Source organism: Pinus tabuliformis, chromosome 5_1, assembly GCF_031772625.1.
Source record: "Pinus tabuliformis cultivar Carrire ecotype Pingquan chromosome 5_1, CPIR1, whole genome shotgun sequence".
Taxonomy (NCBI): domain Eukaryota; kingdom Viridiplantae; phylum Streptophyta; class Pinopsida; order Pinales; family Pinaceae; genus Pinus; species Pinus tabuliformis.
Window position 1 is genome coordinate 211,567,836 of NC_142305.1, and position 72,089 is coordinate 211,639,924.

Sequence of the window (72,089 nt, forward strand, 5' to 3'; positions counted from 1 at the left end):
AGAGTTAAGAGATTCTTGCCAAGATCAAGAAACCAATGTTCATTGATGAGATCAAAATAATCTTCCCTTAAATAACTCCTAAAACTCCCTTGGAGTTGATCAACAAGATTTAATATGATGGGAGAGAAAATCTATTAAATCACTGAATTGTAGCAAAAAACTAGGTAAAGGTGGTACAAAGCGTCACGGGAGAGAAAGGTGAACTTTAAGAATGAATGGAGGAAATACTTTTTTCAAAAAAAAAAGAAAAAAACTAGGCAAGTGGGTTGGTAGACCCAAGAAAAGAGGCATGCTGCTAAGGAAAAATTTAATAGGGAAGTAATGTATAAAATACATTATTTGGAATAAAAGATGGTTGCTGATGCCATTACCAAGAGATCTCATCTCGAGGGCAACTGGAGGATCAATTCATGGTTGGGAGGACAATGTTTCTTCCCAGTTTAGTTTCCAGCAACATTTTTTATTAGGAATTATTTTTTGATTTTTTCTTTGATGGATAGTAGTATTTGAATATATGTTGATAGTGAACAAAATCTGATTAAGTTTCTTCTTTTGAATAGTGCACTAGTAAGAAGTAAATGAATGTAATTTTAATATTGATATGATAAAAATCATATATATATGATTGTGACTCAGTTGCAGAAAATAGATATGGTAGTTGTAATTGAGTAAATGTGTGAACTGACATGGCAGACAATATAGAACCTGGTACATGTGGAAAAATTTATCATAGAAAACTCACATATGCTTATGAGATCCAATAAAGTGATGAGGTGGAGAAAGTCATATTTCCTTTTTCATGGAAAGGTAAAGAGGATCACGAAAAATACAACTATTTCTTATACTTAATATGTCCATGTATAAGTGTTAGTTAAATTAATTAGTGAGTGTTGATAAGAAAAATGGCTGAGACTCATGGATTTATGGAAGTACACAGAACATGTCTCTCTCGATTTATGAAAGGAGAAAATTGACTCCATTAGAGCGTATTGGGAATTTTTATTTTTGTTGTAAAATCATTAACCTCACACATTTCGCTTAGCTTAAGTATTTATTATAACATTCATTGGTAATTACCATTTTAAGTATCCTCTGAGGTTGAAACGGGTAGAGTAAGTACATAGTACCAAAGTATACATTTCGTTTAATACTATGAAATCAACATAATTACAGTGACATGATATTGAACACACAAAAAAAAATTAAGGCATAGGCCAATTCTATTGCTAGTCTTAGATCTAGCATAACCACTAGTGTAAGAAATGTACATATTACCATACCCAAATAGAAGATTGTTCTATCACATAATTGTATTATTGAGTCACCTAATAAAAGTAATGAGAATATATATATATATATATATATATATATATATATATATATATATATATATATGAATCCACGAGATTGGGCACGTGAAATACCATATAATAGTAATATAATTATAAACATTATGATAATCAAATAACCATACAATATAGATTTTAGGAAACATTGGCACTGAAAATAAAGGAGCAATAAGGAAATATCAACGAGAGGGAAATTATTTACACACAATATTAAGTACATATGCTCCCAATCCTTAATTCATAAACCATGCGAGTTTTCTTATATTGCTATAGTAGGAAACGATCCAGTAGGACCACTTAGTGAGTATGTAACTAATAAATTATTTTATTATTATTAAATATGTCATAATAAAGCATGAGGAGACTTGATATCAAGTTAAAAAAGTCACCATCCTCATAGGCACTCTTTTGATGTGCTAAAATCCTATCTTTTCCTTTAAAAAAATGAAGAGGGTATAAGGACTTCTCAAAAGAACGAACTACCGAGCTCATGGCATGCAAAAGATGAGATGAGAGAATAAAATGCAACTTAGACTGACTTGTGACAACATAGGCAGTGTGAGCGGTGGTATGAGTCTTGCTTTGCTGAGCATTATCACAAAAAGAAATTGAACGTATGTACCTGCAGAAATGAGGCAACCAACAAAATTTAAATATGTGGTTGGTGGAGAGAAAAGCCGATACAAGATTTAAAGAAAAGCCAAAGTTAAAATGATAAGGAATCATACCTGTAAAAAGGGTACCTGTTAGGGTCTGAATCCCTCCCTTGAAAGCAACAAACTAACAATGTCAATACTCTAGAATTTGCATAATGGTATCTAATGCAAAGTGGGGAATAACAAAAAATTGGTGTCTATTGTGGTAGAAACAATGAGGGGGAAAGGGGGGTTAATAGCATATGGGAAATTACATATGGAAAACTAAGAAAAAAAATTAGACAAATAAATAACTTTGCTACCTAGGGTTGATAACCAGCCATGATAAAGAGAAGACTAGATTGAGTCTATGAAATAAAAAGAAAATCACGTAAGTGTGCATTAGTAGCAACGAAATGAGAACAAAAAAAGTGATAATTTTACGACGAAATATTAAAGAGTCTACTATGAAATTCACGTAAGTGTGCATCAACGAAATCAACGACGAAATATTAAAGGTCACTTTTTGGTTCAAATCAACATGGAAAAATAAATATGGCTTGGAAGTTTGGAAATTTTACACGACTAAATTCCGTGGAAAGAACTCCAGGCGGAAACAAGGGACCCTGTAAAAAATAAGTGTAAAATTAGTAAACAAAAACTAAGGAAAAAAACCCCACAAAGAAGTGGTGAAGCTAACTCTTAAAATATCCAAATGAGTGTGATAATTTTCTTACCTGCTGGTTCAACGCCAAATAGACCATGGGAGGAAGAAAGGCTTGAGAGACACATAATCCAAAATAATAACTAGATGTATGAACCTTCATCGACAAGAGTGACGACATATTGGGATTTCCACACTTTATCTCCAATGAAGAAGGATGAATTAAAAAACAACAAAAAATCAAGGACAAGTGAATGGGAGGCGAACGACACCATAAGAAGACTAGGGTATTGTAGAGGTATTAGATGTCGTTCAAACAACCCTGTTCTATCTTATTTGTTCAAGGAGGCAACACTCCTCCATTTGAAAATCACATGGGGGAGATAATGTGGCAATAAACCTCTCATCCAATAACCCATAACTCTTTTCTGAGTCGTGTCTAAGTCACCACATAGTGGGGGATTGCAGGCGCACATCACGAAGTCACTGAGGGTAAATAAAATTTAATTTTTAGTTAACCCTCTTATATTTCACAAGTGTTACATTAATTCCATATGGAGTAAAGATGGCATCTCACCATATTAATACTTCAATACCCATGCATTTAGTGAATATTTGAAAGTTAGATTTATTATCTAAAACATTATATATATATATAATATATATATATATATATATATATATATATATATATTATTTATTATCTATATATATATATATATATATATATATATATATATATATATATTCCATGCTAGCAAGGTTAGGAATCATCGTTATGCTAATAATCCAGAATATGCAATATATATATTCCATGCTAGCAAGGTTAAGAATCATCATTATGCTAATAATCTAGAATATGCATGTGGAATGCAAGAAATAAATGAATTAGATAAATAATATATTAAGGTTAAGGGAATACGAACTATCCCATTCTCTTGGAACAAAAATAATAAAAGAACCTTTTCAAAAGGCCAACAATATCTCACAAGGAATGCATTGTACATCAACCATGTAGGTACTTTTTATCAAGGTAGAAGAAACTTTTCAGCCATCGAATGGGAAATATTATCAAAGGGAATGTTACTTAGTTGAGAGTTTAGCTAGATAGATTAATATAAGCCAAATCAAATCAAGAATCACTATCTTAGTTCTTACTTGTTAGAAAAAAAAGTAAAATTGTTGTGAAGTTTGTGACATTCTTCTCCTCTTATATTCTTTTTCTCTCCTTCTTCTCTCCAAACACTTTTTCCTTATTGTTTCCCAAAAGAAATCGATCATGAAAACTAAGAGTAATAAAGGGTCAATCATTTCCACTTATCCACAAAATAAGGGAAACTAAAAAAAACTATATTTAGTAACAATTTTTTGAAAAAATCTAACCTACATAAATAGATTGTATACCCCCAATGTGAGTGCTTCAAAACAAATGATTCAAGATGAATATCAAAATAAACTATATGCATGCCATAGGAGATATGAAAAGATGATAACGACATTAAGAAAATAATTATTTTGCTAGGCATGAAAAGGGAGGTGGAAGAATACTTAGCAAAATGTATAGAATGTCAACAAGTAAAGGTGGAACACCAACACCTTGTTGGATTGTTGAACCCACTGCCCATTCCTGAATGGAAATGGGAATTGATTTCATTGGATTTTATTATAGGATTACCAAAGACGAAATGGCAACATGATTTCATCATGGTGGTGGTTGAAACTTTGACTAAAGAAACACATTTTATATCAATACAATCTACTTATGGAATAACACAAATTGCCAATATTTTTATGAAGGAAAATTTTTGACTGCATGGAGTGTCGAAAATGGTAGTGTCGGAAAGGGATGTTAAGTTCACCTCCAAATTTTGGAATACCCTCTTTGGGAGCATGGGCACTCAACTAAATTTCATCACTACATAACACCCTCAAACAAATGGACAAATAAAGAGAACTAATTGGATTTTAGAAGATATGATGAGAATGCACGTCATGGACAAACCTACCAAATGGGAGGATGTTAGGTATTTAGCACAATTTTCTTACAACAACAACCACCAAAGATCAATAAAAATGAGTTATTTTGAATCTTTGTATGGCAAAACATTTCATACACCTCTAAATTGGTGTCAGCGGGAGGATAGATTGATATTGGTACCAAATGCCTTGTAGGAAATGGAGCAGGTGGTACAAAAGACTATAAAAAACATCGAAATGACATTGGAACAGTAGAAACTTTATGTGGACAAGAAAATAATGCATAAAGAATTTAAGATTGGTGATCATGTTTACTTAAGAGTAAAATCAAGGAAAAGTGCCTTAAGAACGAAGACCTGTGCAAAATTAGCATGATGATTTTGTGGTCCTTTTGGAATATTGGAAATTGTTCACACCTAATCCGAAGGCGGTTGGGTAAACTGGAACGTGAACAGTCATCAAGAAGATGAACTGTTCCGTCTCCTTTTTGTATATAAACAATAGTTCTCTAATGAAATAACAATCAGTTTTTCTTCTGCCCATTCTGGAGTTACCCTGGCCTGACATGGTATCAGAGCACAGGTCCCAGGTTCTAAAAATAGTTGTAACTCCTGCCTCTGTCCTGAGCGCTCCTCTGTCATGAGCGCTGCCTTTGTCTTGCGTCTCATTGGTTCTCTGTGCATCGGTTATGAGCCCTTTTCGCTGCATCTCCATTTTACCTGCATGCCCTTTACCACTCGACTTCCCATACCACTGACATACCATACCTGCCATCGCTCAGACGTTAACTCCTCATCCTGACATTGCTCAACTGTGTTAAACTCGTTTGTAACGTTATTCTCATACCACTGTGTGGTATACCTTTACAACTTCGAGTTTTTTAATTACTGGATGCTGCCATTACGTTGAATCCCGCTGCCTCGAAAAGCTTCCTTGCTCCTCCCGCTACTATACTTATGATGGCCAATGTAATTGTGCAAACTGTAAGAGAAGCACGGTGAGACCTTGAGAGTTTCCGCCATCGATAGAGTTTATAGTTAACAACCCTAAACTCTGCAAAATTGCTTAAACCGTCAACTGGTGCAGGCCTTCCGCGATTCGTCTCGGCGAAATACAGTTAGTCTACGGGCTACCTTAATGGCGTCGAGGCATTGATGGCTCCCTGCCGTCATGTGTTCCACAAGATTTGTGTGGACAAATGGATTCTAGATTATCAGAATATGACATGCCCTCTTTGCAGAATACGCCTTGTTTTTTTCTGTAGAGGATAAGTCGAAAAGATAAGGGAACTGGTAATGCAGTTTTAGTCCTAGTTTTTCCTGTACAGGATGAGTTGAGAAGATAAGGGAACTTTTAATGCGATCCTAGTCCTAGTACTAGGAAGCGGGGTTCTTAATGCAGTTGTGAATATTACCTGTAGGCTTAGCATTTTAAAGCTTTCTGGCCTTCTTCTTGTTCTGATTGTGATGCTGTTTTTTGAGTGTGTGGGGTGCTTGAAGAAATTTAACGGAGAAGAAGAGATTTGGGCTCTGCCCTGTCACCTGTGTTGACATGGTACCTGTACATTGCATCCGTTCGCTCATCGCTTGTTATTTGAGAGCAGTTTTGTCATCACTTATTATTTTAGATCACTGTAATTTATTTGAGAGCAGAATCGTTTGTCCAGAGAACGCCAAGAGTTGTTTGGCATCTACGATAAGAAGAGCAGATCTCCGAATTTGCTTCTGCCCGCGTAGCTCTTGGATTTTGATTTGAATGCCTATAATATTGCACAATTCTTTATCATTTGAATGGTAATACTGTAGTATTGCGCCATCTATATAAACATTTTTTCAAAGCATTCAGTGTATTGCGCTGTTTTTCAAAGTGTTTATATATATATATATATATATATATATATATATATATATATATATATATATCATTCAAGGCAGTTTTCAAAGCATTCAAGTTATATCAGTCAGAGTGTTTTATATATCAAAACATTTGTAGTGTTGCATGATAAATTGATATATTGAAGTGATATATTAATACATTGAAGTGATCCCTTGCACATTTTTTCAAAACATAGTAGTATTGCAGTGATATGCACAATGAAATGTTGATGCTTTTAGCAAATATCATAAGGATTTGAAGGCTGTAACGTAAGGATTTTTTATCAGCAGAAGTAATTTTTACAGAATGCATTCAATCATCTCTATGGTCGGAATAGTTCTCACTGGCAAGGAGAACTATTCTGAATGGTCTCGGATGGTAAAACACACCCTCATCTACAATGAGTTGTGGAAAGGAGTGTGTGTCGGAGAAGAAGACAAAGACCCTGTGCAACCTACATTAGATAAAGAACTTGTCATTTGGGAAAACAAGAACAACAAAGCCTATGCATTGATCGCAACATCTGTAAATGAAGAAGTAAGTCGTCATATTTCATCCTATTCCACTGCCTTTGAAGCTTTACAAAAGCTGAAAGAACTCTATGATACACATTCTGCACTTGAAGTTGTTCAGCTCATGATTAAACTCTTCACTCTTGAACTGAAAAATAATGATCCTCTTGCTCTTTCATCTGAAATAAAGTCTATAATGCATGATAATTAATCCACTAATATTGAGCTGGATATCTCTCTTATTGCCTTTCTCAAAGCACTCTATCCTACCTACTCCAATTATCTTGAGTCATTACAAGCAAATGGAAATCTTAAAGATATAACCTTTGACTCTCTTGTGAAAAAGTTTGCTGAAGAGAAAGCCTTTGGAAAGAAGACAGTCCCTGAATCTTCTGAAGAGACTGTTTTCCTTGCTCATAAAGAAAAGCATCCTGCTCAAGATTCTACAAGAGGAAGAGGTGGGGAAGAGGAAGAGGAAGATACTTCAGAGGCAGGGGGGGCAGACATTCTCAAGCAGAAAAAGCAGATCTGCATTGCATTCGCTGCAAACGAAATGGATCACATGATGCTTCTACATGCAAGCTACCATGGGACAAAATTGAGCAGAAAGGTAAAACTGATGACACAGACAAAGGTAAAGCACCTGAATCCGCTCACTATATTGAGGCATAATGTAACATTGGAGTAAATGAAGATTTGTTTAATGCTTCACTTGCTTCTTCGAAAAATGATTGGTTGCTTGATTCAGGAGCAACCTGTCATATGACTCATAGGAAATATTTTTTTGAAGATTTCACTGACAATGTTGATGGAGTAGTATACTTTGCAGATCAGTCAAAAATCAAGCCATCAGGGCTCGACACAATCAGGCTTAAACTGCCTGGTCTTCCAGACTTTCTTCTGGATCATGTTCTATATCTCCCACAACTCAAGAGAAACTTGCTGTCCCTTGTCCACATCCGCTAGCAAGGTCACTCCATTCATATGTTTGATGGAAAGCTTGAGGTAAGAAAGGCATCTGACCACTCACTTGTCATGAGGGGTATAGAAGAAGAAAGACTTCTTAAACTGCAAGGAACCTCTGCTCATGCACAACATTTCTCATATATTTCTCATCATGAAGAAGGTACACTTCCATCAAGTTTATTATGGCATGCTAGATTTGGACATTTAAACTATGATAGTCTCCGCTTGTTGAAGAAAAATGGTGTTGCTGGTTTGCCTACAATTCCTAGAAAACATAAGCAATGTGATGCTTGCATTCTAGGAAAGCATAGCAAACAGTCTTTTCATGATTCACATTCAAGAGCACATAGGAAGCTTGAACTCATTCATTCAGATTTATGTGGTCCAATGCCTGTTCCTTCTGCAAATGGAAATAAATATATCATGACATTTATTGATGATTACACCAGAATGTGTTGGGTTTATTTATTGAAGAACAAATCTGATGCTTTTCAAACATTCAAGAATTTTCATAAGTGGATTGAAAATGATGCAAAATCTCATATTGGGTCTATTCGCACTGATAATGGAAAAGAATATACATCAAATGAATTTGAAAACTATCTTCGCCAACATGGGATCAAACATCAAACAACTGTACCTTATAATCCCCAACAGAATGGTGTAGCAGAAAGAATGAATAGAACAATCTTGAATATGGTACGATCCATGCTTTTCTTCAAAAATGTAAAGATAATGTTTTGGGCTGATGTTGTTCTATGTGCTGCATATATAAAGAATAGATGTCCATCTAGTGCTATAAGAAACAAGACTCCTTATGAATTGTGGTATGGACATGTTCCTTCGGTAAAACATCTCAGGATTTTTGGTTCCACCTGTTATGCTTTAATACCAAAGGTACATAGAAACAAACTTGGTGCTAGAAGTCGTAAGTGTATCTTCCTGGGGTATTCAAACACCTCTAAAGCATACCGTCTCTATGATGAAGTAAATAAAAAGTTTGTTGTATCTAGAGATGTCATTTTTCTTGAATCATCCAAATTTGACAGTGTTGTTGAGCGGCAACTTGATCGCTTGGATAGATTCACAAAAACAAAATCATTTCAAGATTTTGATAATCAGATTCCACATCTTGAAGGGGGGATTCCTATACTAGATCAACATGTGGAATCTTCTTCTGAAGAACAATCTCTCGTGCATGAAACTCCAACACCGGATGATCCTTTAAGTGATGTAATTGATAGAATTGGGAGACTCAATCTTGATTCAGTCCCAACTCAATCAACAGAGCAGCCTGGACCATCTCAGAAAGGTCCCCCAAAGTGGCTGACAAAGACACTTGAAAGTGTTCATCCTGATGAAATTGGAAAAAAAGGAACCAGAAATACAAACCATCAAGATGGAGGTGATGTAGATGACTCTAATTCACCTGTTGATATGGATGTTACTTATGATTGTGAATTGAACTTGTCTACAGATTTTGAACCAACTTCCTTCAAAGAAGCTGCTTCTCATGATGAATGGAAAGAAGCGATGCAGAAGGAGTATGATGCCCTCATAAAGAATGGCACTTGGAAGCTGGTTGATCCTCCATTTGGAACCAAACCAATTGGTTGCAAGTGGGTCTACAAGAACAAGTACAAAGCTGATGGCTCACTTGACAAGCACAAAGCTAGGCTTGTGGCAAAAGGTTTTGCACAGAAGGAAGGGGTCGATTATGAGGAAACTTTTTCCCCCACAGCAAAATGGGCCACCATCCGGACACTCTTTGCACTAGCTGCCCAGAACGGTTGGAAAGTCCATCAAATGGATGTAAAAACTGCATTCTTGAATGGAGATCTAAAAGAGAATGTTTTTATGTCCCAGCCTGAAGGATTTGTTGTGAAAGGACATGAACATAAAGTATGCAAACTTGTGAAGTCCTTGTATGGCCTCAAACAAGCACCACGAGCCTGGTATGAAAAACTAACTGAGCATCTTCTGAAACTCAACTTCAAACATTTTGATCTTGATGATGCAACTTTATTTCTCAAGAAAGTTGGCAAAACAGTTGTATATCTTGTGGTATATGTAGATGATCTTTTAATGACAGGGAACAATGGAAGCTATATTGCATACATAAAGAAAGAATTAGGAAAAAGTTTTGAAATGACTAATTTGGGCTATGTTCATTACTATCTTGGCATTGAAGTAACCCAACATCCAAAATCCATATTTCTTTCTCAAAAGAAATACATTGGAGACTTGTTAAACAGATTTGGCATGACAGAGTGCAATCCTCTTTCTACTCCAATGGAACAAAACTTGAAGCTCACATCTATTGAAGGAAAGGAATTTGAGGATGCAACAAAGTATAGACAGCTTGTAGGAAGTCTCATCTACCTCACTACTACCAGACCAGACATTTCATTTGCTATTGGAATCCTCTCCAGGTTTATGAAAAAGCCTTGTGAGGGACATTGGTCTGCTGCAAAAAGAGTTCTAAGGTACTTGAAGGGAACTCAAAACCTTGGAATCAAGTATACACAGGTGGACGACTTCAACTTGATTGGATACTCTGATTCAGACTTCGATGGAGACAAAGAAACTGGGGTATCTACTTCATGATATGCTATGAGTCTTGGATCAGGTGTTGTCTCCTGGAGATCACGCAAACAATCAGTTCCAGCAGATTCCACAATAGAAGCAAAATACGTGGCAGCAGCTGAAGCAACGAAAGAAATTGTGTGGCTTAGGAAAATTCTTGAAGATTTGCAGGTAAAAAAAGTACAATCAACTCCACTTATGATTGATAACACCTCTTCAATAAAGTTGGCCAAGAACCCAAAGTTCCATGATCGTACTAAGCACATCAATACTAAATATCATCTGATCCGACATCATGTTGAGGCCAAAACAATCCATCTCCGTCATTGTTCCACAAATGAGCAAATTGTAGACATATTCACCAAAGCGCTTGGAAGAGAAAAGCTTGAAAGATTCAGAACGATGCTTGGACTCACCAACATCCCTTCAGATTAAGGGGGGGAATGTTCACACCTAATTTGAAGGCGGTTGGGTAAACTAGAATGTGAACAGTCATCAAGAAGATGAACTGTTCCGTCTCCTTTTTGTATATAAACAATATTTATCTAATGAAATAACAATCAGTTTTTCTTCTGCCCATTCTGGAGTTACCCTGGCCTGACAGAAATAATTTTTGACTAGCATATTAATTGGATTTTCCCAACCATATTAAAATGCCCAATGTTTTCATGCGTCTTTTTTTAAAAAATATGTCCATGATAATTCTCACTTAATTTATTGGAATATGATACATGTGGAACCTGAAGGATATTTCTTGTGAGAGCCACTGCACATCTTGGATCAGAAAGAGACCTTGCTCTAGAATTTAGTCATCACTTGGTTTAAGGTGCAATGGAGGCACTTTATACCTGAGGAGGCTACTTGGGAGCAAGAGGATACAATGAAAGAATCTTACTCAACATTGTTCCAGAAATGAAGCAAATGAACAATAAACATCGGGGATGGTGTTAAATTAAAAAGGGGGGGGGGGGGGGGAGATGTGATGCCCCTCTTCTTCTATGTAAATATATTTTTGTTTTTAGACTGAACTATTTTCATATGTCATGGCTAGAAATCTACGATGGATTTGAATTAAGGTGAATAATGAAGTATGATGATATAATAAATGATTTTTATGAATGCAAAGAGAATCTGGAAATTAGTTTAGAAAGAAACACTAGAGTTAAGGGATTCTTTCTAAGATCCAGAAACCAATGTTGCTTGATGAGACCAAAATAATCTTCCCTTAAATAACTCCTAAAAATCCCTATGAGTTGATCAACAAGATATTATGATGAGAGAGAAAATCTATTAAATCACTTAGTTGTAAAAAAAAATTAGGTAAAGGTAGAATAAAGCATCACGAGAGAGAAGGGTGGGCTTTAAGGAAAAACTGAGGAAATATTTTTTTGAGAAAAAAGAAAAGAAAAGAAAAGCCTAGGCAAGTGGGTTGGGAGACCCAAGAAGAGAATGACACCGCTAAGGAAAAATATACACAGGAAGCAATGTATAAAATACATTCTCTGGAATAATAATGGTTGTTCATTCCATTGGCAAGATATCTCATCTTGGGGGGAATAGGAGGATTAGTTCATGGTTGGGAGGATAAGGCTTCTTCCTTGATCCAAAATGGATGCTAGAAAACCCTCTAAGTCTTCAAAATCTTCTAAAGATAAAAACTATCACAAAAGAATAACCTTTAAAAATGGCGGACTACACTATCGGGAGTGAAAAACACAAGGAAACAGTGGAAATAAGGCCTATCAGAGGTCAAAGGAATGATGTATAGGAGCTGTCGGATCTGGCCGATCAACGGTCCAGATCCGATCAGCATATCGCAATAAATGGTGGCAAGCAGAGGATATTGAGCCTATTATATGACAATTGTGATCGCAATCAGCGTGGGTCAACGAGGACCGTTGATCAAGCGCGCAGATCGACAGCCCATGTTAACTTGCGATATTGCATTCGACGATTACAAAGGAGCGCTTACAAACAGCCTGGGGGTTTATGCGATATGTGATTGCGATCAATCACATCACAATATCGCATCAGAACTACACAAAGGAGTGAGGCTGATATAAATATGGCTTGCGACAGCCGGACCTGATAGGGTTATAGGCGATATTTTATATATTTTGAAATACGGAAAATGTCATTTTCCTTTGTATTTTGCATTTCTGCCAAATAAATGAATTTCAAAGGAAATGTGCCCGATGCGATGAAACCAAACCCAAAAGGGTTTATGAATGCACATGTATAACATTTCAAGTCTGCCATAAAGCCATTTTGCGAGATTTTCAATGTTTTAATGTATTTTTCAAATACAAAGGGAAACCACGAAATGAGTGGGATTTCGAGCGGGCCATAGGCAGTAAGTGGTTTTGGCCGGGCTCCGCAAAAGCCCATATACTGGCTGCCACGTGGCCAGGCACCGGAGAGAGAAAACCACCCTTTTTGGGTGGTTAACCCATGTACGCATGAGCCACTTGAAATGGATCTCAACTGTTGGATCAAGATCACTCAGATCAATGGTGGATATGCGATAGTGATATACAGGCGGACCTGATAGGAGTATAGAGTGGATTTAAGGATATTTGAAGTCTGATAAATAATAGTTTGGCGGGTTTTCCTGTGTTTTTAGTGTATTTCCCCGTGTAAATAGAGAACGTTATTTTTGGGGATTCCAAAGGTCCGATGGTCCCTTTCGTTGCAGAATAGGTGGCCACCTTCCTTGAAGACGTTATGCCATGATTGCTAATGCTCAGAAGGGGATTCGAGCGGACAGAGGCCGAGAGCCAAAGAGGCAGAGAAGGGGAAATGAACAGATGTCCCCAATTGGCTTTAAAGCCACAAACTGACAGAAGACAGAGACAAGCAGTGCTGAGACAGAGAGAAAACAATGACAGAGAGAAACTCTATGTACTCAGAGAGACTTGAGGGATTCAAGTAAACTCCTGTTGTTTTGTATCTGTGTGTTGAGACTCAAATTGAGCTCACTTTTTTAAAAATCTACTCCTGAATACATAATAGAGAGGTCACCACTGAAGGCTGGACCAGGAGATGTAGCCCAGGAGTTTTGGGTGAACTCCATATTAAACTTGTTGTGTTATGTGTGTTTATATATTATGTTTCTTTAACTTCTTCCTTGTCTATGTTATTCGCAATCTTATCGATCCATTGCACTATCTAATATAGGAAAATCCATGCACATGAGTCTGTAATACCTTAAAATTAGTCTAAGATCTCATTTACAGATCAAGTGGTATCATAACTTTAGGTTTGCTAAGGTTAGACAAGCTTGTGCTGGATTTTTTGAATGCTAACTAGGTTAAAGCTCAAATAGAGAAAAGGAGAACTTGTTGAGGCCAATCCAGAAATTGGAAGAGTTTATGCTCGGAGGAAAATGGCAGAAGAGATTCCCTTGGGATTAGAACCTCAGTTCATGGACAATTTCATGACCATGTGAGCCATGGTGGAAGAGATGTATCGAGAATTTAAGAAAGGCTGAGGTGAAAGCGCTTCAGCATCTCAAACGGGCAAAGGAGTAGAGGAACCTCTTCTAGTTTCCCATTCAGAAGGAAAAGGGAAAGGGGAAGAGCCTCCTCCATCAACACCTCCTTCTAGCCCTGAAAACAAAAAGAAGAAAACATCTTTTATTAAATTAGATGTAAAGTTTGATTTTCCATTCTATGATTGAGAATTAAATGCATAAAAGCTAGATAACTGGCTTAGACAGATTGATGTGTATTGTAGGGTGCAGAACATCGATTCAGAAAGGAGAAAAATTCAGCTGGCTAGCCTTCACCTTGGAGGAACTTCCCTAGTGTGGTGGGAAGGCAGGACACAAGCTGATTTGAAGAAGCATGGTAAAAATTCTCTCTACCTGGAGTGAATTTGTTTCTGCCATTAAAAAACAATTCTATCCACTCGCTTATATGCAACAAGCAATGTTAAGTTGGAAAACTCTTCGCCAATTAAAGGGGCAAAGTGTACAAAGGTATACCCAGGAATTTAGAAAAAGATCTTTAATTTTAGGCATTTATCTAGACTCACCTGAAACTTTGTTGAAGTATATAGGTGGTCTGCATAGCTATTTGAGGCACACCATTCTCATGTTTAAACCTACTAGCATAGACGAGGTATCAGTTCATGCTACACATCTAGAGGCTAGAGGCAAGAATGTGAACCCAGAGATTGGGGGATCATCAAAACCCATTGCAAGCAAGAACAAGGAAAAGAGGAAGCTGAAATGGAATGAGAGGAAGGCAAACGCTGTACAAAAAGACAAACCTTCATGCACTCACTGCAAGAAGGATGGACACGATGATGAACACTGTTGGTCTTTGCATTCGGAGATGAAACTAAAGAAGTTCGGTGGTAAGAAGAAGAAGACTGCTGTTGCTATTCAAAATGACTTGGGGTCAGACTCAGGTGATGAAACAACAGCCATAGCTACATGTGTAAAAGTTAAAAATTCTAAAGCATCTACAAGTAATTCTGCACAATCTATTGATAATGAAGATAATGAGAGGAAAAGACATGAGATTTTTCGTATTAGAGTTATTTCCAGGCACCAAAAGGTTGATACTTTATTTGATAGTGGTTCACAAGTAAACTTGATTTCTGAAACAATTGTAAAGAAGTTGGGCTTACTAACAACACCTCACAAGAAGCCATATGCATTGGGTTGGGTATGTGATAAAGAAAAGCTACAAGTGACTAGACAATGTAAACTTAGGTTTGCTATTGGGTCAACTTTTGTAGATGAAGTTGAGTTAGATATAGTTTCCTTGGATATATGTGGTATTGTTTTAGGAAGTCCTTACTTGTATGATAGAAAAGCCATTTTCTATAGAACTGAAAATAAGTATCAACTCACAAAAGATGGAATAAAATATATTGTAAGAGCTCATCAACTCAAAAATAAATACACTCTCATTAACACAGGGTAGATGAAACGAATTGTAAATTCATGCAAACAATTTTTAATAATGGTTGTAAAGGAAAAGAACCATGATAAGACCAATATATTTGAAGGTTGTGATGCTAAATAGAAAGCTGATTTAGATAAAGTTGTTTTAGAATATGATATCCTATTTCAAGAACCTAAAGTTCTGCCACCCAAAAGGGAAATAGTACATGATATTCATTTGCAGTAAGATGCTCCATTGCCTAACATCGGAATGTACAGGTTATCTGGTTTAGAGAATGCATAGATCAAGAAGCAGGTAGAGAAGCTGCTCGATAAAGGGTTCATAATACCAAGCACATCACCATGCAGATCTCCAATCGTGTTAGTGAGAAAGAAAGATGATTCGTGGAGGATGTGCATTGATTATAGAGCACTGAATAAAATAATGATCAAGAATCGTTATCCTCTTCCTCGCATTGATGATCTATTAGATCAGTTGAAAGAAGTTGTTTACTTTTCCAAGTTGGACTTGCGTAGTGGGTATCATCAGGTTAGAGTAGCAGAACAAGATGCATGGAAGATTGCTTTCAAAACAAAGCAAGGGTTGTATGAATGGCTGGTTATGCCTTTTGGATTAACTAATTCTCCTGCCACTTTCATGAGAGTTATGAATGATGTACTCCGACCTTTTATTAATGATTTTGTAATTGTATATTTAGATGACATTCTTGTTTTCAGTAAAACATGGGAAGAACATTTGAAGCATGTAAATCAGACTCTAGATGTCTTGGAAAAAGAAAACCTCTATGTGAAGTTATCAAAATGTGAATTTGGAAAAACATCTTTAAATTATTTGGGTCATATTGTAGGGGGTGGTGAATTGAAGATAGATCCTTCTAAGGTTGAAGTCATTGTGAACTGGCCTAAACCCAAATTTGCTACAGAAGTTAGGAGTTTCCTAGAAGCAACACAATATTGGAGAAATTTTATTACTAACTTTTCTGATCCAAATGGATCCAGGAATGCCTCTAAGTCTTCATAAAACTATTAGAAATCATGCCAAAGCCAAAAATCCTTTAAAAGGATAAAAAATATCATAAGAGGGACACCCTTATCTGGGTGGAAAAACACTATCGGTCAGCCCAAAACCCATGAAATCGTGAAAAAAAGAGTAATTGCAAGCGGGACAAGTGACGCACAGTAGCCATCCGATCTGGCCGATCAACGGTCCATATAAGATAAATCATCGCAATCGGCGGTAACCTTTGGGCAGAGTTTGGTGGGATCTACATAAGACTGGTGACAACGAACAACGATATCGACGCTTAACATATGTATATGGTGACGACGATTGGTGGAGTTAATATGGATTGTCGATCAAGTGCGTAGATCGATGGCCCATATTAACTCGTAGGATCACTATCGGGGGGATCACAGGAGCGCTGATAATGGCCCGCGGGCATAGCGATTGCGATGAGCGATCATAGTGACCCGATGATTCGGACCCGATAGGATTATCGGCAATGTTTTATAGGATTTCAAGTCCGTAATAGGGCCATTCCAATGTATTTTCGCTATTTTTATGTATTTCCGAAATACAAAGGAATCAAACCATTTTGATATGTGATTACCAATCTATGAACAGACCCGATAGAGAAGTGAAGCATATTTAAGGACTTTTCAAGTCTGACATATCATGTTTGGCGGAGTTTCTCTGTTTTGAACATATTTCCCTATGTATGGCAGAAAACGGCTGCGTTTGGGAATCCACATGATTTCAAGGGACCCGGGCACTATGGCGTTATAAAATAGGTGGCCACCTCCTCTCTGGGCGTTAAACAATGATTGTGTCATGCTGAGAGAGGGATTCGAAGCAGACAGAGGCCAGGGAGACCGAGAGACAGGAACATGAAACAAACAAGCAACACATTTTTGGCTATAAAGCCATAGACAGAGAGCACAACAAGGAAAGGATAGTATTCAAGCAAATTCCGAGACAGAGTTGGGACAAAGAGCATTAGGGGAGTCTGTGTATTCATCGAGAACTTGAGAGGTTCAAGTAAACTCTTATTTCTGTATTCTATTGTGTGTGAGGCTCAAATTGAGCTCACTGTTGTGAACAAAACTCTGCTTGAAGACATAATAGAGAGGCCACCTCTGAAGGCTGGACCAGAGGAGATGTAGCCCATGAGTATTGTGTGAACTCCTTATTAAATTTTGTTATGCCATGTGTTGCCTCTTATGTTTTCTATTTACTATTTCATTGTCTATTCATTTCGCAATCTTATCGATCCATTGCATAAAATGACATAAGCACATCCATGCACATAAGTCTGTAATACCTTATAAATTTTCTTAGATCACATTTTCAGATCAAGTGGTATCAAAGCTTTAGGTTGCCAAGGTTAGACAAGCTTGTGTTGGACTATTTGTGAATGCTAACTAGATCAAAGCTTAAATTAGGAGAAATAGGATTGGTTGAAACTAACCCAGAAATTAGTAGAGTTTATCCTAAGAGGAAAATGTCAGAAGAAGTTCCCTTGGAATTAGACCCTCTGTTCATGGATAGTTTCATGACCATGAGAGCCATGGTAAAAGAAATGTATAGAGAATTTAAGAAAGTTCGAAGCGAAGATTCTTCCATTTCCAAATAAGACAAAGGAACAAAAGAATATCTTGTAGATGGCCATTCTGAAGGCGAAGGGAAAGGAAAAGAGGTTCCTCTGCCCACCCCTCCTGATAGCCCTGAAAATAAAAAGAAGAAAACATCTTTGATTAAATTAGATGTTAAATTTGATTTGCCAATATATGATGGAGAGCTAAATGTAGAGAAGTTAGATAATTGGATTAGGCAGATTGATGTGTATTACAGGGTGCAAAATATTGACTAAGACAGGAGTAAAATTCAGCTGGCCAACCTACACCTTGGAGGAACTGCCTTGGTATGGTGGGAAGGCGAAACACAAGCTGACTTGAAGAAGCATGGAAAAATTCTTTCTGTCTGGAGTGAATTTGTTTTTGCAATTTAAGAACAGTTCTATCCACTAGCTTATATGCAAAAAGCTATGATGAGTTAGAGGCAAGAATGTGAACCCAAAGATTTGGGGACCACCCAAACCCACTGCAAACAAGAACAAGGAAAAGAGGAAGCATAAATGGAAAGAGAGGAAGGCAAATGTCGCACAAAACACTAAACCTTCATGCACTCACTGCAAGAAGGATGGACATGATGATGAACATTGTTGGTCGTTGCATCCGGAGCTGAAACCCAAGAAGTTCGATGGCAAGAAGAAGAATATTGCTGCTGCCATACAAAAAGATTTGGGGTTGGACTCAGGTGATGAAGCAACAATTGCAGCCATAGGTATAAAAGGTAAAAATTTTGAAGCATCTACTAGTAATTCTACCCAAACTATTGATAGTGAAGAAAATGAGGGAAGACAATATGAGCTTTTCCACATTAGAGTTATTCCCAAGCATCAAAAGATTGATACTTTATTTGATAGTGGCTCACAAGTAAACTTAATTTATGAAGCAATTGCAAAGAAGCTGGGATTACTAACCACACTCACAAGAAGCCATATCCATTAGGTTGGTTATGTGATAAATAAAAACTACAAGTGACTAGACAATGTAAACTTAGGTTTTATTTTGGGTTAGCATTTGTAGATGAGGTTGAGTTAGATGTAATTCCCTTGGATATATGTGGGATTGTTTTAGGAAGTTCTTACTTGTATGATAGAAAAGCCATTTTCTATAGAGCTAAAAATAAGTATCAACTCATTAAAGATGGAATCGAATATATTGTAAGAGCTCATAAACTCAAGAATAATTATACTCTCATAAACTCAGGGCAGATGAAAAGGACTGTAAATTCATGCAAGCAATTTTTACTGATGGTTGTTAAGGAAAAGAAACTTGAGAAAACAAATATATTTGAAGGCTATGATGCTAAACAAAAAGCTGATTTAGAAAAGGTTGTTTCAGAATATGATATGTTATTTCAAGAACCTAAAGGTCTGCCACCAAAAATAAAAATTGTACATAATATTAATTTGCAGCAAGATGCTCCATTTCCTAACATCGGAATGTATAGGTTATCCGCTTTAGAGAATACAAAAATCAAAAAGCAGGTACAGGAGCTGCTTGAGAAAGGGTTCATAAGGCCAAGCACATCACCATGCGGATCTCCAATTGTGTTGGTGAGAAAGAAGGACAGTTCGTGGAGGATGTGCATTGACTACAGAGCACTGAATAAAATAACGATCAAGAATTGTTATCCCCTTCCTCGAATTGATGATCTATCAGATTAACTGAAAGAGGCTGTTTACTTTTCCAACTTGGACCTACGTAGTGGTTACCATCAGGTCAGAGTAGCAGAGCAAGATGCATGGAAGACTTCTTTCAAAACAAAGCAAGGGTTGTATGAATGGCTAGTTATGCATTTTGGCTTAACTAATGCTCCTACCACTTTCATGAGAGTAATGAATGATGTACTCAGGCCTTTTATTGATGATTTTGTGATTGTATATTTAGATGACATTCTTTTATTCAATAAAACATGGGAAGAACATTTAAAGCATGTGAAGTAGACTCTAGATGTTTTGAAAAAGGAAAATCTCTATGTTAAATTATTAAAATGTGAATTTGGTAAAACATCTTTGAATTATTTGGGTCATATAGTAGGGGCTGATGAACTGAAGATAGATCCCTCTAATGTTGCAGTCATTATAAACTTGCCTAAACCCAAGTTTGCTATAGAAGTTAGAAGCTTCCTAGGGGCAACACAATATTGGAGAAAGTTTATTGCTAATTTTTCCTTAATTGCAGCTCCCTTACATGATTTGACAGGATTGAACAAGGTGTTTCAGTGGGGAGGCAAACAACAGAAAGCATTTGACACCTTGAAAGAAAAAATTAGTACAACACCAGTACTAGCATTGCCAAATCTTCAACAACCATTTGAGATCGAAACAGATGCCAGTGATTATGCCATGGGAGCAGTGTTGATGCAACATGGTAAACCCATATGCTACCATTCTGAGACTTTTAATTCTGCAGTAGTTAATTATTCTACATATGATAAAGAATTGTATGCATTAGTCCAGAGTGTGAAAAAGTGGAAACATTACTTAATGGGCAAAGAAACAGTAATACATACTGATCATCAGCCACTTCAGTACTTGCACTCACAAACTAAGTTGCAACAATCAAGACACTATAGGTGGATGGGTTTCCTACAACAGTTTCATTTAGTCATCAGATACAAAAAAGGCATACAAAATAAAGTTGCAGATATGTTGTCCAGACCAATCATAAATGCATCTACTATACTTAAGCATAACCCAGTAATGCATGAAAGCTACATTGAACAATATGCTGAAGATATAGGTTTTAAAGATGTATATGCAGCTTTAAGTAACGGAAAAAAGGTAGAGGAATTGGATTACTATATTAAGGACCGAATCTTGTATCATTTGGGAAAGCTATGCATTCCACAAATAGAGAGAATTAACATAATTAGGGAAGCACATACTTCTCTAATATCCTGTCATTTTGGTGTAAGAAAAACAATTGCACAACTACAAAGAAACTGCTATTGGCCTAAAATGCATGAAACAGTTTCTAGATATGTAAGAGGGTGTACCATGTGTGCTAAAAGAAAGCCCAGAAATATAAGACTAGGCTTATACACTGCATTGCCAGTCCCTTCCTGTCCTTGGGAAAGTGTTTCCATGGACTTTGTTGGAGGACTGCCAAAATCTAGAAATGGTCATGACTATTTATATGTTATTGTGGACAGGTTCAGCAAAATGCGTATTTTAATACCTTGTAATAAGCAGATTACAACTGAACAAACAACCAAATTTTTCTTTCAGCATCTCTGGGTGCATTTTGGGTTACCCACTTCCATAGTATCTAATCAAGACTCCCGTTTTGTTGGGAACTTTTGGTCAAGTTTATGGGAATTAATGGACACTAGACTGAAGAAAAGCACAACCTTTCATCCACAGATAGATGGCCAAATAGAGGTAGTAAATAGGACATTGATCCAGTTTCTTAGGGGTTGTTTTAGCAAGAATCCCAAGCTTTGGGATGAACATCTATGTTATGTGGAACATGCTTACAACTGTGCTAAACATTCTTCTACACAAAGATCTCATTTTGAGACCTGTTTTGGTTTCATACCAAGGTCTTCCTTGCATTTTGTCTTTGAAAAAGACATAGCAGTTGCTAGACACGGTGATGTGGACAAAGTAGCTAGATTCATTGAACAGATCCAAGAAATTCACTAGGAAGTGTAGGAACATCTGGAAAAGAGCCAAGCCAAATACAAGGCAAGGCATGTGTTGAAGCCCCAAAAATCGGGTCGACAACAAGGGGGATACCCACCCGGTCCGGACCTTGGTTGGCAGCTCCTTATCCGTTTGGTATAGCGGGTCCGACTGGGGATAATGGGACCAGTTTCCCAATCTAAGGGGTGTGTGTGTGTGTAGAGTTGGATGATGCTGATCTAGGAGTATTTGAAGCTAATTTAACTCAAACTTCTAAACTAACTCTATGCTATTATAATCTAATGAGAAACAACACATCTAATCTACGCTAACCCGGGGTGTATTTCTTCTATTATGCGATCTAAAGAGATTTCGAACAATAACTGGTAATAAAGATCATTCAGCTATCATAAGAATAGAAATCAATTAAGATAAACCACTCTGCATAAAAAGTTAAGCAAAACAGTTGTGAACAACATATCGCATAATAAGTTATTCATATATCAAACACAAATAAATGACTCCACCGTACAGAAGTGCCAAATGGTAACCCACACATTCATGCATTAACATATAAACAACTGAAAAATGCATATCACTTTAAGAATATAAGCAGAAATGGTCAATAGATAAAAGTACCATTTATGACTAGTTCCACTCATAAGCTTCAAGCAACAACGATTTATCTCTACTTGTTCTAACATCTACTAAGAGTACAAAAGTGCAACATCAGTAGCAGACATTAAATGCAAACATTGATAAATCTCGATCCATCCATTCATCAAAACCTCCTCTGAGGGTGCAGAAGTGCATGTTCCAAGGACAACTTTCTGACAAATTTCTGGACCCCCTCCAAATGCAATGAGAAGGGTTAAAATACTACTTCCTAATTCTAATAATAGTATTATTACAAAATTTAGGATGCGGTTTTCAAATGACCGTCCTTTTTCTAATCTATTTAAAAAGAAAAAACAACATTCTAAATAAGGTTACTTCTGAACTTGGTCCTTAAAGTTGCAAGTGTTCAGCATGGGCTTGAGGAGAGTCGGCTAACTGATTTCTGCGCTGAGCTGGGCTGCGAAAACGAAATCTATGAGAGCTGGCACTACTTTTTCGGCCGCGTTTGTGATGCATTTCACCGTCATCCATTGGTTGTGCGGCTTGAACAAGTACGTCCAGTAACATTCCCAATTCAACCTGGCTAATGCTTGGATTGCTTTCCCCTTTGCCTGCGCTTTCTGCTTCCATTCTGCTTCCAACTGTAACTTATTTGGTAGGTACCCCGGGGTGGTCTCCGCGATTAAATTGGCCCTGTGTAAATTCTCATTTACACAGTCGATAAGAATGCTTGCCTGTGTAGCCGCTGTCTCTGCTGCTCGCTTCGCCTGCCTGATTTGATCATCCCATTTATTAAAGAGCAATTCTTTATGATTTTCGTTTATCCTGGGTGCACCTGCTCTTTTCCCTTCATCATCATCCTGCCAAACTAAGTATTCTGTCACCCTTCTGTCGCTCTGATCATAGTCACTCCGCAAGTCTACCACTTGATTGGTGATTTTATCGCTCATCTCGCAATAGTGACTCCCGCAAAATTTCTTGGAGCGAGCTTCTACTCTGAAACAAATCATCAAACAAATCTTTCTTCCGAGCGAACACTTTTATTTTGACGTTCGTTGTGAACTCTTGGGCAACATCATTTGGGTCAAATGGCCTTGCTGGGAATTTAAATAATTGAAGACACGTCACATTCTCCACTTCGGTGAAAGCGTGTCCCACATCGAACAATGAGAAGGCCCCACAAGCTACAGGAAATTGAGGCCATATGGCCTTCTTCTTGTCCTTTAGGTCTTTGGTCAGGCCGCCTTCTCAACAGGTTTGGTAAGCAATCTCCCGAGCCAAAAGTTTATCGGGGATATATAGAGGTAGGACATGTGGAGGTACAGTGCTTCCAAAAACCCTAATGTAGGTAAACCATTCTTCCCCGAACCATCTCGCGATGGGGATGATGTCAATTTGTGCCTTAGGAGAGCACCTCGGGGGGTCTTTATCATACATTATTCTATACAAGGGCAAAATAAGCCCGTGGCAAATCTGGTAGAAGTGAGGGACGAACTGAGAATCCCATAACACCTTATGATAAACATGGATAGGCAATGGGTCCTGGGTAGTCCATTTCCAACCCATAATGGGGAATTTAGACACAAGACAAATAGAATCCATAATATATGCAGACAGATAAAAAGGAGGATAGATCCTTTGAGACGAGGATCTTTTAGACCGGTAATTGATAACAGTCGTGTATAGATTATCAGAAAGGATTTTGGCCCAATCTATAATATCGACATTTGTGGCAGCATCAATTAATGGTAGCCATTCAGACGAAAACTTATTGATATCCGGCATCCCAAATAACCTACAAAGCATGGCCGCAGCAAAACAATATGGAGAGGTGAGGGAACCAGTGCTGTACATACCGTTTTTGTCCTTTTTGAGCGGCTCCTCTTTTCTAGACCAATCTCTTGTGGTCTCTGATAGGTCTGGGTTCTCCGCCGCGAATTTCTTGACGAATTGTGCATTATAAGTCGCCTGCGGTTCAGGAAGATGATACATAAGCTTCAAATCTTGCGCAACAAACGATCCGATGAGCCCGTGTCCTTGAACTTTGAATTGTCTGTTGTTCATGTCTGCATCATCAAGTATCCACTTGATCATATCCGTATATGGTAGAATTTTGGGTCTTGCCGCTATCCTGTGAAGAAATGAACACGCTAGCTCCTCTAAGGACGCCTCAGAAGAGCGTTGTGAGCCCGCGACAGCAGCAACCTTCATTATTCTAGGATTTTCCTCTTCTAGCAGCCTGTACATGCTTTCCCATGTTGATATCCCCGCGTCTCTGTTACAGGCTGTGTCTGTATACAAAGGCACCATCTCCTTCGTCTTTTCCTTTGCTTCGGAGCTTTGAGCTTTATTTTTCTTTCCCATTTCTTCCTGCATTTGTGTTTGAATCGTCTTAGCTCTTCGTTCCTGCAGATTACGAGTGAAATGGAAATGACTGATCCAGAAAGGTGATGGGAGAGTTTTAAATGCAACAAATGTATCAGATATGCCACCTTACGTGAAGTAAATCTCTACCAAGGCACGCGTCTTTAATCCATTTAATAGCTGACAACTAATTCATTTACTATCATTAAAAGCGCATGATTTCGAGTCAGATTATGGTAAGTGGCTTTTCTTTGAATGGCGTGCTCGAAGGATTCGTAATGAAGTGATTTATGATTTTCTTATGTAACCTCGCATATCGCGCGATCGCAAATCGCAAGGATGTAATATCGCAGCGATCGCAACATCGCAGATCGCAGAAGTTTGATGTTTGCCAAATCTTGCCGGCTCATTTCTGCGATATGCGATCTTGCGATCGGCGTTATCGCAGATCGGTGAATCTTTAAGTTTTTCTTTATGAGTATTACTTCGTTGCAACGCGATGTTATTCTTAACACGAGGATCTTGCGCATACTGTTTTTAAAGAGAAATGGAGGTATTTCTTATCTTTTTTGCAACGCGACTTTAAAGATTTTCTCCTTATCATAGACTTAGGTTTAAAATATTCAAAAGACTTTACCTAAGCTTATGATGGTAACCTTATTTTGAAGAAAGGAAATTCTTGTCTTTCCTAAAAAATCAACTAAGGGTCCCCATTCATTTAGTATCTTGGTCAACACTTAAATGAACAAAAAAGGGGGGGTTGTTGCCGGCCACAACAGCATGATAAACACCGGGTGGAGCACAACTTCCAATTTGGCCATCAAGTATGGCTGTATATCAGCAAGGAAAAAATGCAAGGTGAAGGAAAGAAGATGAAGCCAATAAGGTGTGGGCCTCTTAGGGTACTTGAGAAAATTGGTGAGAATGCTTTCTGCCTTGATCTGCCAGCATACATGCACATCTATTCAATAGTAAATGCAGAAAATTTAAGGCTGTTTGAACCTTCTTTAATTGAAGATCCTGAAGAGCAAATTCAATTGCCTTCCATTGATGATATGTTGCCTAAATACCTTAATGAGCTGTAAGAAGATACAGTTCTGGACAGGAAGGTAAGGACAACATGCAGAGGAGATGTTGAGTACCTAAGGATTGGACTCAAAGGTTCAAAACCCAACAATGCAAAATGGGTAGAAATTGGACAAGTGAGACAGAAATATCCTCACTTGATTGATGCTTGAAAACCAACTTTTGGTGGTCCAAAAGCCTTTTTTAGTGGGAAGGTGTGATCCAAATGGATCCAGGAATTCCTCTAAGTCTTCATAAAACTATTAGAAATCATGCTAAAGCTAAAAATCCTTTAAAAGGATAAAAAATATCATAAGAGGGACACCCTCAGCTGGGCGGAAAAACACTATCGGGCAGCCCAAAACCCATGAAATCATGAAAAAACAGAGTAATTGCAAGCGGTACAAGTGACGCACAGTAGCCATCCGATCTGGCCAATCAACGGTCCAGATTGGATTGGCCATCGCAATTGTCGATAACCTTTGGGCAGAGTTCGGCGAGATCTACATAAGACTGGCGACAACAAACAACGATATTGACGTTTAACATATGTATATGGCAACAACAATTGGCGGAGTTAATGCGGACCATCAATTAAGTGTGCAGATCGACGACCCATATTAACTTGCAAGATCGCTATCGGGGGATCGTAGGAGCGTTGATAACTGCCTGGAGGCATAGCGATTATGATGAGCGACCATAGTGACCTGATGATTCGGACCCGATAGGATTATCGGCAATGTTTGATAGGATTTCAAGTCCGTAATAGGGCCATTCCAATGTATTTTCGTGATTTTTATGTATTTCCGGAATACAAAGGAATCAAGCCATTCTGATATGTGATTGTTGATCTATGAATGGACTTGATAGAGAAGTGAAGCATATTTAAGGACTTTTCAAGTTCAAGATATCATGTTTTGGCAGAGTTCTCTGTTTTGAACATATTTCCCTATGTATGGCAGAAAACAGCTGCATTTGGGAATTCGAAGGATTTCAAGGGACTCGGGCACTATGGCGTTATAGAATAGGTGGCCACCTCCTCTCTGGGTGTTAAATAATGATTGTATCACACTTAGAGAGGGATTCGAAGTGGACAGAGGCTGGGGAGACTGAGAGACAGGAACATGAAACAAACATGCAACACAGTTTTGGCTATAAAGCCACAGACAGAGAACACAGCAAGGAAAGGGGCAGTATTCAGGAAAATGCCGAGACAGAGTTGGGACAAAGAGAATTAGGGGAGTTTGTGTACTCATCGAGAACTTGAGAGGTTCAAGTAAAGTCTTATTTCTGTATTATGTTCTGTGTGAGGCTCAAATTGAGCTCACTGTAGTAAACAAAACTCTGCTTGAAGACATAATAGAGAGGCCACCACTGAAAGCTGGACCAGAGGAGATGTAGCCCAGGAGTATTGGGTGAAATCCTTATCAAATTTTGCTGTTCATGTGTTGCCTCTTATGTTTTCTATTTATTGTTTCATTGTCTGTGCATTTCGCAATCTTATCGATCCATTGCATAAAATGACATAGGCACATCCATGCACATAAGTCTGTAATACCTTATTAATTGTCTTAGATCACATTTTTAGATAATTTTCCTTGATTGTAGGTCCCTTACATGCTTTTACAGGATTGAACAAGGTGTTTCAGTGGGGAGGCAAACATCAGAAAGCCTTCGACACCTTGAAAGAAAAAATTAGTACAGCACCAGTACTAGCATTGCCATATCTTCAAAGACCATTTGAGATTGAAATAGATGCCAGTGACTATGCCATGGGAGAAGTGTTGATGCAACATGGTAAACCCATATGTTATCATTATGAGACATTTACTTCTGCAGTAGTTAATTATCCCACATATGATAAAGAATTGTATGCATTAGTGCAGAGTGTGAAAAAGTGGAAACATTACCTAATGGGCAAAGAAACAATTATACATACAGATCATCAACCACTTCAATATTTGCAGTCACAAACTAAATTGTAGCAATCAAGACACTATAGGTGGATGGGTTTTCTACAACAGTTTCATCTTGTCATCAGATATAAGAAGGGAATACATAATAAAGTTGCAGATATGTTATCAAGACCAATCATAAATGCATCCACTATACTTAAGCATAATTCAGTATTGCATGGAAGCTACATTGAACAATATGCTCAAGATGTAGATTTTAAAGATGTATATGCAACTTTAAGTCAGGGAAAATAAGTAGAAGAATTGGATTATCATGTTAAGGACCAACTCTTATATCATTTGGGAAAGTTATGCACTCCTCAAACTGAAAGAGTTAACATAATTCGAGAAGCACACATTTCTCTAATATCAGGTCATTTTGGTGTAAGTAAAACAGTTGCACAGTTGCAAAGGTTTTGTTATTGGCCAAGAATGCATGAAACGGTTTCTATATATATTAAAGGGTGTACCATGTGTGCTACAAGCTAGCACAGTAATAGAAAATTAGGCTTGTACACTCTACTTCCAGTTCCTTCTCGTCCTTGGGAAAGTGTTTCCATGGACTTTGTTGGGGGACTGCCAAAATCTATAAAAGCTCATGATTATTTATATCTTATTGTGGACGGGTTCAAAAAAATGTGTATTTTAATACCTTGTAATAAGCATATTACAGCTGAACAAACAACAAAGTTGTTTTTCAGCATATATGGGTTCATTTTTGGTTACCCACTTCAATTGTATTTGATCGAGATTACCGATTTGATGGGAAGTTTTAGTCAAGTCTATGGGAGTTAATGGACACCATATTGAAGAAGAGCACATCATTTCATCCACAAACAGATGATCAAATAGAGGTGGTCAATAGGAAAGTGATCCAGTTGCTCAGAGGCTATTGCAGCAAGCATCCCAAGCTTTGGGATGAACATTTGTGTTATGTGCAACATGCTTACAACCGTGCCAAGCACTCTTCTACTTAGAGATATCCTTTTGAGACTTGTTTTGGTTTTATACCAAGGTCTCCCTTGGATTTTGTCTTTAGTAAAGACATAGCAGTTGATGGACATAGTGATGTGGACAAAGCAACCAAGTTCATTGAACAAATCCAAGAAATTCACCAGGTAGTGCAGGAAAATCTGGAAAGAAGCCAGGCCAAATACAAGGCAAGGCATGACAAGCATCGAATTGAGCATAGCTTCCAAGTTGGTGATCAGGTCTGGCTGTACATCAGCAAAGACAAAATGCAATGTGAAGGTAAGAAGCTGAAGCCAATAAGGTATGGGCCTTTCAAGATACTTGAGAAAATTGGTGAGAACGCTTTTTGCCTTGATTTTCCAGCTTATATGCATATATATTTAGTCATTAATGCATAGAACTTGAGACTATATGAACCTTCATTTATTGAAGATGCTGAAGAGCAAGGTTAGTTGCCTTCTATTGATGATTTGTTGCTCGAATATCTCAATGAGTTGCAGGAAGATACAGTTCTGGACAAGAAGGTGAGAACTACACGTAGAGGGGATGTTGAGTACCTCAGAATCGGACTCAAAGGTTCAAAACCAAGCAGTGCAAGATGGATAGAGATTTGACAAGTGAGGAAGCTATATCCTCACTTGATTGATGCTTAAAAACCAACTTTTGGTGGTCCAAAAGCTTTTCAGTGGGAAGGTGTGATCCAAAATGGTTCCTAGAAAACCCTCTAAGTCTTCAAAGTCTTCTAAAGATAAAAAATATTGCAAAAGAAGAACCTAATAAAAGGTTCAAAACCAAGCAGTGCAAGATGGATAGAGATTGGACAAGTGAGGAAGCTGTATCCTCACTTGATTGATGCTTAAAAACCAACTTTTGGTGGTCCAAAAGCTTTTTAGTGGGAAGGTGTAATCCAAAATGGATCCTAGAAAACCCTCTAAGTCTTCAAAGTCTTCTAAAGATAAAAAATATCGCAAAATAAGAACCTTTAAAAATGGTGGGCTACACTATCGGAAGTGAAAAACACAAGGAAACAACAAAAATAAGCCCTATCGGAGGTCAAAGGAATGATGCACAAGAGCCATCGGATCTGGCCGATCAATGGTCCAGATCCGATCGACATATCGCTATCGGTGGTCGCAGGTGGAGGATATTGGAGCCTATCATATGACAATTGCGATCGCGATCAGCGCGGGTCAACGAGGACCGTCGATCAAGCACGTAGATCAACGACCCAGGTTAATTCGGGATATCGTAATCGACGATTACATAGGAGCGCTTACAAACGACCTGGGGGTCTATGCGATATGCAATTGCGATCAATCGCATCACAAAATCACATCGGATCTACACAAAGGAGCGGGGCCAATATAAATATGGCTTGCGACAGCCGGACCCAATAGGGTTATAGGCGATATTTTATATATTTTGAAATCCGGAAAATGGAATTTTCGTTTGCATTTCACATTTCCACCAAATAAATGAATTGCAAAGGAAATGTGCCTGATGCGATGAAACCGGATCCGAAAGGGTTTATGAATGCACATGTATAACATTTCAAGTCCATCATAAAGCCATTTTGCAAGATTTTCAATGTTTTAATGTATTTTTCAAATACAAAGGGAAACCACGAAATGAGCGGGATTTTAGGCAGACCGTAGGCAGTAAGTGGTTTTGGCCGGGCTTTTCCCAAGCCCATACACTGGTTGCCATGTGGCCAGGTGCCGGAGAGAGAAAAACAACCTTTTCGGGCGGTTAACCCCCGTACGCATGAGCCACCCGAAATGGATCTCAACTGTTGGATCAAGATCACTCAGATCAACGGTGGATATGTGATAGCGATATATAGGCAGACCTGATAGGAGTATAGAGCAGATTTAAGGATATTTGAAGTTTGATAAATGGAAGTTTGGCGAGTTTTCCTGTGTTTTTAGTGTATTTCTTCATGTAAATAGAGAATGCTCTTTTTGGGGATTTCAAAGGCCTGATGGTCCCTTCCATTGCAGAACAGGTGGCCACCTTCCCTGAAGACATCATGCCATGACTTCTAATGCTTAGAAGGGGATTCGAGTGGACAGAGGCTGGGAGCTAGAGAGCTCAAGAAGGGGAAACGAACTGACAACACTGATTTAAAGCTGTAGACTAACAGAAGATAGAGACAAGCAGTGCTGAGACAGAGAGAAAATAGAGACATAGAGCGAGTCTGTGTACTCAGAGAGACTTGATGGATTCAAGTAAACTCCTGATGTTTTGTATCTGTGTGTTGAGACTCAAATTGAGCTCACTTTTGTAAAACTTTTCTCTTGAAGACATAATAGAGAGGTCACCACTGAAGGCTGGACCAGGAGACGTAGCCCAGGAGTTTTGGGTGAACTCCATATTGAACTTGTTGTGTTATGTGTGTTTATCTATTATGTTTCTTTAACTACTTCCTTGTCTATGTTATTCACAATCTTATCGATCCATTGCACTAAGTAATATAGGCAAATCCATGCACATGAGTCTGTAATGCCTTAAAATTAGTCTAAGATCTCATTTACAGATCATTCCTAGTTCAGTTTCCTGCAACATTTTAGGTTAGGAATCCATTTTCGATTGTTTCTTTGATGACTAGTAGTATTTTCATATTTTTTGATAGTGACTAAAATATAATTAATTTTCTTCTATTGAATAGTGCACTAGTACGAAGTAAATGAATGTAATTTTAATATTGATATGATAAAAATCATATATAAATGGTTGTGACTAAGCTGTAGAAAGCACATATGGTAGTTGTAATTGAGTAAATGTGGGAAATCACATGGTAGACAATGTAGAACCTTGTACATGTGGAAAACATTATTATAGAAAACTCAGATATGCTTATGAGATCTAGTAAAGCAATGAGGTGGGGAAAGTTAGATTTCTTTTTTTGTGGAAAGGTAAAGACGAGCGCAAACAATATAACTATTTCCATGTATCAATTTTAGTTAAATTAATTAGTTAACGTTGATAAAAAAAAATGGATGAGACTCATGGACTCTTTCGAATAATAAACCACTGTACCTCAGAGACACTTTGTAGTAAGTAGAGAAAGGATGTCTATCTCGATTTATGAAAGGAGAAAATCGACTCCATTAGAGAATATTAGGTTTTTCTATTTTAGTTGTAAAATCATTAATGTGACACATTTTGCTTAGAAGTATTTCTTGTTACTTTCATTGGTAATTACTATTTTAAGGATTCTTTGTGGCCGAAAGGGGCAGAGTAAGTACACAGTACCGAAGTATACATTTTTGATAAATACTTTGAAATCAAATAATTATAGTGCCATGTTACTAAACAAACAAAAAATAAAAATTTAAGGCGTAGGCCAAATCTACTACTAGTCTCAGCTCTAGCATAACCACTAGTGTAAGAAATGTACATATTTCCATGCCCAAATATAATATTTTTCTATTGCATAATCATATTATTCATCCACCCAATCAAAGTAATGAGAATATATATATATATATATATATATATATAAATAAATAAATAAATATATCTATATATATATATATATATATATATATATATATATATATATATATATATATATAAGAATCCACGAGATTGGGCATGAGAAATACCATAGACTAATAATATATTTATAAAAATTCTCACAATCAAATAACCATAGAGAACAAATTTCAGGAAACATTGGTGCTGAAAATAAAGGAGAAACAAGGAAATATCAATGAGAGGTAAATTATTTACACATAATATTAAGTCCATTTGCTCCCAATCCTTAATTCATTAACCATGAGAATTTTCTTATATTCCTATAAGAGGAAATAATACAGTAGGACCACTCAGTGAGTATGTGACTAATAAATGAATTTTTTTCTTACATAGGGCATAATGAGCACTCAGAAGAGTTGATATCAAGTTAAAAAAAGCCACCACTCTCATAGGTAGAATTTTGATGTGCTAAAATCCCGTTTTTTCCAAAAAAAAAATGGGATGTAAAGACTTCTCAAAAGAACAAACTACTGAGCTCATGGCATGCAAAAAAGGAGAAAAGAGAGCATAAGGATAGAAATCATCCTTATTCTAATAATCGAGAATATGCATGTGTGAGGCAAGAAATATATGAAGCATAGAAATAATATATTAAGGTTAAGGGAAGAGGAACTATCCCATTTTCGTGGAACAAAAAAAAATAAAGGAACCTTTTCAAAAAACTAACAATATCTCACAAGGAATGCATTGTACATATAAGTTATGATAATTTAATGAGCAGGGAAATATAACACTATATATGAAGAAAGGAAAAAAAATTAAAATGAGATTCCTTACTTAGACAAGAATAGTACAACCATTACAAGGGTTTAATATCTATGTATTCGAGTAAGATATCAACCTTATAGGTACTTTTGAGCAAGGTAGAAGACACTTTTTGAGGTATCGAATGGAATGGGGAATACTATCAAACGGTATCAAACGGAATGTTACTTAATTGAGAATTTAGTTAGATAGATTAGCATAAGCCAAATCAAATCAAGAATCACTATATTATTTCTTATTTAATAGAAAAAAAATCCTTGTGAGGTGTGTGACATTCTTTTTCTCTTTTTCTCCTCTCCAAACACTCTTTCTTTATTGTTTTTAAAAAGAAATCGATCATGACAACAAAGAGTTAAAAAGGGTGAATTATTTCTCCTTCTCTAATAAAAAAAGGAAATTATAAAAAAACTATATTTACATTAGAAAATAACTTCTCCAACTTATTCTAAAAATAAAAATTAATTCCCTAATGTAAATATTTACCATTTCTTACGAAAAAATTTAAAATTCCTCCAAGTATTACCATGAGACCATCCCATGACATTGGACTCTCACATCTTGTGCTTGGTCAATGCATCATCAAAATAGAATAAATTCATATGTTTTAGGGGCACATTTGGGCTAGGAAATAGGAGCTTAAAGGGGACCTTATTTTCCTAAGTGTTGGGGGAGGCTGGAGAGAGAGTTCATAAGTATTGCATTTCAAACCTTGAAATAAATTCTATGTAATCGATCAAGTTTCTTAGTTTATTTAATAAAAGAAAGAGTGTTTTTTGAGAGTTAGGTTCCTTAGCAAAAGTTGTTTTTCACACTTGGGTTCCCCAAATATATTTTGTGTTCTATATTTAATGATGCTTTTATTCCTTGGACATAATTTTAGTAGAAAAATATTTTAACCTAGTTAACAATACAATGTTTCAAAACTTTTCTATCTATTAATTATTTTTAAATATAATATTAATAACAACAAAAAAAACTCAAGGAAAAAAACTATACCAATAACAAGAAAAGAAAAAACTTCATACAATTTCAAGAAATTGAACATCAATTTATTAAATACAATAAAAATGAGTTACTTTTCTATGTAACGCTTACATGCTATTTAAATATTATTGCTATGTAAATACTATTGAGAATGGAAGTATAATAAATATTTTAAATAAATTATGGGTAATTAATGAACTGATTGGGGAAGCAAGGGTAATTGCTTAAATTCAAATATTTATAGAATTAAAATTAAATTAGATATAGAATGTTTAAAGTATTAATTACAATTAATTATAATTATAATTTTGATTATTTATTTTATTTGGCCTGCAAGTTTTATCGGAGAGATGTGTAGGGTTTAGATATGGTGTAATAAATATTACATATTCATATTTTAAAAGTATTTTATTTTAATTTTATTTATAATATTTTTTAAATTAAATTTAAAAGCAAAAGTTATTTGTGTAAAATAATGATTTTGTAATCATATTTAAATTTAATTAAAAAATATCTTTCTTAAAAGACAGTATGCAGAAAGCACCCTTAGAGTACCCAATTTTTGCGTTTGGGGAGCCCAAATTAGCATCAAATTTTCAAAACAAGGTAAGTAGATGTGCGATCTCAAAACTAAAACCCCAAAACTTGGAAGAGGAAACTTGATTAACTCCTTTTAAAACTGTAAAAATCAAAATTCTAGATTTACAAATAATCAATCTGGAAATATGAACAAAGAGTATAAATTTACAACATTGAATTGCCTATCTTCTATTAACTGAAATAAGAAATACAACACATAAATATCTATGTATGTTCTCTTGTGAACTCGGCATGCCTTCTTTTATAGATAAAGAAGACTAGGTTTTATAGAAATAGAATGAAAACCATCCCTTTGATATAACCGTAAACTCTGCCTAGAATAGTGCATCCTAGAAAAATAAGAAGGCTACATAGCTAAACTTGTAAACTCCTCCATCTCATCCACTAGGGCTAAACATATATACTATGCCAAATCTAAACTACAAATATCTTTATAAATACAAATATAACACTTGAAACTCTCTAATGTAGTCACATGCATGTTGTAGGCATGCATGCACCCCTCTAGTTTTGTACATATAATTGTTGAGCCTCTCCAACATGCTCTTTATGTTGTTTCATCATCCACTGCCTTCTCTGTTGCACAAAGAAGATGAGGCAAGGATATCTAAACTTGTTGCTTTTACTACATTATAGGAGAATCACTAACTATTCAAATATATATTCAATGAGTTCAAAGAGTCTCCAAATAATGTTATATAACTTTTAGTGTTTTTCAGAAGGTCAATTGAGAATGGGGTTTTTATAATGCTTATGTTCGTGGGAAGCATATACAACACCCTGAACATTTTTTCTGAGCTAAATCTTTCTCTTTTTTATTTGGACCATCATTAATTATTGTTATTGTCTTGCAAGAGTGAGGGTTTAATAGAAAATTTCCAAACTCAATGCTATTGTATATGTCATGATTCTTCTTGTAATTATGACTTACAACATTTCCTTTGCAACATCTAGTGTAATTTCTAGTATAAAAACTCTCCTAACTAAAAAAAAATGATTTCATGCTACCAGTCATTATTATCAACCAATTAAGTGATTTTATAGATTTTACAACTTGAATTCTTACTAAGTGTTGTATGAAAGAATGAGATATTATGACACTAAACATCAAGAGGAATACTTGAAAACCATGAAAGGTAATTTCTTATTAACAAAAGGTAGGCTCCAAAATCGAAGCATACGCAAACTTTTGGAGGGGGTTGTAGAAGCTACAAAACTTGGCAAGACACTGGTAGAACTCTAGCTTCTCTCTATTGGTCTAACTCTATAAACTGAGTCTATCTCTTCAAGAAGTATTGTTCATTTCGTCAATCACTGTAGCTTACTTTCTTATCCCAACTTAAATATATATTTTCTTGCATTACTTTTATCAGTGACACACTAACAAAAGTAAGTCAAACTTCGGTTGTTTCGATTGGGGATAAGGAGTATATAGATATGCCAGTGAAAAGGATTATCAAAGTCTTAGTTTTCATCTCTGGTGTTGCTCTGCTCCCAGTGAGCATATTCAATACCCTGGAAGAGTCACTACAGGAATACAAGCATTGGTTTGATATTAGGAAGCTTGCTCAGTACCCCGTCGAAGTTTTTTGCTTCACCTCTCTATGTAGGAATCATTTCTCTTCTTTCACCCTTTATTTATAGAACTTCACTTCGACACTTATTATTTCATGGGGCGAAAGAGGGATCCTAACTTATTGAGAGCAGAAGAAGTTTTCCCTTTAATGAAGGATATATATAAACCTCTAAAATACAATCCACTTGTTTAAGTTTCCTTCTCTCCTTTCTCTACTACACCATGTTGACAATTTAACCGATCAAATATAAAAGGTGATTGAAGAAGAAGATCCTATTTATATATGTACAAATTCCCAGTAGATTCAAATTGTATATTGTAATATGCTAAAACAATTGACTTGAATATACTCTAATCATCAGCAGAAACAATAAATGATCGATGAAATCATGAAGCATAAAAGAGAAAGAATTCAATCACACATAACGCAATAATTTTCTAGAGAAAACCACAGCTAAAAACCCCTACTATCCATATATTGCATTAATCATAAAATATGAGATATTACAATGCTTTTCTCAAGGTTAAGAAACCTCTGCACTATCTTTATATATCTCACTTCTTCCTAGGCAAGCCTTGGATGAATACAATATTCTCTACCCAACCTTGAGCTCAACCTACACAAGTATTTTCTATCCTCTACTTGACTCACTGCCTTTGGCCAATACTTAGCCAAATTCTTAGCCTTCCAAGCTCTTACTTCTTTGCCCTCACAAGGTCCACGCACAAACTTGTGCTTACTATTGCTTGGGCTCACGAACTCGTGCTCACCAAAAATCTCACTTCTTCCTAGGCAAGCCTTGGATGAATACAATATGCTCTGCTCAACCTTGAGCTCAACCTACACAAGTATTTTCTATCCTCTACCTGACTCACTACCTTTGGCCAATACTTAGCCAAATTTTTAGCCTTCCAAGCTCTTACTTCTTTGCCCTCACAAGGTCCACGCACAAACTTGTGCTTACTATTGCTTGGGCTCACGAACTCGTGCTCATCAAAATAATGATTAAACTTGTGCCTTCATTCCTCCTTTTAAATGCAATTAGAATGGTTAAAATTAGTGAGTTTTCTAATTAAGGAATGATTTATTTTAGGCCTTCTTCTAATCGCATGCAACAATCTATTTAATTTAGATGATTTTACAATTGATAGTACAATGTCCCTAAACTCCAATCTCAATTGGGTCTTTCTCTGATCTGACATGCATGAGTTAATTATGAGTGAATCTTCAATTTACTGGTTGAGCAGTGCTAGTTACACCCCACTACTGCATGTTACACCCTACTACTAGATCTCCCACTAATTCATCCATCAGTTGGAACTAGTTTAACTAATTTTAACTTAGTTAGATTGAATTAAATAATTACAACTCAAAATAAACTAAACTAGTGCTCTTAATTGTAGGAGACACTCTACATGACTCTAGTTAGACCCTCAACTCGAATTAACTTAGCTAACTAAGTCAAATTAACCTAGTTATCAATTTTTCATGAGATGTGGAAATAAAATTTAATTCTTAATCTAATTCAAGGACAAATTAAATTATGGTTTTCTTTCTTGATGTTATTTTTAACATTTCTTAATGTTGTTTTCAACACTCCCTCTCAACAAGAAAGAAATTCAACCCTATCACAATTTGATACCTTTGGAATGTTTTGCATGCAACTCTTATCACTGCTATTGTTGATACTGCAACATATACAATCAAAAAGCATCCAAACAAAATAAAGTGAATCAATTGTTTATGCAACTATCTACTGAGAACATTGTGTTGTTGTTGACTCTGCTACTGAGCCTCCTTCTCTGTTGTCAACATTGCTCTGCACTCCTTAGTATATGACTAACATTTGTCCTCCTGCTACTGAATATTGTGGGGCCCCGTAGCAAGGTAATGATCCATGAGACAAAAAACACCTCAATATATCCTGCACAATTTATGAAACTCTTGGACTAAGGTTCCATATCGCCCCACTTCACACCTAGAGGTATGGCTACATGTGCTCCTTCTTCCCACTTGGCCCGAAATTTCCCCCTACTGGAGGTCTTCTCTTGAGTGGATGTCTCCACTTAGTCTCCTCTATGCTTCTCCAATTGTGGTTGCTCCAACTTGTAGAGGTTGCTTCTAAGGCTACATGTTGAGAGGTAATTTATGCTCCCTCTCAACCGCCAAGCCTCTAACCCTTGCCTTGCTCCTAAAGGCTTTGCATGCATCTTTTACCTCAAGAGAATACAGGTTCTTGACTCACATAAGAATATTTTTTACCTGTCTCGTGGTGATGTGTCTAAGGAAAACCTTTCCTTTGCTAAAAATCACATCATCTGGGTACTCTGGAAACTCATATTTGCGCTGTAAATGTCACACCGTCACAAAATTATGAAAAAAAAGAGCTGATTTTAAATTGGCGATATCTCCATCATCTGAACTCTGATTTAGCCGGTTTTTTTTTAATTTGGGTATTTGTTTTCAAGGAATCAAGATCTGCTATTTTTTTTAAATTTTGCACAAAACAATTCAAATCTTCTCTGCAAACTCGTTGCACAAAAATTCCTGCTTCGATACCATGTATATTTTTATTGTAGATTCAAACTGCTTATGTAATATGCTAAAACAAAATACTTGAATCTACTCTACTCACTAGCAGAAAAAATAAACGATCGATGAAATCACAAAGGTTAAAAGAGAAAGAATTAAATCACACATAACACAATAATGTTATGGGGAAAACCACATCTAAAAACCCTTGCTATTTGTATATTGCATTAATCAAAAAATATAAGATTACAATGCTTTGTTCAAGGTTGAGAAACCTTTGCACTATCTTTGTCTATCTCATTGCTTCCTAGGCAAGCCTTGGATGAATACAATATTCTCCTATCCACCTTGAGCTCAACCTGCACAAGTATTTTCTATCCTCTATTTGACTGACTGCCTTTGGCCAATACTTAGCCAAATTCCTAGCTTTCCAAGCTCCTACTTCCTTTCCCTCACAAGCTCCATGCACAAACTTGTGCTTCCTATTTCTTGGTCTCACCAAATCGTGATCGCCAAAACAATGATTAAACTTGTGCCTTAATTCCTCCTTTTAAAGGTAATTTGAATGGTTAAAATTAGTTATTTTCTAATCAAGGAATGATTTATTTTAGGCCTTCTTCAAATTGCATGCACCATCTATTTAATTTAGATGATTTTGCAATTGATAGTATATTGTCCCTAAACTCCAATCTCAACTGGGTCTTTCTCTGATTTGACATGCATGATTTAAATATGAGTGAATCTTCATTTTACTGGTTGAGAAGTGCTAGTTACACCCCACTACTGCAGTTTACATGCCATTATTGGATCTCCCATAATTCCTCCATAACTTGGAACTAGTTTAACTAAATTCAACTCAGATAGATCGAATTTAATAATTAAAACTCAAAATAAACTCAACTGTTGCTCCTAATTGTAGGAGACACTCTACATGACTCTAGTTAGAACCTCAACTCGAATTAACTGAGATAACTAAGTCAAATTAACTTAGTTATATATTACAAGTTGTCATGAGATGTGGAATTACAATTTAATTCCCAATTTAATTCAAGGACAAATTAAATTAGGATTTTCTTTCTTGATGTTATTTTTAAAATTTCTTGTTGCTATTTTCAACAATAGATTCGAGCATCACAAATCCACTAAGGTTTTCTTCGAGAAAGAATGTATTTTTTTTCTAAGAATCATAGACTAAAAGATATGAGGTCCATGCAAAGAAGAGGGATGGACAATTAACTGAGCATAAATAGTTTTCTAATGTCCTTTCAAAATTTTCCATGATTATTCAAAACCAAACATGACTTTCATACACACCTTATTATGAAGAAAGAAAAGAAAATTGCAAGATGAAAAACAAAACAAAACACAATCAAAACAAATAAATCTAAACTAATCTAAACCTACTCCTAAGATAATAGAAGATAGGCTAGGATTATGTAAATTCCAATGAAACCAAAAAAGCATATCCTAACCTAGACCAACGAGGGGATTAACAAAGAGAGAGATTATCAAGAAAAACATACGACCAGGAATATAAATTGTGATGTGTTCCAAAATTTGAAGATGCAAAACACGAGCAGAGAATACGACAAAAAATCATGTTCTAAACATTTTTTTGTTGAATGCTAATGTTCATGCACATCGCAACAGACTCTTACATCAAAGCATTCGTTCCAACTTTCACTCTTGGTAAACATGAAGAAACATAAAAAAAAAATCTTGGAAAAATGAGTTTTTGAGTAGGATTCCTCCAACCATTTGGAAATGGGATCATGGTAAATAGGTGAAGGATCTTGAAGCTGAGAGATAAGTTCATTTCCAACATTTGTGGTCAAATCATGAGGGTTCTTCTGAGGAAGAGTGTTAATCTGATCATGCTTGGAGTAGTCATTAAGATCACGAGATCCTAACATAATCATCAGTGTAGGTTGAAGTTTCTCAACATCTTGACATGGTTCCAAGGTATCTGAAGGCATGTCATCGAAAATTGATGGCTTGGAAGAATTGATAGTCAAAGACACATAATCATTACTAGATGAATCAATGAATATATTAAGACATCCATGATTAGATTTTGATTTTTCATCCAAGAGAAGGGGATCCTCATGATCTAATGAATCATAGAGAGGGGTTGATTGAAAACATGAAGTCACATCCTCTACTTTTGCACATTCAAAAGACGAGGAATGACATAGATTATAAAGAGTGGATTCTTCCTCACCTTCTTTCAATCTAAAATCAACATTCCACCATTCCTAACTACAAATAGATTTAATTCCATTTAAAACCATATCATCGAAAGATGCGACAAGTGTGATGGAATCAATGAAAATGTCAAGGAAATGGGTGAAAGGGGAAGAAATGGAAATACCATTTAAAAGATCATCTTTAATCGAAACTCTTATTCATAATAATAATCCCACACATAGTCATTACGGAATATATCGCAAGTTTCTTGGTCTCTATTGAATCCATCTTGGCTTGATCCTCTTTAGAAACGAAAGAAATAGGTGTAACGGGTTGATGTGACAACTCAAAATTAGGAGGATCAGAGGAAATAACCAATGAAGAATAACAAATGCATCGAGAAGAAACATTAATGTCATTGATTAAATCAGATTCAAATTTGAAACTTGTGTTCCAATCTTGAATATGAGAGGAGGGAGAGGATGGTGTTGGATCAACAAATTGATTATCATATTCTCTAACCTCAACTTGGGTGCATGGAGTTGCTTGATTTGTTGAATAATTTCAAGAAGAGTAATATTCTTTTGAATTTTTGAGAGCTCCATAACCAAGAAATTTTGGGACACTTTAAAAGGATTCAGATTCAAATAGATTCAAAGAAATATGAACAAAATACTCAAATTTCTCTTTCATAATTTTCCAGTCTATTTCATCCTTAGAAAACTCATAACAAAAGTGAATGAATCGATTATGAAAATTTATCAGCCCCAGTATTGCAACAAGAAGGTTCCAACTCATGAGGCTATCAACTTAAATTATCAACCTGAGGTTCGTACAAACTTAAGAGGGGTCGACACTATATGTGCAACAGACACTTTCCTCTTCCTAGTTTGACTCCCTTTTATACAAGTGAAAGAAGGAAATGAAACAACTTCAAATGAAGAAATATATAAGTTGTCAATACTAAGTTGCAAAAGGTAAATAAAAATAAGCAAATCTATTCTACTTGGAAGTAGATGGTAGGAAGAAAACATATTATATTTGCAAACATGTAAAGCATAATGACAACTAAGAAAATCTAATTTATCTTGTTGGAAAGTAAATGAAATTTAAAGGATATATAATCTATTTTCTAGGAAAGGAAAGTCCTAGAGTACTCTTGCAAAAAGGAAATCACACTTTTCATAAACTAGATAGCGAAAAAGGAATATAGAATAATTTGCAGAAATCAACATTCAATAAGTAATCAATATAAGAGATAAATAGCACCCTAACCAAACCTTAGCTCAAATAAAGTTACCTCAGAACCTTCATAGGCTATAAATCTTCTTCTACCATGAATTTGGAGTGAATCTAGGCAAGAAAAATCTTGAAAGCAAATTGCTACAGTTCTGCTATAGGAGTGAAATGATTGCTACAGGAGTCTGATAACTTGTCAAATGCCCAAGAAAATTAGATGTAAATGAGATGGTACAAATGTTTTTATGAATTAGGATTGTTGAAAAGTGTGAAACAAGAAATGTTAAATTTAGGAAGTGCTAAAAATAGAACTGCTAAAAATAGCACTTCTAAAACTAGCAGTTTGGCCAATGAGCATTTTGGCCACCTTCGGTGAGAGGTGAAACTGCTAAAAATAGCATCTTCTAGAAACATCATTTTTGGGTCCCTTCCTATTTATAGCAGTCCCTGGTGTATCTATAGGAAGTAGATTCGAATTTGGTCTTACCAGCAGTTTGGAATATTAATTAATTAATTTTCCATGAGTTAATTAGATAAGGAAAATCAAACTTGAAGTCTTTTTGAGAACATGGAATAATTTTTCCAGTAATTGGGGAATGTGTCCTTGATTTGCTCCACTGATTGAGGAATTAAGGATGAGTTCTATATTGAAAGGATCAATTGACTTAGTTTAACTCAGTGTTTTTAAACCCTGCCGGCTTGGAACCGACTTGACCGAGTTGGTCCGAGTCGACTAAAAAAATTTCAACTCGGTGGTTGAACTGGTTTGGTCAGCCAGGTTAATACCGAGCCAATTGAATCCGTATCAACCCGGCTGGGTCGAGGAAAGCGCGCTAGTGAACCCCCAAAAAGGCAATTTTTTTATTTTTTTTATGTTTTTTTTTTTAGTATGGGGGACTCCAAATGGTTTTATTAATTGGTTTTTTGGTCTTTTGGTCCATTCCCCTCTCCTAGTATTGATATGCTATTCAAATTTCATGGTAATGTAAATTCTTAAAGTAAAAGTGACAGTCTCCTTAATCTTCATTTTCATCCTTTTACTTAAATTTTTAACATTACCATGAAATGACTCAGGATGTTTGAGAGTGGTTCCGACCTCATTGGATTTCATATGGAGAAAGTAGAATTTTAGATTTCATTCAAAATCCAGCAGACTTATTAGTTTTTCAGGATTCTAGGATTGGGGGATTGCAATGTTTCCATTGAATTTTGTCATGTATTAGGGTATGGAACTCGTATTTAATCAAGAGCACCAATCCCTCTATGTACCTTGATGTTAGTGACATTGGTTGTCGAACTCCTCCGAGATTCGCTCCCAAACCAGGAGCTTCTGAAAATGTCGCTCCCACTCCCATTTTCGCTCTCGCTCCCTGCTTTTGCTCCCACTCCCAAGTAAGACTGAGCCAGATGAAGTTGGCAACTCTAGCAGTAGCCAGTAGTACTGGTCATAGACTTTTGTTGTAGAGGCCATTTATAGCCTCCTTGGTTATGTGTTTTTGTTTGATCTCTATATCATCATCGTGTATCTATTGGACAATGCACTGGGTGCCATTTTGATATAATGGATATATTCATGAGCCTACTTTGATCATATGTTGTCTTATATCTATATTCTAATGCTGTGTGTTTGGAAACATGAATGAAAAACTTTAAAATAATGTGTTTTATAAAAAATAAATATTTAATGTATTTTTTACAACGACAGAGTCATTGAAATCGAGCTGGCCGAGTCGATACCGAGTCGGAGTCAGCCCTCGGCCGAGTCAAAGTGAGAGTTGGAGTTTTAAAACATTAGTTTAACTTAGTCAAGTTCAGTTAGATTAATTTAACAAGTTGTTAAATTAATGAGATATAGTTTGTTGATGCTTGTATGCAAGTGACAACTATTATTTTGAGATAATTATGTATTCACTCATGGATAACTGATGCATGTCAGTTCTATCAGAGACTTAGTTGAGATCAGAGAAGGGATAGTGTACTATCAGTTGGATGAATATTTTTCCTATAAAGGAAGCTCATCCATGATGAGGATTTATCTCCTTCGGGTTTGTGCAATTATTTCAGACATCAATGTTGTGTGTGAGGTGAGAATCACATAGGTTGCAGCTGGAGGACCCAGGAAAACTGTGCATAGAAATAAGAGGCTTGGAGGGCGGAGGAGAAGGTTTGTGAGAAGCCTTTGACTGTCTATGAGCAGCAAAGGGATTGTACTGAGAGCTGGATAGCTTCCGAACTAAGGCTTTGTGTAATCCGAACTATATTTCCACTTGTATGATAATAGAGAGATGGGGTTTTAGGCTGGTGCTTTCCCCTGGTTATATCTTCTGTGTTATGTGTGTTTAATTTCTCCATATCAGTTATATGTTTTCTTATTGATGTTGCTCATGGTTGATTAAGCTTCCGCCAAATTGTTTGTAGAAGTAGAACAAGTGTTTTGTTTTAGTACAATGCATGACCAAGTGATCTGTAGGTGGGAAATTTCTACATGGTATCAGAGCATAGGTGATCAAGGAAGAACAATATACTAGAGGAGATTTCAAAGTTTTGAGTTTTGGGCCGAGAGTTTGCATAGCAGATCTGAAAATTTTTGTACAAAATTCTTAGAAATAAATAGTAGATTTGGATTCCTTGCAAAAAAATACCAAAAAAAAAAACAGTTGAATCAGAGTTCGGATGAGGGAGATATCGCTGATTTAAAATCACCTCTTTTTCTAGAAAATTTCATGATGGCAGGAAAGTGGAAATAGATTGGTGTGCTAGCAAAGAACCTGTATGCACTTGAGGTACAAGATGCATGCAAAGCCTTGAGGAGCAAGGAAAAGGTTATATATTTGGTGGTTGAGAGGGAGGGTAAATTACCTCTCAACATGCAGCACCAGAAGAAGTCTCAGACAATTGTGGAGGAGCTACAATTGGTGAAGCAGCTTCAGGAGGTTGTGGAGAAGCCACAACTAGAGAAGCTGAGAGGAGATCAAATAGAGACATCTACTCATGAAGAGACCTCCAGTAGGGGGAAACTTCGAGCCAGGTGGGCTGAGGGATCACATGCAGCCATACCTCTAGGTAGGAGGTGGGGCGATGTAGAGTGACCGTCCCAAGGAGGAGGGGTAGGATCCTTGAGGTACCTAACCTCTTGGATGAGACCTTGCTACGGGAGCCCCGATGTGGAGTAGCAAGAATTGACTGATTGGGTAGAGACAGATACAGATGGAGTGGCAGAGAGAGCTATAGTGCAGGGAATCTCAGGATAGCGTAGAGCATGCAAGCTGCAGAAATGCGAGAGGCACAAGTGTGTTGCATAGTGCAGGGTAGCACAGAGAAGGATGCAACAGTGCCAGATGCATGGAGATGTTGCAATAGCGCAGAGGTCAGAGAGGGAGCACTTGTCAGCAGCAGGTAGAGCTTCAGCATCAGAGTATGTTTCTAGCCCAACAAAGAGGTTAGTTGGGAGATTTTTTTCGAGTGTTGCTGGAGCAACTGCACTTGGTAGATGTGTTGCATGCAGAACATTCCAGAGGTACAGGATCAGGTTTGAGAGGAAGCCTTTCTTGTTGAGAGGGAGTGTTGAAAAGTGTGCAAAAAGAAATGCTAAATTTAGGAAGTGATAAAAATAAAACTATTGAAAATAGCACTTCTAAAAATAGTAGTTTGGCCAATGAGAATTTTGGCCACCTTTGGTGAGAGGTGAAACTGCTAAAAATAGCATTTCTGGGTCCCTTCCTATTTATAGCAGTCCTTGGTCTATCTATAGGAAGTAAATTCGATTTGGTCGCACCAGTAGTTTGGAATATTAATTAATTAATTCTCCATGAGTTAATTAGTTAAGGAAAAGCAAACCTGAAGTCTTTTTGAGAACATGCAATAATTTCTTCAGTAATTGGGGAATGTGTCCTTGATTTTCTCCACTAATTGAGGAATTAAGGATGAGTTCTATATTGAGAGGATCAGTTGACTTAGTTTAACTTAGTAAAGTTCAATTAGATTAATTTAACAAGTTGTTAAATTAATGAGATATAGTTTGTTGATGCTTGCATACATGTGACAAATATTATTTTGAGATAATTGTGCATTCACTCATGGATAACTGATGCATGTCAGTTCTATCAGAGACCCAGTTGTGATCAGAGAAGGGATAGTGTACTATCAGTTGGATGAATATTTTTCCTATAAAGGAAGCTCATCCATGATGAGGATTTATCTCCTTCAAGTTTGTGTAATTATTTCAGAGGTCAGTGTTGTGTGTGAGGTGAGAATCACACAGGTTGCAGTTAGAGGACCCAAGAAAACTGTGCATAGAAATAGGAGGCTTGGAGGGCAAAGGAGAAGGTTTGTGAGAAGCCTTTGACTGTCTATAAGCAGCAGAGGGATTGTACTTAGAGCTAGATAGCTTCTGAGCTAAAGCTTTGTGTAATCTGGACTATATTTCTACTTGTATGATAATACAGAGATGGGGTTTTAAGTTAGTGCTTTCCCCTGGTTATATCTTCTGTGTTATGTGTGTTTGATTTCTCCATATCAGTTATATGTGTTATTATTAATGTTGCTCATGGTTGATTAAGCTTCCACTAAATTGTTTGTAGAAGTAGATCAAGTGTTTTGCTTTAGTACATTGCATTACCAGGTGATTTACAAGTGGGAAATTTCTACATGCTATTGGAGCACAGGTGATCAAGGAAGAACAATATACTAGAGGAGATTTCAAAGTTTTGAGTTTTGGGTCGAGAGTTTGCAGAGAAAATCTGAAAATTTCTATACAAAATTTTTAGAAATAAATAGCAGATTTGGATTCCTTGCAGAAAAAAAAAAAAAAAAAAATCAATTGAATCAGATTTCGAACGAAAGAGATATCACTGATTAAAATCAGCTCTTTTTCTAGAAAATTTCGTGACGGCGGGAAAGTGGAAATAGATTGCATTGAAAAGTGTGCAACAAGAAATGCTTGTTGAGAATGCAACAAGATGATGGAGCTTAGTGGAAAGGAGTCGCCTTCACTAAGTGGGCCCGCGGGCAAATTATGGCGCAAAGTCTATTTTTGGATCACAGCAGGAGTGATCACAGCAGAAGTGATCACAGTAGGAGTGACCACAACAGGAGTGATCACAGTCTATTTTTAGACTGCTAGTCAAAAATAGAAAGGTCAAATATTATTGTCTCATAATAATATTTAGACTATAAACTTTATCTTATCCTCTTGGAGCACTTCAGTTTGAGCTACAGATGTGGCGCATGCAGCTTTCAGAAGGAAATACACTTTCTTTATGAGTCAGTTGAGCTATTGCATGCAGGACATCAGTTAGAACTCATGTGGTTGAGTTCTGTGGAGTTAGATGAGCAGTTAATGGAGTTGAGTTCAGTTTGACTTAGTTGAACTAGTTGTATTTAGTCTAACTGATCAATAGACTAAGTGATGAGTTGTGTGAATTAGTTATTAATTAATTCACTAATTATTAACTCATAATGCAACTGAAGAATACATCAGTTAACTCAGTGCATGTACAGTTCAGTGGAGACAGGTGTTAGAGGTTGAGATTGCTATCAGTTGTGCATGAGATTGTGCACATGCATGGGATTGAGTTATGCCAATGATCTTTGTGTAGTGCGGGCCAATACCAAGTGAAATATCGCTTGTGCTCACGTGATTTACTGTGTGGGTGATTTTCACAAGGTAAATAGGAGTTTGGATCAGCCATTCTCATTCATTCTCTTGCAGGATTGTGCAGTGGAGGCAGGCAAAGCAACGGAAGAGATTTGGAGATCAGATCTGAGCTGTATTGTGTGTAACAGGTGGAGATAGTGCTGGATACTTGTGAGGATTATTGTACTATGTAATGTTACATGTTCTCAATCAATATAACATACAGATAGTTGGGGTTTTTAGCGAGATGCTTTCCTCGGGAAAATACTGTGTTGATATGTGTGATTGATGCTTCTATGTGCGCATGTTATTGTTTCTGCTTCTGTAAATTGATGATCAACGTAGAGGAGGTTATGTATTATGCATGTTTTCTGCAATAGTGTATAATCGAGATAATCTCTATTGAATAAGTGTCATATTATTCAAAATTTCTACAGATTGGTGTGCTAGCCAAGAACCTGTATGCACTTGAGGTACAATATGCATGCAAAGGCTTGAGGAGCAAGGAAAAGGTTATATACTTGGTGGTTGAGAGGGAGGGTAAATTACCTCTCAACATGCAGCGCCAGAAGAAGTCTCAGACAACTATGGAGGAGTCGCAATTGGTGAAGCAGCTTCAAGAGGTTGTGGAGTAGCCACAACTAGAGAAGATGAGAAGAGATCGAGTAGAGATATTTACTCATGCAGAGACCTCCAGTAGGGGGAAACTTCGAGCCAGGTGGGCTAAGGGATCACATGTAGCCATACCTCTAGGTAGGAGGTGGGGTGATGTAGAGTGACTGTCCCAAGGAGGGGGGTAGGATCCTTGAGGTACCCAACCTCTTGGATGAGACCTTGCTACGGGAGCCCCGATGTGGAGTAGCAGGAACTGACTGATTGGGTAGAGACAGATACATATGGAGCGACAGAGAGAGCTACAGTGCAGAGAATCTCAGGATAGTGTAGAGCATGCAGGCTGCAGTAATGCGAGAGGCACAAGTGTGTTGCATAGTGCAGGGTAGCACAGAGAAGGGTGCAACAGTGCCAGATTCATGGAGATGTTGCAGTAGCGCAGAGGTCAGAGAGGGAGCACTTGTCAGCAGCAAGTAGACCTTCAGCATCAGAGTATGTTTCTAGCCCAATAGAGAGGTCAGTTGGGAGTTTTTTTCGAGTGTTGCTGGAGCAACCACACTTGGTAGATGTGTTGCATGCAGAACATTCCAGAGTTACAGGATCGAGTTTGAGAGGAAGCCTTTCTTGTTGAGAGGGAGTGTTGAAAAGTGTGCAACAAGAAATGCTAAATTTAGGAAGTGCTAAAAATAGAACTGCTAAAAATAGCACTTTTAAAAATAGCAGTTTGGCCAATGAGCATTTTGGCCACCTTCAGTGAGAGGTGAAACTGCTAAAAATAGCATATTCTAAAAATAGCATTTCTAGGTCCCTATTTATAGCAGTCCCTGGTCTATCTATAGGAAGTAAATTCGAATTTGGTCTTACTAGCAGTTTGGAATATTAATTAAATAATTTTCCATGAGTTAATTAGTTAAGGAAAAGCAAACTTGAAGTCTTTTTGAGAACATGCAATAATTTCTCTAGTAATTGGGGAATGTGTCCTTGATTTTCTCCACTAATTGAGGAATTAAGGATGAGTTCTATATTGAGAGGATCAGTTGACTTAGTTTAGCTTAGTCAAGTTCAGTTAGATTAATTTAACAAGTTGTTAAATTAATGAGATATAGTTTGTTGATGCTTGCATGCATGTGACAACTATTATTTTGAGATAATTGTGTATTCACTCATGGATAACTGATACATGTCAGTTTTGTCAGAGACCTAGTTGAGATCAGAGAAGGGACAATGTACTATCAGTTGGATGAACATTTTTCCTATAAAGGAAGCTCATCCATGATGAGGATTTATCTCCTTCAGGTTTGTGCAGTTATTTCAGAGGTCAATGTTGTGTGTGAGGTGAGAATCACACAGGTTACAGCTAGAAGACCCAGGAAAACTGTGCATAGAAATGGGAGGCTTGGAGGGCAGAGGAGAAGGTTTGTGACAAGTCTTTGATTATCTATGAGCAGCAGAGGGATTGTACTGAGAGTTGGATAGCTTCCGAGCTAAGGCTTTGTGTAATCTAGACTATATTTCCACTTGTACGATAATACAAAGATGGGGTTTTAGGCTGGTGCTTTCCTCTGGTTATATCTTCTGTGTTATGTGTGTTTGATTTCTCCATATCAGTTATATGTGTTCTTATTGATGTTGCTCATGGTTGATTAAGCTTCGCTAAATTGTTTGTAGAAGTAGATCAAGTGTTTTGCTTTAGTACATTGCATTACTAGGTGATCTACAGGTGGGAAATTTCTACAAGGATTTCCTAGGACTCCATTCAAAGTGATATCACTCAAAAATACCCCTATTAACTTGTGTTAAAATATGCAGAAAAATACTTCTCTAAAAAATGGAAATTCAAGAATTAGTGAGATAGTTAACCTATCAAATTCCTAATCTAATCAAGTTAAAATTATATGGGGTGAATATTTTTATGACCCAATACAAGTGGAATCAACTCAAATGAAGCTCATTAAAATGTTCTAAAAAAAGTAGAAAATTATTACTATTTGACTACAAGAGAGTTCCAAAAATTTTAGATTTGTTAACTAGTAAACCAATGCAAGTAGCTCAATGATGAATGTGAATTTTCAAAGTTGTTCTAAGAATGCATCAATCTTGTGACTCTGTAAATGACCTGCAAAAAAACTCACTTTAATCATTTAACCAATATAACCTACAACAAAGAAGCATGAATAGTAAATGCAGAAATAAGAGATGCAAATGAAAAATACATTCAAAGGAAATAAAAAAAATTGTACAAGAGGGCTCTAAGGATCCTAGGATGGCCAAGCCCAAGGATAATCAGAGTCATATGAAGGAAACCAATATTTAGAGGCCCAAAATGGCACCAAACTTCATTATTTGAATCAATCCAAGTGCATCCCTGCTAGAAATGAAAGTGGAGCTGCTAAACAACAAGTTTTCTCCACAATGAGACTAAAAAATGCATCCCTCTAGTGTAAAATTCGAATTGGTACTTATAAAAAGTGATGAGGATGAATTATCCTTGAAAGGAAGTAGCTTTCCCCTCCAAAATCCCTGAAAAAGTGGATATAGTTCCCAACATTAGGAATTTGCATTAAATGATAGGGAACACATTCCTATATTTTCTCATTCAGTGGAGCTCTAGAATTTGTCAATAATTTCATGATATTTTGTTCATTTATTATCCAATATTGATCCTCTTGTAGCAGGGAGCAAGTCCCTATATTAGCTCCTCCTCCAAATCTTCATAATTTGCCCAATATTCTCACAATATTCTACAAAAATAGATAATATTCAGCACAAATATGCAATTATCTCTAAACCTTCTGAATGAACATATTAAAGTTAAAAATATGTCATCTACTAGAAAAAGAGAAGTTTAATGCATTGAAGGATGGTCATATGGCCCTTAATTTATGTCTAATTTGGAGGCCCATTAAAAATATTCAATAGATTCATCAGGTTTCTTTATAAGATGAATAATTTTCTTATAAACTCTTTCGTAATCATACCTATCAAAGGCTTAATGGAGCTCCTTGACAATATGTTGGAAGGAATGAATAGAGGTGGTTAGCAATGTATAAAACCATTTTTTAATGCACCCTTATAATATAAGTATGAACAAGCAATATCATCACAATTAATTTCATGAGAATTGAAAATTTCAAGAAAGCAGAGGGTGTGCTCAAGAATGGTTGTTCCATCCTCACCATCAAATTTCAAATTCGACAAGTCATGAATTATCCTTGAGGAAACTTTCAGATTTGCAACTCTAGAAAAATATGTTGGGGTTAATATATGAGAAGAATCCATTTAAGATAAGAAAGGTTTAAATAGACTCCATGGGATCAACTTGTCATATCACCCTCCTTCTAGCGCCAAAAACTTGTTGACGATGGTGGAAGCCACCAATGGGGAAGGGGGTCTCCTCGATGTGATGTCCCAATTAGACCCCTTGTTATTTGGAGTGGGAGTCCCAACCGGAATATGGTCGGTTTCCAAAGTGATGGTTTTAAGGATGCACCTTGGCTACAATAAACACATAGAATGATATACATATGTGGCTTTGGTGATATCAAGTGCATGAAATTTTTGAAGTATCAAATATAATGCATGAAAGGTTCCATCACATCGAAGAGAAATATGTGAGCCCCTTAGAATAAATTAATAGTACTAACATAAAAGAGATGCACGAGAAATACAAAAGAATCGTTAGTTAACATGCAAAATAGTTCACAAGATAACAACTATTGCAATAACATAAACAACACACGTCCAAAAAGATTCATACTAAATCAAATTAATTAGTTCATTAGCATTAGCGTGAGTGAAACAAAATACATTGTAAATATATAAAAAATTATCTTACTACATCCACAACATATGCATGAAGGTGTGTCATCTTTGAGATTCTTATTATAAAATGAAAGTTCCAAGAATACAAATACATTGATAAGGCACTAGCCCCATTAAAGGAACATGAAACCAACTCTTGTTTCTCCAAAGAATGATATTCCTCCCATGCTAAACTAGAGAAGCCAAGGCTCCAAATATAAGCTTCCAAGACTTCGGTTCCAAGCCCTTTGCTTGAGTTATGAGGGTTTATTTATAAAAAATGAGATGACTTTCCATCTCCCTTTGTGACCTTTGAACTACCCTCTTGGCTCTTTAACTTCTTTTCTCTTTTCCTAACGTATAATGACTTTTCATATTCCACAATTAACTCTTGGACTCCCACTTACATATTTTATTTCAAAATAATAATACAAAAATCCATATAGGAAAAAAATGGGTAGAGCCTAATAAGACAAACCTTATAAGACAAACTAGACACATTACGCTTGAGTTTGAGGAAACTCAAGCTCGGCATCTTCAACTTGAAATTTTGTGGTTACATATTGATGCCAAGCTCCATACTGTGTGATGGTCTCCTCAAACTTTGTTGGAAGGTTAGGTTGAAAATGGACTCTAGCTTCCATCAGATCTGCGTAGTTGGTTTTAGAGACAGTCTGCACTTCTTTCTACAAAGAGAACAACTTCATATTGATCTTAGCATAACCACCTATGAACTTTTGCATGTTGTGTTTGTTAACCTCCAAGTATTCTTTGGTAGTGATCTACTTTAAATGATTCAAGTATTCCTCAATCTCCTGCCTAACCATGTTTCTTCCATTTGTTTATGCAAATGGCCCTACTAAGGGGATATGGTGTGCTTGAACCAAGGAATCCAATTTGTTCTATAACTGTGCATAAGCAGCTAAAATGATGGCCAAAAAGGTGTCAAGTTGTTTATTTATTTGTATAAGCATTCTGGCCTCAACCTTTTCCAACTCTACTTCTTTCCTTGTCTTCTTAACCAATTTTGTCAATGTGCTCTTGTACTTAGTTCCTAACTCATGAATCGTAGCAATTGTTGCATGAATGACTTTTAAGGATTTCGCACTTTCCTATGATTCCTTTTTCATATCATGTAAGGGAACTATTGCTTTATGCAAGGTGACAAACTCCTCATAAACATGTTGTCATTGATGTCAATAGGTTCATGATGTTGATTTAATATGCCTTATGTCAACTTGATCATGTTAGTAGTCCTATTGATGTGTGATGAGTGTTTGGTTGTTGCAGTGGTCAGCTGGTTGGTTCTGTTGGTCGGCATTGATGTCAACTTGGTTGTGTCATGACTTAGTGGAGGTGATTTGGAGACTAAGTAGGGATGGCATCAAGGCATGGTATGCTGAATTTCCATAGGGGAATGTTTCTACATATGTTGAATATGTTATTAGGTCGGGAGGTTGGATTGGTGATATAGGTGTTGCATCTGCTTCTACATGTTTCGGAAGCATTGGATATGTTTCTACATGTGTTGTAGGTGCCTCTACTGGTGTTGGAGGTTGTTGAGTGATTAGAGGTAGTTGGATGACTTGATGTTGTTGATGCATGTGTTGTAGATGCTACTGTAGGTGCTAGAGATGATGTTACAGGCGTTGGAGGTGTTTGGATAGGTTTTCATTGTTGCTTGAATAGCTGGAGGTGGTCATCTTGATGAGGAGCTTGGCAGTCAAGGGACTACATATTGCTGATTTGTTGAAAAGGTTCTTGGCCTATGTCATCAGTTGCAGACTTGTCATAGAGGCTTGGAGATATGTTTATGAGTTGATAAACTATCCACGAAGTTTGGTAGAGTTCTGAGCTGAGTTGAGTAAATTTTCCTTATGCTCTACCCTAGTTGCTCCCATGCAGACTTGGGCATGAGATTGAGAGGCTCCAATAACTAGGAAGTAGGATTTTGCATAAGTCCAATCAAAATCATCTAGTGTTGTTCCTGCGACTGAGGCTTAAAATGAGTTTTTCTCTCAATTCCTCACGCATTTCAGCTAATTTTTGTATTATTGTGATGTCCTTGATTGAAACTTTTCAGTATATGGTTGGAAAAGGTAATGGAGCTTCTAAAAGTTGGTTAAAATTGAGAATATCCATCAATTAGTGGAAAGAGTGGCTTGATCAAGTCAATGAGATGAATTTGGATCAAATCAAGCATATGAACAGAGTTTGTGGAGCTCAGTAGTTCTTGGTAATTATTGAGTTGAGCACCTTAGTTCATCCATATATTGGAGGAAGCTCAATGATTCTCTTGATGTGTTGAGTGAGTGTGAGAGTGGAGAAGAGTGTGCAAGTTGTGTGAGAGTTGTGTGCTGCACATTTTCTAAAGTAGTTTGCGGGTACTACAACAGTTAATTGAAGTATGTTTCAGCCAATATTTTGTACAGTAAGTGAGGAGGTGATTAGTGTTTGATTGCAGGATTATTTGGAGATTGTTCTCTCCTAACATATTATTTAGTTTAATGTTTGTGTGCAACAATCATATGAAAGAATTTTTATTTGATGTAGAGAATGTTTTTAGCTGATGTGTTGATCAGATTATTTTATGCATTGTGTGGAGAGATTGTGTTGCAGTTTTTGGTGTGGATTTGGTTTTTGATTGTGTGCCTTGATGATACATTGTTGTAGTTCTCATATTCAGCATTTCTCGATTCCGGTATGAAAATGTATGAAACGAGAACCACGAAGGACTGGATTTGGAGGACTCCGATGAAATCAATACAAGTAAGCAGTTTTCTCAATCCCATGGTAGTTGGATAGTTCAGAAGAAACTGGGTGAGGCTCATTGGTCATGGTGGCTTCCAACAGATAGGAGTCTATAGAGCCAATTGATATTTCAAGAGTAATCATGCGAGGCTCATTGGTCATGGTGGCTTCTAGCAGATGGTAGTCCATAGATCCACATGATAAAGAGTCTTCATTTTATAGCAGATAGTTGTAACCCTATGTAAATAATTTTATTAACATGATAGATATTTGAGCAGCGCAGTAGTAGCGGGTGGTTTTTTTCCATGGAGAGGGTTTTCCACTAGAAATATATGTGTCCCTTGTGTTGATTTCTTTCATGGTTTCATGTTTATATTTGATGCTCTAATCTATGCTTTTGTGTTTCATTTTATGCATGATTAATGAATAATAATTTGGAGAAAAAGTTATAAGTGCCTTCACTACTGATTCACCCCCCCCCCCCCCCCCCCCCTCCTTCCAGTAGTGATCTAGTTTCCAACAATTGGTATCAAAGTGGGGCTCTTAGTTGCATCTTGATCACTAGAGAGTGGATCTTGGATTTTTTGGTAGAATTTTGCAAATTTTTCGAAATGGATCAACAAGGAGTTCCAATACTTCATGAAGGTAAATTTTCAACTTGGAGGATGAAATTGGATTCATATTTTCTATCCCTTGATGAAATATTTTGCTATCAGTGGAATATGGAATTAAGGATGAATTTAATGATAAATCTAAAGAGATTATTATGCATGGAATTTCAAGATATAATAATATGTTTGTGAAGCATTGTGAGACTACAAAAGAAATTTTGAAACGGTTGCAAAGTTTGTATCTTGGAGGAAAATTACATATTTCAGAAATGGAGAAAAATGCAAAGGATTCAACACATATTGCAATGATAAATAAAGTCTACTCACAAGATGAATATGAAAGCCCTCGTGATATCAATGATGACTCAATCAATGATCTAGAGGGACAACAAGAAGAAATCAGTAGCAAAGATGAAGAGAAATAAAAGATAATGGTCCTAGAAGCAGAGATTAAAAGGCTCAGAACTGAAAATAAAGATCAACGAATGTTGCTACAAATGGTTAATGAAAAGGAGTGTGCATTCAAAGAAGAAATTTCAGATCTAAAAACTCAGCTAAAAGAGGGAAGAAATTTTGAAAATGGAATGAGGAAGCAATATAAGGAGCTGGAGTATGAGTGCCAAAAATGAAAGTTGAAGTAAATTATGCAAGAGAAGAATTAGAGAGAATCAAATCCAGTGCTCAAGCATCAATAATAAAATTTTAAAATTTTGAAGTGGCTAGTGGTAGGAAGAAAAAGGAGAATTATCAGAAAAATCACTAACCATGCAAGAAACGGAAGAACACGTGAAGAAGTCCAAGGAAGAAGAATAGAATTGGCAGGTTTTATAATTGTGGAGTTCATGGACATATAGCATCAATTTGTAGTAGTGGATATTTCATTCCCTCTCATCAAAAGGAACAGCCAAAGGAGAAGCTATCTCAAGCATGCATGCAAAGAATATCACCATCATTAAGGTATAATAGTCCATTTTATGGTTATTATTTCTCATGCAATGATTTTGGCCATAGGGCTATTGATTGCAGGGCACATGCAAGGAATAGAAATCATATCAATAGAAGATATCAGCCTATTCCTCTATTCCTTGGTCACATAAGATGTTTTGTGTGTGAAAATGTTGGCCATAAGGCCAAGGATTGCAAGCTACCCATGTGTTACAGAAGATCCAATCATAGAGACGAGAATATGCAAGGTCAACCACACAAGAATAAGAAGGATCAGAAAATGAAAGTTTGGGGGAGAAAAGAGTAGCAAGGAACTCCTATCTAAAAATGAGGGTTGCATGGTCTCAGGGGGAGCATATGGTTGCATCATGATTTTCATGTAGATTCTTGGATGTGCAACCATATCTAGAAGAGTAAATGAATTCAAATATACATACTGTAGGAGATGCATGAGTTCAAAGGGAGTTCAAGAGGTTTGAAGTATTGATTTTTATGTCTGACCTATTCTTACTTTTAGCTTGTCATCATTCAGATCAGCCATATATGTTTTTTTCTTTAGTTTTGGAGCAGTTGCATGTTTAAGTTATTGATGTTTTTGGAGGTATGGCAACCACATGGTAGTTTTATGTGCATGGTCAAGGTGTGATGGAGGATCATACATTTAGGGGGAGCATTGTTGCTTCCTAATAGAGTTGCAGATGGTTGGCATTGTGTTCCTATGTAGGAGCATGCAGTGCATATTCTTGGCATTGATTTGAGTTAGTTTTTGAGGTTGCTTTTGTTGAGATTAGTTGATGTTTTTTCATATTATCACTTATAACTTATATTTCTAGATGTATCATGTTGTTGCTCATGTGTTTTTGGATGGATGAGATATGAGGAGGATGGTTTCTAATGCTTATGATGTTTTGATGCATGTTGATGATGAGATATTGTGCATTTATGTAGAGGATGAAATTATGTGTTGCTCAAAATACTTTATTGTTGCATCTTATGTTGTTGCTACTGATGTATAGTGATGAATTGTTGCTCACTGATTTTCTACTTGTGCCTTATTGATGATATGTTGTTCACTTATGCTGGGGAGATGATGAGTTTTTGTTGTTGATGGTGCTATATTATTAAATCTTATATTGTTTTTGTTGATGCACAATTCTTTGTTGATGCTTCTTGGATACAATGCATATTAATTCATATGTTGCTAGTGATGTTGTTGTTGCTTGTTCATTTACTTCTTCGAGATGATGTTGATGCTACTATATTGATGAGCCTCATGGATGCTTTGTGATGATGAGGATATATTTTTTGTTGCTTCTATGATATATTATTATTTCTATCAGATGATTGTATTAAAGATGTTGATGTGGAACATGGTGGTGGTTATCATGTTTTTGCTACAAATTTCATTGTTGTTGTTACACACATGTTGTTGGTGAGAGGATGAAATGTTGAGAGTAGCCATGTAACACCATTTTTTATGTATAGTACCTATATTGTTGTTTCTACATATGGAGGCTATATTATTAGTCATGGGGGTCTTATACTTGATGCACATGCTATGGATTGTATTATCATTGTTGCTGCTATATGGAGCATATATTGTTTCTCTTTAATGCCATGAACTCATGTTATATTATTATATTGGGCATGCATAGAGAAGAGAACCTTTGTTTGTTTTCCAAAGCCATGTACCTTTATTATTTATCATCTTGGCATATTTCTCATAGAGAGACCCATGGCGTCTAGTATGTATTGTAACATGTGTCAATTAGATATGTATGGGCTAATGTGTGTCATGTATTATCTTGTATATCATTGATGTAGCCCCATTAAATTGGGTGCATGATGTAATATTGGGTCATTAGAGTCATTGGTTGGTAATATGTTTGCTATAATAGCGTCATATGTTAGTCCTATGTACTTGTCACAACCATATATTTTCTCCATGAAGCATTGTATATATGTTGTACTTCATTGTATATCATTTCTCAAAGTTAATTAAATTCATGGTTCATGAGGAGTAGTCTCTTGTTCTTGCCAACGACGCTCATTGTAGTGAAGAGGGTGTGTTGCTTTAGTAGTAAAGAGAGTGTGTCTGCAGCCCCATTACATGCTTAGGGGGAGCATGTTCGGTTTGAGTGGTTGAAGGATATTGGCTAGAGGTGTTGGCAAGAGAGTTACTTGCTTCACATGCTTATCTCGCAGCAGATACTTATTTTTTTGCATCTGCATGGCATTGAGTATGACAGGGAGAGCACTTCTCTCATCCGACATATTATTGGAGTTTTCTTAAATGTTGGTGTTGTAGCTTTTCCTATCTCCTATCTGTTAGCTACCTATACCAATAGGTTTCATATTTCATGATTGATAATGAAGAGATCCAAATATGTTCTGCTTTGGTCATGCAAAGATCACATATTTCCAAAAGAAAACAATCTGTGTATATAGCTTGATGATTGTCTAAATTTTGATGGATGGTCCAACAGCCTAATCTGGATCATGCCAAGTTTTGAATTTCCAGTTGTAGAATAGAGAAAGAAGTCTGTCCAAACTGTTTAATCTTGGCAGACAAGTAGTTTAGGTAGAGAAGAAAGGCTCCCAACTGCTTAATCTGGGACCTTGGAAGAAATAAGGGTAGAAGTAGATAGAAAAACAAAAGAAAAAGCCAGAGAAAAGAAAAGGCAAGTAAGGGTCTGCAAGCCTAAGTGCACCCTCCAAGAAGAAATAAAAATGCTAGGCAAGTAGATGGGTAGGCAGCTGGGGTTGCAGAAATATCATTCCTTGCAAATATATGTGTGCTGAAATGTCCACAAAGGAAAATCAATGGTTGAGAAGCTCCTTTTCTCCATCAGGTTGCAGCAAAGAAAGGAAGCATGTCTAACTTCCCAAATTTCCCCTTCCACTCTTATTACTAACATCCCTTCATCCATGGAGATTGATGAAAAGATCTGAGGTTTCATGGTGGTTCTTATTCATTTAAAAGCCACATTTCTTGTCTAAAACTCTTTTCATTTTGCTCTACTCCCTAAGCTAAGTTATTTTCAAACAAACTTAGTGGTATCTCCCCTCATCCACTCCTCTTCTATCCATATTAACCCCTAACTCTATTGTATAATTCCCCTATGTTACCCTTTCCCTATTATTATAACACCATGGTGTATAAACCCCCAAGCATTCTATAAATATCCTCCTTTTAGCATTATAGCTAAATAGGTTTGTCTAAGGGAGACTTTAGTCCACCTGGGACTATGCTCAACCCTGTCAAGGGATTACTCTAACCCCTGGTTAGGAGTAATAACCTCTCCATAAGCCCTAACCTCACCTCTGCTAAAACCCTCCATAAACCCTTTTTTCACAAATTAACCCAAAAACCCCAAAAACTCACGAAAACCCTCAATCCTAAAGTTTTCCGCCAAAAGTATTTAATTGAATATTTAAATAAACCAGCGGGACCCCCCAACCTGCACGATCCGTCGGAGGACCCGCCAGCCGTCCGATCTCTGCCGCCCAGATCTAACGGTGGGCGGTCATTTTCACTCCCCGACCTGCCGACCTTTAGCGTCCGGGGAAAGCGGTTTTCTACCCCGTACGAGGGACGCGTGGCAGGCGGTGGGGTTGTTCGGAGCCCCCCTCCCTGATACCGCCTTTGCCCAAAGGTGGTGCGGGGAACCCGCTTACCACCATCCCGTTACCGCCTCCCCCTTGCGTCATGCTTGCGTCATCCTGACGTAGCGCCCTTCCCCGCCCCTGCGCCGTGTGGCCCTCCACGTAACCCTGTCACCCTATCCACCCGCCACCGTGTCCTGCCACCCTGGCCTACACCTCAGCAGCCACGTCACCTCCGTACCCGGGCCCGCCATGACATCATGCTGACGTCATCGGCGGAAAGGCGCCAATTACCCTATTTTTCCGAATTTTATCGTTAAAGTCATGTTTTGAGGCATTTTCAATGTCATTTTCGCGTGAAGAAGGAGATAGCCGTTGCAGCTGCCAAAGTGACTCCAGACCTCCAAATTCAAATTGCAACCACTCAGATTCATCACTTCAACCTTCAGAGTTCAGCCCGCAAGCTGTCTAAGCGTTCTGTCCAGGTATTCACCGTAATTCCTCTGTTTGGCCCATGCTTACCAATTCTCTGTAAATTGCCATTAGAATACCTGTTGAAATTCATATAAGCTCTACACCTATTACCTAAAGTAAGCCAAGGCAATCTGCATTGCCCCAGCTCTGTAATTCGACATAGAAACAGTCAATTTGCGGGTAAAAACTGTGAAATTACCTTTGAAGCGCCTGGCATTGTTCCCTTTTGCCGGGTGTACACACCAGCTGCAGCCTTTCACCTAAATAATTCCTCATACCCTCTGCAAATTTCCCTGAGCAGTTCACAATCCCTCTGAACTTGCTAAAAAAAATGCAGAAACAAGACTGTGTGTTTTTCATTATAAGACACAGTTCAGACATTGACTACAATTGACCTGGCATTTTGAGCTCTTAAAACTTTGCAAGCCATTTAACTCCTTTTTACTCAAAATCAAATCACATAATGGTTGCTTCTGCATCCTCATCCCTCAGTGTGGCTCCATTAAATCCACCAAATAAAGAGCTGGAGGCCTTGGCATTTGCTGACAAGGACTATCTTATTGAAGACTTTGAGGGTGACAGGGACTTCTTGCAGACCTTCTGCCAATTAAGAGAGGACTATAAGGATGGTCATGGTACACATGGGATATGGGAGTCAAACCTGCCATACTATTGTCTCCCAGCTGTAAATGTCTTCCCTGAAATCATTCACCTATGTGCTGAAAACTATGATGTGCAGCACAGAGCTATTAGCACTCCATCTGGGAGGATCCTTTTCTACATTAATGCTGAGTCCATCAACAAAATGTTACATTTCGATCAGACAGAGTTGCTAATCCTATTTTCCATGAACTATTTGCTGGACACTGGTGCCAAGATGACCAGTGAGGAGATTCAAAAGGTTACCAGGAATTTCATGAAACCTGAGTGCCAGCCTACAGGGCCACCTCCCTACCTGCATGTCCATTTCAATGATGTAGGCAGGCTTTTACTGGACATGATTGCCTATGTGTTGGGATACAAAAACAGTGAGCATGTGGATAAAACAATGCTGGTATTGCTATCTGCTTACAGCCCACGCCAACCCCCTGCCCGCAAATATAACTTTGCTAAGTTCATAGCTAACAAGATTCATGATCAGTTGAGCAGAGTGGACAGACAGGGTGTCTTCAAGTACTCGGCCTATATTTACCACCTGTTCATGTACTATCATTCTGAAGCCTTCCCATGCTACATCAGAAAGCTGGATCACAGAGGGGAAAGAAGATCTGTCATCTTCTGGACCTCTGTCTATCACAAAGTCACAAATTCACCCTATACCTACTGTGAATTTGTTGACCAATTTGTATACCCAGTCTCTTGCCTGTTGATGAGGTCCCCTCCTCCCAGAATATCAAATGAGATAAAGAAAGCTCTGCAGCTTTCCAAAAAATATAAAATAGGTGACTGGTACCTATATGAGAACCATACTGTCATTAGGATCTACGGCTGTGAGCTCTGTCCATACAGGCTCCCAAAATATGTACCTATGAGGTTATTTGCCTTGGAGTATTACAGGCAGTTGATTCAGTCCGACCTCACCCATTTCCACAGCGCCAAAAAGAAGGCCCACCTCAAGTTTAAACACCAGTTGGGCCCCTTCATCATGAACAAGAAAGAAGGGTGGGAAGATGCAGACCTAATCCTTAAGGATAAATACAAGCTGTCCTATAGTTTTCGGTGGGTCCATTATGACCGTGAAGGTTTCATCACTGCTAGGAGAAACAAGTATAGGCTGATAGGCATTAAGCATTGCCAGTACCCACACATTGAAAAATATGCCAACCTGCAAGAATGGCAGATGGATACTCTAGTTGAAAATTTAACTGAGGAAGAGACAATGCTAAAGAATAGGAGGGAGCTTGAAAAAACTATTGACCTAGACTATGTGCAGCAGGTACCTTTCAGACCGCCTTATTCAGTGGGAGAAGGGACCTCGGCCACAAGGACTGCACCACAGGCACCCTCTACATCAGCACCGGTGACAGACAAAGGCAAAGGCATAATGGGTGCAGAGGAGGAAGCAGTGAAGGAAAAGTCTGCCCCTGTAACAGAGCAGCAAACAGGGCAGCAAACAGGGCAGCAAACAGAGCAGCAGCCAAAACAGCAGCAAGGGCAAACTGTCCTACCACAAACTGGGTTGCCAGCAGCTCCAATAATGCAAACACCACCACCTCAAACTGAGCCATTGACTGCCCCAATTTTGCAGACCCCAGCACATGAGGAAAGGGGTACAAAAAGAGATAGAGAAGAGTCCACTCCTCTTAGTGGATCATCCCACCAGCCAGAAGCCAAAAGGCAAAGAGCAGACTTCCCAGAGGTAGAAGACATTACTGAAGATGTCTTGGACAGCGCAAGAAAAGACAGGGAGGGCAGTCAGCATACAGGTACAAGCTCCTTTCAGCAGGAGCAAACTTTACATCTCGGTTTGGAGGTGTCCTCTTCTTCCTAACAAAGCAAGAAGCCCAAGAGCACCAAGGCTTCTTTCAAACAAATAAAATCTCAGAATGAGCTGCTGAGGGCTGAGGTCTACAAGCAATTCATAGATGCAACACCAGCCCAGCAAGAAAGGCTAATGTCGGTATATGACATTCAGCAGGAAAAGATAATCTTCAGCCACTTTAAGCCCAAAGGGCCGCAGCCTAAGACAACTGCAGATTTTGTAAAGACAAGGGTGGAGGTCCTAGCCAGAGATATACATCCCATGGACCAGATTGAACTCCATAAGCAAGCTGGGGAGATGGTCTATGCAACCTTGGTGGAGAAGGCCACCATGGCACATGAGCTGAAAGAGTCCCTGAAAAACACCAACACCCAGTTGGATTTTGAGAGAATGTCCTCTCAGGCCAAAGACAATAGAATAAAGTCTCTTGAGGAGATCATCATTGATCTAGGACATGATCCTAGTGATCCAACGGGTGTGAAGGCCCTCATGAAGAAAAAAGATGATGACCTGAATGCATTGAAGAAGAGGTTGAAGCTGCAGCCCACAGAGCATCCTCAAACAGCAGAACTTCAAAAGCAAAAACAGGCTGAGGACCAACTAGACCTCCTAATGCAGCAAGACCAGAGGATCAGAGAATTGGAGAAAGAGCTGGAAGGAGCACTACAAGATAAACAGGCAGAATCCACTTCCCAAGATCCTCCAACTACTTCAACAACAGCAGCAACTTCAGGGGCAGCAGTGGCCCCCACAACAGAAGCAGCAGGAACAGCAGCAGCTCCAGATACCAGCCCAAGTGTAGAGGAATTGACCAAGGCCGTCAAAGCAATGGAGCTCCAGGCAGATGAAATAAAGAAGGCCAAGGAAAAATTGGCAGAACTGGATGCCAAGTATGACAATTCCAAAGTGACTATAGCAGAACAGGGCAGAGAAATAAAGGCCCAAAAAGAAAAGATAAAGGCCTTAGAGAAAGAGTTGAATCTGGAGACTGCTATGGCCGACATAAAGAGAATCCTATGGGCCAAAATTGGCCAATCCATCAAACAGCAATGGAGGTCAATAAAAATAATGCATGAGTAGATGGATTTAATGGGCCAAGCTCAAACAGAAATTCAGAAGGCCAAGACAGTGCTAGGGAACAGAGCAGAGCAGGCAAACAGAATGATAGACTTCCTGAACAGGCAAGAAAGGGAGGAATTGGCAGCTATAGGCATTCCCAACAGAACAGAGGCTGTCCTCTCTGCCAAAAAGGTACTAACTCTCAGGAACTATATACAAACAGTGGAGAGGAAGTACTATGAGATGCAAGCAGATGTGGAGGAATACAAAGTTAAAATGGGAGTGCTGCAAGCAAAAGGCCTGCCCAACTTACTAAGTGGTGCAGGAAAACTGATCTCTCCAGATCAAATGGCCAACAGAATGGCAACCACTATTGAAAATCAGATTATTGCATCTGGCAGTTCATCTGAACAAGCAAGGCCTCCCACAGGGCAGAGCTTATATGACAAACTTGAAGGCCTGTTCTTCATTGAGAATGAAGTGAATCACCTGTTTGAAACCCCTCCCAATCTTTATAGACATACAGAGGCCGAGGAAACATTAATAAAGATGCGCAGACATCAAATGCCTAAGGAGGATTGGTGGCAATTTATGCTTCAGATTTTGCCACGGTAGCTTCAGTCATTCGGCCACTGCCAGCTCCAGGTCACTACAAGACAAATAACATGACAAATGTCAGCAGTTAAAGCAGCTAAAAAAGTGACTCTTCACATAGACAATGACAGCTATCCAAGTTTCAGACAGCACATCTCCAGCCGACTCTAACAGCCATAAAGTCCAAATATCTTCTGACTATTTTGACAGCTGAGGCATTAAGGAATTACTGCAGCATCCACTCCTTCAGCTACTGCATTCCAGAGATTAGCATATCATAAATGAGATATTAACTCATTCGCTGATATTTTTTGTAAATTTTGTATATATACTCCCCTGAGTAACTCGTAAGGGGTTGGTAATTTTCTCTATGAGACAAATGTGTTGTACACTTTCAGAATTATCTAATACAAAGGGCCGGATGAGCTCAGTGATTTCCTGAAATCTTTGATGTCTGGATGATGCTACATGTGCTGATGCAGAATTCCTGTGCTGTCTAATGAAATAACAAGTTTTCCTCAAATCTCTATTTATTGTGTTTATCATTTCCTTATGTTTTCCAAACCATACTCATATTGTACTAAGCTAGCAGTGAAGAAAAAGACTAGTACAGGATTTGTTTCATTACACCTTGTGCTCAATTTTTACTGCTGTAAATGTTTATCTTCAAGCTTAATGATGTACATGAATTCTTAACTGCTCATGTGTCTGTTAATGCTATATGTGAATGTTAACTAGAAATTCTTCAGTGCTTCTAGATTAATATTCTCGCTGTCCTTCTTTAGCAGTTTACCGTAAGATTCTTAATTGCCTTGCCTAAACTAGATACCCCCACCCAATCACTATTATAAACGTTTTTTCTCATACACTAAACTGGCTCTGCAACATCACTACAGCAAATCACTCAGCACCTCAAAATAACTAAAGGACCCCTGACTCCATAGCCCAATGGACTAGAACACTTTGGAGAATGCATAAGCACCTTGACTGAAATTATCATCCAACCAAAACCTTAAACAAACCTGACCTTATAGCTAGCCTAAAATCAGCGCAAAACAGAGATAAATATTAAAGAGAGAGCCCTCTCTGATTACAGCCTGGCTAGAAGCTGTAATCCAAAGATTGGTTAGTGGTTACCCCGGTCGTATTCCCTTGGAGTCAAAGGGAACAACCTGGGTGTTAACATAAATGGCGACTCCGCTGGGGACTTCTTAGGATTTTCCAATTTCTATACATCTCTCAAAGCTACAGATCGAGCCTGAAATCAGTCAGGAGGCCTTCAAAGCTGTTTCTGTGTCACATTGACAGCTTTAGGGAAGAGCTTTTTCAGTGAATCTTCATCTCAGTTTTGAAATATATATAGCCATTCCAAAATCTTTATCCAGTCCTTGCTGATATAAAAACTTCCTATAAAATCCTAAAAAACAGTTAGAAGCTGGCTCCCAAGAAAAATCCACGGCATACTAGGGCAAATCCTGACCCTAATCCATCCATCATTGTTGATAATCCAAATACCATCCCTAGAAACATTAGGAGGCAGCAAAGGCAGGAGCAGCCTGCTGATTTAACCTCAGATTCGGATCATCCCAGCCTTATCTCTACTCCATGCAAGGTCCTTTTCCGGTCTACCCCTAGCTCCCCTAGTTCACCATCCACATCTCAAAGTCCTCTCACATCTTCATCCACTGCACATATCCCCTTGACCAACACTCTAGGTTCACCCTTACCTATTACCCCTGTGGTACCCACTGTTCCTATTATCCCAGCTGCCCTTGTAAATCCCCCAAACCTTGTGAATATGGCTAACAGATATGCACCCTTGCAAATACCAGCTAATGCTGCAGCTCTACCCCAAGATTACCAAACCAAAATCTCATATTTTGACTCCAATGGCCCTCTGACAGCTGTTCAGCATGCCAAAAGGATGCAAGACCATTTTGAGACCTATGAAATAGATGATGACAGTGTCAGAATGAGGATGTTTGTTCAAAGCCTAACTGGGGATGTAAGAACTTGGTTTAGATCCCTGAATGCAAATTCCATCACAACTCCTAATGAACTATATCAAGCCTTTACTAGCAGATGGGAGAAGAAGAAGGATCCTCTGCACATACTTGGGGAATATGACACTATCAAAAGAGGTCCCCAAGAGACTGTTTTGGAGTATTGTGCAAGATTTAACAATGTATATAACGCAATCCCACAAAATTTAAGACCCCCTCCTGATTTAGCTTTGTACAAATTCCCTGATGGTTTTGACCCTGACATGGCCTATCAGTTAAAGGAAAGAGATCCTCAATCCCTTGCAGAGGCCCAAAGGGTTGCTGTCACAGTGGAAGCCAACCTGATTGCCAAAAGAAACAGAGCAAGGTTGGAAAAGAGGACTGTTTTCAAAGAGGAACCCTCTGCCTTTGATCAAAAGCTGGATGCAATACTCAATGGAATGAAAAGATTGGGTGATAGAGTGGAATCGGTTGAGAGAAAATCATCATGGGAAGCACCACAAAACAACCCTCCTAGGAATCCAAATTTCAGGAGAACTCAAAACCCAGGCATTGGCAAGGCCAGTGCTGACCAAGACATAAGACCCCCTTTCCAGGAAAACTATGCTGAAACTTCCACATCAACTGAACCCAATGAAGATTCTCAGATTAATTTAATGGGTCTAGATGGTGAAAGTCAAGTCTTTTTAACACAAGAAGACCATGAGGATGAGGAAATCAAACTGTTCCAAACCAAATCAGGTGAATCCTTTGACTTTAAACAAGGCTATGACACTGCTGTTTATGAAGTCCATAAACAATACAAGCTAAGGAGCAGAACTGTGAATGTAAATCAGCCTGAAAAGGTAAAGGATAATCAGCAGCCTAAAAGAGCCATAGTCACAGAGCCTAATGACAAAACAAATTTACCTACAGAAGAAGTAATTATTGAAGAGATTACTGAACCATTGTCCTTAAAACAGCAGCCTGTGGCTACTTCATCCTCCCACCTTAATTTAAATATTACTCCTCAAGAGATGAGTAAAAAGGACAAGTCCCAAAATCAAGATAAAAATCAAGAAGAAGATCTAGTGAACAAGGAAAGGACTGTTATCCACAACCCTAAGACCCAATCTGAAAAACCCTTTGACCTAGAAACTGAAATTGGCAAACTAAAAATAGCAATTCCTCTCTCAGAACTAGCCAAGCATGACACCTATAAACTACAGATCAAGAAGTCCCTTCAACTCACTAGCAACAAGGATGATGTCAATGTGTTGGACGACACCCCAGAATTACTGTTTGGCCCAGAAGTGGATGGAAAAACAGTAGTCACAGGGGTATTACCTTTTTATGTCAGCCTACATATTCATGATAAAATATTACATAATGCAATGTTTGACTCAGGTGCCTCTCACAATCTCATGCCAAAAGCAGTCATGGAGAGATTGAATCTAGATATAACAAGACCATACAAGGACCTGTTTTCCTTTGACTCCAGCCAAGTCAAGTGTTTAGGTCTTATAAAAGATTTATGTGTGTCTCTGGTTCAATACCCAAACAAAACAATTCTAATGGATGTTGTAGTTGCTGATATCCCACCTAAGTATGGGATGCTGTTATCAAGATCATGGGGAGCTAAGCTCCAAGGCTCCCTACAATTAGATATGTCATATGCCACCATCTCTGTTTTTGGGCAACCAAAAAGATTATACAGAGAAACACTCATGAAATACATGGTCAGCAGTGAAGAAAAGCCTCAAAACTTTCCCATATATGCTGTCCATTCAGACATAGACTCATACATTCTCTTCAATGACAGCACAACCCTCTCAAAAAATGATGTTGAAACTGAGATACTCATACAAGAGGAAGACCCTAATGAAAGAATTACCACCCATGAAACAACAGTCAATCAATCACTAGACACTGCTGCTGCTCTAGTTGTAAGACATATTCAATCAAATGATGAGACTGTTCTAGAAGACAGGCCAGATGAAAAACCAGAACTTCAACTTACTTTGCCAGCCCATGAACAGATTGTTAAATCTCCTTCACAACAAGATATTCTATGGTTCCTTGAATTTGATGGCTCAGTCAACAAATTAGGGGCAAGAGCTGGAGTTTGGGTACACAATAAAGAAAACAGTCATGCAGAAGGCGGAGCCTATAGATTAAACTTCAGATGTACTAATAACATGGCAAAATATGAAGCTCTTTTACTAGGCCTCAAGTTAGTAAAGTTCTTGCAAGCTGCCAGGGTTTCAATCATGGGTGATTCAGATTTAGTTATCCAACAAGTGAAGGGAAATTTTGTCACAAATGACAAAAGACTAAGGTCTTATAGGTCTGCTGTTGCTGAGGTACTAAACTTTTTCTCTGAATTCCAAATCACCAAAATTCCTAGAACCCATAATCTACATGCTCATAGTTTGGCCACATTTGCTAGTACTTGCAAATTACCATTGGAACCTAACAATTGTTTCACAGCTGAGATAAAACACAGACCCTCCATTCCAAACAATGTTAAAGATTGGCAAGTATTTGAGGATGATATGCAAATAAACAATTTTTTAACGCTGCAACAAGAGTTTGCAGGATTAAATATTGACACTGACAAAGCAAGTCAATCACAAATACTTGACAAAGCAAGTCAATCACAAATATTTGAAGGAGCAAGTCCATCACAAATACAGTTTCAAAAGATTACTCACCCAATATCACCTAGAACAGCAAAACAAATGCTAAATCCAACTATTTTCAACAAGGAAAACATTCAGCAAATTCAACCAATCAGTTGTGAAGAAGTGACCAATGCTGAAACTGACATCATAGAGCTGAAAGACAATTTCCTACCAACAGGCCTAACTCCACTAGAGGACATCTTTGATTCAAATGATATTCCCAGAAAACCAAAAATGCAGCCCTTAAATGCAGCCATTGAAGAATGCAACATTGGTACCATTGACAAGCCCAAAATAATTAAATTGTCTGCATCTCTACCTCCTGATCAAAAGCCTAAATACATTGACCTCTTTAAAGAGTTCCAGGATGTTTTTGCATGGAGTTATGAGGACCTAAAGTCCTATGATACCTCTGTTATCCAGCATACTATCCCTCTCAAGCCTGATCAAAAACCCTTTAAACAAAAATTGAGGAGAATCAATCCTATGCTTCTCCCAGCAATGGAACAAGAGGTACAGAAAATGTTCAAGGCAGGCATCATAGCACCAATCAGATTCTCTGAGTGGATTTCAAACTTAGTCCCTACAAGAAAGAAAACTGGTGAAATAAGGCTGTGTGTGGATCTTAGGAACTTGAATCAAGTATCCCTCAAAGACAATTATCCCTTACCCAAGATGGATCACATTCTCCAAAGAGTGGTAGGGGCCTCAAGGATCTCATTACTTGATGGATTCTCAGGCTTTAATCAAATCTTAGTACACCCTGATGATCAAGACAAAACTGCATTCACAACCCCATGGGGAACTTTCAAATATGTAAAAATGCCTTTTGGATTGAAAAATGCAGGGGCAACTTTTCAAAGAGCAATGGATATTGCTTTTGCCAAAGAGATTCATGACTTCCTTGTCATTTACTTAGATGACCTCACACCTTTTTCAAAATCAGACCAAGAACATTTGAAACATTTAAGGCAGATTTTCTTAACATGTAGGAAATATGGAATCTCCTTGAACCCCAAGAAATCCCTATTTGGTTTAGAGGAAGGTAAACTATTGGGACATATCATTTCAAAGGATGGCATTAGAATTGACCCAGACAGGATACAAGCTATCCTACAAATGCCCCACCCAAGAAATATCAAAGAATTGCAGGGATTTTTGGGAAAAATCAATTTCTTGAGAAGGTTTATCCCAAACTTAGCAGAATTGATCAGATTGCTAAATAACATGCTAAAGAAAGATTCAAAAGTAAAATGGACTGTTGAAGCCAATCAAGCCTTTGAAGGTATAAAGCTGGCCCTTACCCAAACCCCAGTTTTGACCAATCCTCAATTTGACAGAGAATTTATCATTTTTTCTTTTGCCTCCCAGCATACTATTGCTGCTGTTTTGTTACAGAAAGATGACCAAGGAAATGAGAAGCCAATTGCTTTCTTTAGCAGAGCTCTTAGAGATGCACCTTTAAAATATCAAATCATGGAAAAACAAGCTTATGCTTTGGTTAAAGCCATTAAGGACTTTAGGATTTACATCCTTTATTCACATGTTATAGCTTATGTACCAAGTCCTATTGTCAAAGACATTCTCACCCAAGAAAACCTAGAGGGCAGAAGAGGAAAATGGATTGCCAACATCTTGGAATTTGATATTGAGATAAAACCTACAAAACTAATAAAAGGGCAAGGTTTGGCCAAACTAATGACAGAAGCAAATTTCCAAGCCTTAGACATCAATCAGCTGGACAGTGAACCGGAGCTGGCGACTCCAAAGATCAATGTAGCCTTTGAACAATCCCCTTGGTACTCTGATATATGTCATGTATTGCAAAACCTGTGTGCTCCCCCAGGATTGTCCAGAACTAAATGTAGGTTCTTAAAAATGAAAGCTTCTAAATTCTGTGTTATGGATGGAAATTTATTTTGGAAAAACCATGAAGGGATATTGCTAAACTGCCTAATTGAGAATGAAACTGACAATATCATAAAAGAATTTCATGCAGGTGACTGTGGTGGACACTTGTACTGGAAGTCCACTGTGGATAAAATACTAAGGGCTGGTTACTACTGGCCCACCATGTTCTCTGATATCAAGAAATTCACCACTGCATGTCATAAATGTCAAGTGTTTGAGGGCAAGAGACAGTTACTGCCACTTCCCTTAAGACCTATTGCAACAGAGAGACCTTTCCAACAATGGGGCTTGGATTTCATTGGGGAAATTCATCCCTCATCTTCAGGCCAACATAGATGGATCTTAACAGCCACAGACTACTTCACCAAGTGGATTGAAGCTGTTCCATGCAGACAAGCAAATGACTCAACAATCATTCAGTTTTTGGAGAATAACATATTGGCCAGATTTGGCTGCCCTGACAAAATAATAACAGACAATGCTGCTGCTTTCAGATCCAAGAAAATGGTGAATTTCTGCCACAAATTTCACATTACCTTAGGCCATTCTACTGCATACTATCCCCAAGGTAATGGCCTTGCTGAGTCATCAAATAAGAGCCTGGTAAACATTATAAAGAAAGTGCTAGAAGAGAACAAAAAGAATTGGCATAAGAAGCTTGTGAATGCTCTATGGGCAGATAGACTAACAACCAAAAGATCAATTGGGACCAGCCCATATGAGTTGGTTTATGGATTAGAAGCCAAATTTCCTTCATCACTAGGGGTGCCTGTTATGAAACTTCTTCAAGAAAGCCAAGCTGAACCAAATG